The 67,122-nt window shown below is 43.5% G+C and overlaps 2 protein-coding genes across 2 annotated transcripts; both read left to right on the top strand.

The window, feature by feature from the left end:
* Positions 1–51,057: 51,057 nt before the first annotated feature.
* LOC311220958 (cyclin-dependent kinase 4 inhibitor B-like) lies at positions 51,058–53,526 on the top strand (the record flags this gene model as incomplete). Its single annotated transcript, XM_084304654.1, has 2 exons — positions 51,058–51,198; positions 52,264–53,526. The coding sequence occupies 2 exons, from the start codon at positions 51,058–51,060 to the stop codon at positions 52,531–52,533; spliced, it is 411 nt and encodes a 136-aa protein (XP_084160780.1). The 3' UTR covers positions 52,534–53,526.
* Positions 53,527–55,348: 1,822 nt separating this feature from the next.
* Positions 55,349–66,456, top strand: LOC311221137 (cyclin-dependent kinase 4 inhibitor B-like). Its single transcript, XM_084304946.1, has 2 exons — positions 55,349–55,458; positions 65,371–66,456. Exon 2 carries the CDS (start codon positions 65,374–65,376, stop codon positions 65,662–65,664), a length of 291 nt encoding a protein of 96 aa, XP_084161072.1. The 5' UTR covers positions 55,349–55,458; positions 65,371–65,373; the 3' UTR covers positions 65,665–66,456.
* The last annotated feature ends 666 nt before the right edge of the window (positions 66,457–67,122 follow it).

The following is a 67,122-nucleotide window of genomic DNA, read 5'->3' as shown; positions in this document are numbered from 1 at the left end:
ATGAGATGCTGAAGTTTGCAAATACAGATGAAGGAAAACAAAGAACTGAATCCCACTCCTGTAATTCCCAGAGCAGTGCTTTAAGGGATCTTTCCAGCACAAGCCAAAGGAGACACACTTCAGGAAGGAGATTGATTTTAAGATGTGTGTGAACATTGCATGTCTAGGAGAAAATACAACTTAGCAGTGTTCTATAACACAGTCCTGCACATCAACCTGATTATAAAATTTTCTCACAGATCTGAGAGGCACAAATCCCTGGTAAACTCAGTGCAGATTCAGTAGCCAAAAGCTCCTGAATTAGCAGCTTGTTCTGCACTAACTCTCAGTTTGACCTTTGTCGAACAATTGTACAGTCCTAACCAAAATTCATTTAAATCATTGGACTTAGATCACACTTAATTATTGCACCATACACTTAAATAAAAATCTTGCTTCCTTACACTATTTAACATCTCTAGGCAACACAGTTGTAACCAATAAGGTATTTCACAAATCAAACATACAAATGGCTTTCTTTATCTAGTGTGATTAGGCAGACAAAATCCAGTACTGGGGCGAAGGCTGTTAACAGCCACCCCATGTCCTCATTACATGGCTTGTAAAACCAGTGATAAACTCCCTTAGATAAGAATGGGCTATAACAGCAGAGGAGAGAAAACTTCCTAAATTGTCAAGGTGTAAAGTTACCCATTGACATAAACTGGACTGTCTTCCTTCTTGTACTTGGCTGTTTACTGTCTTCAAATGTGTGCATTTATTGCAGAACGTACTTGTAGACAGCTTGATTCATAGCTGTGATCAATGCTGGAGTTCAACATTTAGAAGTTCAGCATATAGAAGAAAGAATCCAGCTTCTATCCATCTCTGCCCCAGTGGGAGCAGAGGGGCAGGCACTGATCTCTGCTCTCTGGGGACAGTGACTGGACCCGAGGGAACGGCATAGAGCTGGGGCAGGGGAGGGTCAGGCTGGGGGTTAGGGAAAGGGTCTGCACCCAGAAGTGGTCAGGCACTGGGACATGGTCACAGCACTGAGCCTGCTGGAGTTCAAGAACTGTTTAGACAATGCTCTCAGACACATGGTTTGATTTTTGGGTGGTCCTACGAGGAGCCAGGAGTTGGACTCTATGAATCTTGTGGTCCCTTCCAACTCAGGATATTCTAGGATTCTATCTTCAGTCACCCATCTCCTGATTCAGTTTTACAGGAATTAGCATTAAAAACACTTTTATCTTTGTTAGTCAACTGTATTTTGTAAATAAATTGCCAAAACAGTAGTACTGCACTCTGTAAAAGGTCTTGTTCTAAACAGTAACTATAGAAAGAAGAACTTCAGCCTCTGAGTAAAATGTTAATGAACTACTGCCTATCTCATAAATTGAAATGTACATTGCACTTAACACAGAATTACTTAACCTTATTGTACCTTCTATGATAACAAAGGGTAAAGAAACATTTACAGAGTCTTAATAAGGAGAAGAACTATGCCTATCTATTGCCATGTAAGATTTCAGAAGACGTGAGAAATTTATGATATTTTTGCAAGAGGTGTACAAAAAGTTGCTGATCACCCACTAAAACGGGACAAAAAATACAAAAAAAAAAAAAAGTAATTTTAGATTTTCTATTTGGTCTTAAACCAGAAGACATTTTCATGAAGTTGGATGAGGATGGGGTAAAGGGAATGTCTGAGAGCTGGGAAACCCTTCAAAGCAAAGCTGCTGAACACTGCATTACAGAGAAAAGCAAAAATGTGTAATTATTTTTCTTTCTACACTTTTATTTCCTTTGAAATATGGTATCTAAGGATAACTTAATTCCTGATTAGATTCTACAGCAGTGGCACAGAGAAACAACTGCTACTGTGACACCATACTAAAAGCATCAATGCCAATTACAGCACTTGTTTGCTAGACTTGAAGTTATTGCTGTGGTGTAAAAAACAACAGTCTGTGCTTTTAAATCTTTGGCTTTAACCAGTGATTGTGCAGCTTTACAGGTACTGCATAAATGAGAAGAAACTTATATAAAATTAAATATGTAAAGCATATGCCAAAGATGATTAAATAGATCTTTAAAAAATCATTCACAGTTTTGATACCATTCTTTTTCTTTTTTTTTTTTTTCTTTTCTTTTTTTTTTTTTTTTTAATGAGATGCCAATTCTCTGTTCTGAGCCACCTCCAAACTTTCTTGAAATACAGGATAATTGAGTTACTGTGTAGAATCTTTATCCTTACGTATAAAATTGCCTTTAGAGGAATTTTAATAGCAGGCTTGGCTTTTGAAATCTCCTGTTACTCAAAAGTTCCTTTTTTTTTTTTTTTTTTTTTACCTCTTTGCAGCACATTTTAAGTAGAATTTCACAAGGTATTGTAAGAGTAACTTAAATACATTTTGGTCTGGGGTCTGTTGTGTTGATGACGGTAATCCCCACATTGCAAGATAGACTCTAAGACAGACGACCAATGAGCTCTTGCTCATGCAATGTACAGTAAATGGTCAACACAGAACATGACATAGATCACTGCCTCCTCTCTCATATATGATTAGACTACTGCCTCCTTGCATTCAGAATGGCAATGTCCTCCCTCCTGATGTCCACATATATATCCAATGTGAATGTATGCACGTCTATCTCCTGCTGCTTCCTGTTAGTTTCTCCCTGACCTTTACCACCTTAATACACCTCCACAGTGCCTCTTTTACCATGGGAAAGGTCTGTTCTTTTATCTGTCCCTATGCAGAAAATCCATCTTAGTATTTTATTTCATTTGACATCTGGAGAAAGGTGGTAAAAAACACATCTACTACTTAAGAGATAATATCTCTGGCAGGCACCCTGATTTCTCTATCAAGCATCAAACCACAAGAGTATTTTAAGTAACAGAAGTACACCTACCTGTTTTTGAAGGATCTGGGGGGGGAAAGTCTGTCTTTATTACAAAGAAAAGCATAGTAATTTCCTGTCTGAGAATAGGAGAGCATGTAACCGAGGGACAAGTGCAATTCGTGGCCCAGGGCTGCTGCACTGTGTTCTTACCAGCTGCAGCCAAATTCAGTGGTACTGAAACCCAGGAGGACTCACCCCAGTACAACCTAAATGTCACTGTGACTCTTCACTGACCAGTTTGTAGAGACACTGATAATTGGTACAATGAATATTAATAAAGCACAGAGACCCTACGCTTCCCAGGAGGGAAAGTAATCTCACACAGTGAAGAAACAGACTGTTGAATGTACATGCTCTGACCTTAAAGGCTTCACAAGAGCCATGATCCTGCCTTCACTCTTCCCCTACCTAGCCTTACATTAGACCCTGTGAAGCATGCAGGGTATGTCACACAACAGACTTTACTTTGATACAAGCTGTCAAGGAAAGGGCTTTGCAGAGTTCAGATGCTCTGCTGGTTGCAACAGTACTGATGTATTCTCTCCTATTTCATAGACTACAGTACAGCAAGTAATTGAAAATACGCTGCCATACTGTAGTCTGTCAGACTGTCTATGACAGTAAATGGACACGTCAGTGTCTGTGGACAAGATAGTAATTATCTGTTTATACCAGGGCATTCCGCAGATATTAGACAAGTTTGCTAGTGGCCAGTTCTTTGATTCTCTATTGTAAATCATTTACAAAGGTATTGTTGACTTCCTCCTTCATTGCAACAAGGTTTCATGCTCACACACTATTTACAGCTGTTCATAAGTCACAACTCATGACTTTGTTCTTAAAAAAAAACAAAACAAACAACAACAACAACATAGTCTGGAGACTTTGCCTCCAAAAAGAATAAGCCAAAGGCATTTGCTAGGTTTGCAGCTTCCCAGCCTTTCCCTCATCCTTAAGAAGATGGGTGTAAGGACCCTATAAATCACCTGGAAGCTCAATGCATGTTCCCAAAAGCTCATCCCAATTCCCTTAGCTAGCCCTGGCTGGAGCACAGCAATAATGGTAGGCAGATATCAGATGTGTTCTGAATATGAAGGACAGGAAAAAAGGGATCTTCCAGTCAATATCAAAATTATATGGAAAACATGCCCATGCCTTGTGAAGTCTAGTATATATAAAAACTATTTTTCTTCAGTGAAGACAGACTTAAAGTTTTTATAATTATTAATTGTCTTAGAGTTGTCTGAATAGGTCTGTCATACAGCTTTACTGCAGACAGTAAGGCAGCTGTTTCCTCTGTTAAGACATAAAAGGTCAGATTCCCCAGTATTTTCTGGCAGGACAAACCCAGGAGTATTTTAGGAAATTTTGAAAGGAAGCATACAGCCTGTGCATGGGTGAGAAACTGACAGTTCTCATTAGGTCAGGGGATACAACTAAGAACATGTGAGGCCTGGATAAATTTGGAGCAGTCGGTGTGTTCCTAAAAAAAGGAAAACATGTCAGGTTGCACAAGTCATCACTTATTCATCTCTTTCTTGTAATATTTTTTTAGAAAATACAGACTCATAAACCCATTACATATGTAAATAAACTGCCAGCCATAATGTCCCAAAGTTGTGATTTAGGGACAAATAATTTCCCCTTCTCTATATTCTTTTTTTTTTTTTTCTATTTCTATTTTTGTCTTGAGAAGAAAAAGAATTTTTCTTTAACACTTTCTGAGAAGTTACTGACCAGTCTGACCATATATGTGTATTAATAATGGCATATATTTTCACTGACCTTATTGTGCAATTAAATCCAACATCATAAGTTGAACAGCTATTCAGCAAATTTTAAATCAGTTAACATTCACTGCAGCTTTCTTTTTTGCCATATGTAAGCAAATAAAAGACATACAGGCACTTTTTTCTCTTTCAAAATAGACATGGGTCCTTCAGGGAAGCAGAGGATTTGAGACTGGAATTTTGTGCAGGACTGAGGTATCATTTACAGTGCTGCCTGTTCAGGTGCTCTGCTCTCCACACAGGGGATGAACAAGCTGCTCTTACAACCTCTTCTGTTTCAGGTCAATTCTCTGTTGTCACTCATCACTGTGAGTAAAAATGAAGGTAATCCCACTGGTGCTGCTATCAGAGTGTACGTAGCCAAGGAAGGGGAGCAGCAGGATCCGAGCTGGAGCTGTGGCATTTCAGCAGGCACTGAATGCTTCAAAGAAGTCTACAACATGCTCACTATCATAATCTTTCTAGACCTTGTACTAATGACCTGGACATTGCTGTGGACCCAAGGTTGAATAGTACAGATTTTATCACAAGGCTATTTCATAGTATGATAAAAGACTTTTGCCTTGGAAGACTTTTGTTTCAAAGATGAATCAGTCTCCAGTTCTGTAGTATGATCACAACTTAAAAAGTTGAGGATGACTATAGAAGCTGAGGGGTGTGATTCCAACCAAAGTATACTAAGAGCTTACAAATCAAGGTAACATTCGTGCTGCCTTACATATTTTTTTTTTCCTCAGAGAGAGATTTACTTTCAACTTCCAACTTAAATATATGTATGCAGTTAGTCTGTTTGCAATTTTCATCTAGTTGTGTGTCCAGTTGCAAATTTTCATTTTTTGCATATTAATTTTAAGTACATTTCTAAGCATACAGCTGACAGCATCCTAGGAAAAGGGGCCCAATTACAAAAACAAAAACAAAAACAAAAACCCAACTTGTAAGATCTCTCTGATACTATAGATGCAGGATTTACAATTCAGAAGTCATGGAAGACATTTACAGTTCATATCATACAAATAAGATAAAAAGATGCCTTCAAAGGGGTTGGGTAGCCAGTTAAGTCAAACAAAAAGTGGTGCAGAATGTAGATACAGCTATCTTTATCTTTTACTTCTTATAATGAGAACAATGATAAGTGCAGTTGAAAAGCCTTGTCTTCTGCCTTCACCTTACACTTGTTGTAAATGTTTTCGTCAGTAGTTATCTACTTCAGAGCAGACTGGGAGTTTTCAGGCAGCTGTAGGAGGCCAATGCACAGAAACATCTTGCTGAAAAATCTGCAGCACCGACCACCAAGAGGACCCACTCCTGGTCAGAGTGGGCTTCTGCACAAATAGTTCTGGGGTGTTTGGGGCTGATGTTTTAGTACATAAAGAGATAAAAATATAAAAAATTGTTGCAGGATAGGAAACCCCTCAAGAGGCTTAGTCAGAATGTGCCTGCCTTTAAACTTTAATCAGAAGTGGGGATATCTAGGCTTCCCCAACCTGAAAGACTTCAAAGAAAGAGTGTGTCTAAATAACAGACAACAAATACCAACATAACTAAATGCCATGCAGAGAAAACAAAAACAAAAACAAAACAAAACAAAAAACAACAACAAAAAAAAGTTTTTCAGAACCTTGGATTACATTACCACCAGAAATTAGTCAGGTGGCTTTCTGCCACTTGACATTTTGGATTACTTGGGGAAGTCCCAGCATTTAGCTTGTCATACACCTTCACCCTCATACAGCACTAACAACCCAAGAGTATGTTTCCCCAACCACAAGAAGTGCCTTCTCACTCCACAAAGTCCCATCTTTGATACATGTTCTTTCTTTCAGCAGGGTGAATTCTCTCTCTAAAACATCCACTGCCAGTGCTACCACTGAAGTAGGTACTGCTGGCCTTGCAAAGTCTGCTTTCACTGGGAGAAATGTTGGAGGAGCAGCGAGGCCGGGAAAACCCTACCCGCCCTGTCCCTGCTTACTGTTCCTGTCGGAAATTGTGCCCTCATGCCTGTCATCTGTATTTGATTTACTCCTCTGCGTGGGATGGGAATAATCGCAGGCTAGCAGCTCTGGAGAATCACCAGATGCAACTGAGCAGAGTCAGGTCACATCCTGCAAATTTTGGTGTCTGGGATTTAGTAGATGATAGGTTTTTCTGGAGCAAGCTTACAGGAAGACTGTAACAGGTGGGACAGGTACACAAAATAACTAAAAGCCACTTTCTGATTTCATGGAACAGGAATTTTCCATCTGCTGCTGAACGACTGTATAAGGAGAGGAAGTGTTACGGACAGCAATGGCAGCAAGAACAGCAGGCTGTCTGGTTTGTCCTTTTTTTCATTCCCCTTTCAGGAATGAGCAGGAAGTAAACATGCACTGTGTTCAGACTCATCATTTATCAGAGATTAAGAGCAAATAATCTGATCTTCCAAATACCTCCTAATGCCAGACATGCCTAGAAGTGGTGCTTCCAAACATCCCAGGGCCAGCAGAACAGGCTGCACTTTTACCAAATAAGGGCCATTTGATCAGGACTCTTTCTTTTAATATTTTAAGGAGAAAGATGAAGCTGTGCATCACTCAGCGCATCCTATTTTTGTCAGTGGAATGATTTCCCTCCCAGCAATTCTGCCTGAAAGGTAGTGATCTGACTCACGCTTGTCTAGCCAGACAGGGATACAGTTCTATCTACTGGTGGGTGGAGAACAGTGAAGTAAAAAAGCACGGGGAAAAAAAAAAAGAAAAAAAGAAAAAAAAAAAGAAAAAAAGAAAAAAAAAAAAAAAAAAGGCCTATTAACAAGCTTATCTAACAGCTTGTGTGAATCAAATACAATTCCCAAACACCCTCCTCCTCAGACATGGAGGGATACATTGTGGACCACATTTGAGCAGCTCCTAGGGGCTGAGCAAACATCCCATTATGGTCATAGACCCTCTAACACAGAGGGCTGGTTTTCTGCTGCAGACATGTGAAAGACCCAGGCCATGGTATAAAATCCATGACTGAATATTATAACCAAGACCCTTTTTGTCTTGCAGAAAATGGGAACATCATTTTATTTCCATTAGAATTTTGTGCCAAAAGCAGCTCCTTATTTCAGTCAGCTTATCACTGGAAAGTGAGTAACAAAACCGCTCCCAGCATGACTGACTTTTCCAGAAGTCACATGCCCACATTCAAGGATATAAAACACTAGAAAAATTGTTGTACTTTACATTGCAGTCTTCCAAGCTGTTCTTTCTCCTTCAGCAGTCTGCAGAATTCTTGTCTACTTTGGCTTCATCTTCTAAGACGAACAATAAAAAACATCTTTGGTAATTAAACTAGGGAGCAAATGTATTTTTTAAAGTATTATTAGTAAAGTAAAAGATAATGCATTACTACATATACATATTACATATACATTACTTTAATACATTAAAGTAATGCATTATTTTTAGATAATATAGGAATTAAAATAATAATAATAATAAAAAGAAAAATCCTATAAATAATCCAAAGAAGAAGTTTTCAAGGAGCAAGATATACCTACACAAAAGTTCTCTAACCATTAGTTCATCTCTAATATGTGTGCAGTTATTGCATCTAAGGCATGAGAAATGTCTGCAAAGTTATCTCCACTGATAAATACAGTGTTTCTTCAGCACAGACTACTGTTTGCATATGCAAATGAAGAAATTACTGTGATTGCAGCCATGTGTGTGATTTAATCTACTTCTCTACGATGTGCATGTAGCTCTGTCAAGGACAAGAAAAGTGGAAGTATGTTTTTGTTCGTTTATGCTTCCTTACTGGCAGATAAAGTTACATTAAGTGGCTTAGTTCCTATAAACAATGTGCAGTTCTGCTTGTAAAAATTCTGGGAATTATCCACCATGGCCACAGACATAACCACAATGTCAAATACACCCAAGTATACTTTTAGCACGAGGGTTTAGCCCCCTAGCTATGATCTCCCTTTTCCTTGAATGATTAAAACTACACACAAGTGGGCTAACAGGATTCGTTCATCAAAGCTGTTTACTGACAGGTGGAAAATACCCTCTCTTCAACATACAGCAAACACTGAGCATGTCCTTGGTATATTAAACAATTTTTCATGCACAGTACTTCAATGACCTATAAGATTTGCATAAAAAAGAAACCACTGTCTCTCAAAACACAAGCCTTGAGTTTTAAATAAGTAGTTTAAATATATGTATATATATAGACATAAAATGCTATTACTTAGCTGCAAGACCACTGTTAGGAACACTAAAGCTGTGTGTTGCTTTCTGCTCACACACCTGCCGCCTCAGGCTTTTCAGATCTATCACTTAACTGGTCAGAGAGGCCCTAGTGAAGAAATAATGCACAAAAGTCCCTCACCAAAGACTCAGTTTGAAGTAGGGACCATTAGGCCTTGTTAGCTGCAAGTGCAATGACAAAGCATTAATGCAGCCTTGGCAGCCAGGGACATTTCAGCCACACCACTGGTAATCTGGCATGGCTCCTGCAGGCACAGCGTGATCTGCAACCAAGTGTGCTGCAGGGGAGCGAGGGGAGGATGTGGGGGAAGAGCAGTTTGTTTTGTTGTGTAGCTGGGCATGTTTTCTGCATCTGTTTTCCATTAGAGCCTTCCAACTGCAGCTGTAAGAAAAAAGACAAGTTGGAGATCCGCTCCCCCAGTGCTATGTGGCCAACACTCTCTAGTTACCAGTTAACAGCCGAACCACTTTTTGGAAAGCTGAATCACTTTACCTGAGTGAAGGGTGTAGTCCAAAGCAATCTCAGGCTGCACACAAAGGGCAAAATATAGCTATTGAAACTTGCTGAGTGGTTCTTCCAGGTGAATGGAAATTAACAAGCAGTGGAGTGAGACGCTTTGAACTGTGTGAGAGGCAGAGATGGTGAAATTTCTTGCCCCCCTTACCTGAGAAGGTGGCCCAGCAATTTGCTATGACTTGCCTAAAAGAATGCTAGGCTTCTGGAATGGTAGTTTATTTCATGATTCAAGAGGTATTTTTATATTGAATTCTCTAGAAAATGTTACGTATTTACATGTAAGTCACTGTTATATGGTCAGCACAAGTCTTTACTCACGTGACTTTATTTTTGACACAAATAAAAGATTTGCTTTGTCTTGTTTTCTGTCTGGAGGTGTGCAATGAGCAGAGTTACTCCTTTGATACAGAAAGTCCACATATCTTTCTTTTTCTGTGTTTCCATTTCACATTATCTCTCTCTCTTGCTTGGTCTATCTTGAAAATTTCAGTGGGGAAAGGAAACAAAAAAAAAGAAAAAAAAAGAAAAAAAAAAGAAAAAAAAAGAAAAAAGGAAAAAAAGAAAAAAAAAGAAAAAAGGAAAAAAAAAAAAAGAACAAAGCTCAAAACACATAAGAATACAAAAATATTTTTTCTGTTAGCTCAAAAGCTCCAGGTGAGGAGCTTTTAATAGACAGAATAGAATGTCTTTCTTGGACTATGTTTTACAGCTCTTTGCACAGTTATGTTCCAATGTATGGCTTATAGTCCTAAATAACAAGACAATTTAAATGCCATAGTTTATTACTGCATGATAATTTAAGTGGTAACTGGACACTGCTTTTAAGAAACTATTGTAGTAACAATGTGGATAAGTACAATAGCAATAATGGTCTTCTTTTCTTTATATATATATATATATATAAGCACAGTTTTAAACATTTGCAAAAATATAATGGTATCACTTAGATTTTTTAAAAACATATAAAAAGATTAAAAAAGAAAAAATCAAAACCGTGTACAGAAACCTATGGGAGGTAATTATTTAGTTTTAAAAGGCAATTATTTTTTTTTTCTTAAAAATGATTTTTGTAAAACCATAGAATGATTCAGATCGGAAGGGCTCTCTGGAGTTAATCCAGTTAGATCAGGCAGCTCAGAGACTTGTTGAGTCAAATTTGATCTTCTCCAAGGACAGATATTTCACATCCTCTCTGGGCCTGGTTCCAATATCTGATCACTCTCACAGTTTTTTCTAATGGGGATTTCCCATGTTCCAGGTTGTGCCCATCACCTCCTCATCCTGTCACCGATCTCCACTGAGCAGGCTTTGGCTCCATTTTCTCGGCTCCCTCCCAGCAGCCAGCTGCAGACACCAGTGAGGTTTCCCCTTCCTTTCCTCTTCCCCAGGCTGAGCCAGCCCAGAATCCCTTACTTTCCCTTGTATGTCCTTGCTCCGGCCCTAGCCATCATAGGGGCCCTCTGCTGGACCTGTCCAGGTCCCTCTGCACAGCTCTCCTGCCCTCCAGTACTTTGATTGCTCCCCTCCATGTGCAGATCATTAGATCTGCAGGCAAAAGGAGAAGCCTACCTGCTGCTGGCACAGGGCACAAGCTTATAGCCCCTCCTAGCCTGAGGGTCTCCAAGATACCCCTTGTCCACACATGGCCTCTAACTGTCCCCTTCCTCTACGATGTAGCTTGGGCTTTTGCCTCTGCAGGGTGTCTGCAGAGACCCTGTCTTTCATTCCTGATGAGGGACACAGCCTGCTTGTCCCCTCCCCTGCTCCTGAAATGCCCACATGAAATATATGATCGAGATTCAGAAGAGACACATCTCATCACTTTCACCAGTCTGAACAAGAGGCAACTTACCTCAGAAAACCACAAGTCTCCCTGGCAGTTTGACGTGGTTGTGACCAGATACCTTGTCCAGGTGTGAGCACTTTAACGTGTCCATATGGCCTCAGAAACCTGCACATTACAGCCCATGCTGCCAGTACCTGCTGCAGAGAGGCAGCTGTCACCCCCCTGAATTAACAGCAAGGGCTGCCTTTCAAAACAATCTCCAGAACAAAGATTAATCTTCATGCTGCAGGTATTTCTACAGTGATTCTGCCCTGAATTTCATACAGAGACAAGAATATTTTATTCTACAAGACACTTAAGGGTTTTGTTGAGTGGGAATAGTTTTAAGAGAAGCATCTTTCTCAGTCAAAAACAAACAAACAATCAAAACAAACACATAGACACACACACAAAAAAAAACAAACCAAACCAAAACAAAACAAAACACATTTAATGATGTGTGAAACAGCTCATGGTAGGCATAACCCCAATTATGATGCTTTTTTGTTTGTTTTGTTTGTTTGTTTTGAAATGGTGACGTGTCCTTGTTGCAGGGGCAGTTGTAACTTGCTGTTTGGATATTAATAATTGGAGCACATTTGTCTGACTCTAAAGAAGAGCTCAAACAAAAGGTCTGTTCCTACACGCTCTGTAGGAGCCTGCAGTCGTGTTACCCCCAGTGGCTCTGCAGATGCAGGAACCATGTTCAGACACTGGAGTGTAAGGGATACTCCTAAACACTGTGCCTGCATGCTGAAATGACTCCGATAGATAGATAGGGTTCAAACCAGTCAAGGAGAGCTTATTCTGTGCAATAAAGGAAAAGTTCACAGTTCAACCTCCTTCCTGCTGCTTACTATCTCCTCAGCTTGCAATCAGCTGACAAATAAAGAGAAAGTAACTGTGATTCAGTTTATTGAACCAAGAAATGTTTTATCAGATAATAACCCAGATAGGCATTTTAATTCCAGTGCTTATCTTTATGACAGGTGTACCAGGCATACTGACTGGCTGCAACACATTTGAAACATTTACCTGAGGAAAGATCCTAAGGGTAATTACTGTAAGGAAGACTGTGTTCCTCAGAACCTGTAAACATGAAAGTCCAGCCACATTTCCCCAAAATGCAAATAAGTTTGGGGTTTTGTTTATTTATTTATGTTTTTATTAAGAATAATCACTCTCCTTTCACTCAGTATAAAACAGAGATGGAAATTTGTTCATCTGATATTACTGAGTACCTGTTTCCAGAGCATTCATTCACTGAGAGTTTGTGAGCTCTGGACTCAGTTTTTGGCTGGCTTAGTGTTCTGAGCTGGAGAAAAGCAAACTTCCCCATGCCTCAAGTGAGGATCATAGCCACTGGCTGATGATCTGCAGTATCTCCTGCTAAAGTACACAGAAGAAGCCTATCTATAGCTGTGAAAGTAGAAATGTCTGAGATGGATGCCTCTTTCTCATTTGGATGAAAAATTTCCAAACATACACACTAAAATCTTCCATGCCAAAAAACTTACCATTTCCCCTTCTCATAGCAAACAACCAAGGCAAATGTCTAACCAGAACATCCCCTGCACATCTCTAGCCATGAGGTTAGCTGCTTTTTACAGCCATTTCTAGTGTCTCTGCATTTCTTTGCCTGTAATTTCTTACGGGAACTTATTTTCTCCTTCCTGAACAAATTGCATCTGGCAGAGGTGGCACCTTCAGCTATGTCTGGGACAAACAAAGACTTGTAGGGTGGGACAACACTTGTTCACACATGCTGAGAGGAGAGTCTGGGGAGAGGCAACCTGGAAAGATCACTCTTATGCAGAGCACATAATTCTTGGTTGTGTAGAAACTGTTCAGTCCTCTGTATATTGACCATTGCCAGGACACTGAGTGAAGGTCTTCAAATAGAGATTCAGAGTATGGTTGCTTGTACAGTCTTGAGAGCAGGGACTAGCACCTTCTCTGATGGGAAGACTTGCATCATGCTATGGATAATTTTCTCCTTCTTTCCTTCCTTCCTTCCTTCCTTCCTTCCTTCCTTCCTTCCTTCCTTCCTTCCTTCCTTCCTTCCTTCCTTCCTTCCTTCCTTCCTTAGTTCCTTAGTTCCTTCCTCCCTTTCTTCCTCCCTTCCTCCCTTCCTCTCTCTCTGTCTCTCTCTTTCCTTCTTTCTTTCTTTGCAAAGTTATTAAGAGGCAAGAGTTATATAGCAAGAATTATGTGTGGTTTCAGTGGGATACATTACAAAGCCCAAGAGTAAAAATCACCAGGCTTGGTAAGGTGTTTTTAAAATGCCATTGTATCAGCAACCTGCTAGACTTTCTTTTTTACACCCCACCCATAGTCACCTGCTTTTTCAAACAGTCTGACAGTAGTAACATGCTAGTTCAAGTTTCATATAGCAATGTCATTAAAAGCAACAAGAAAATCCTTCCTTGATTAGCTAATTGCAGTTCCCAGGATTAAACCTGTTTGTTGCCAGAACGGGTATAATGACTCATCTCCTATGTCAAGCAAGAGCCATCAACTTACTACAACATTAAATTTATCCCAGCCCTGCCACAGGACAATTTAGGAGAGATGAAACTAATCACCTTCACAGACATGGCTCAAAACACACTTTTAAGACTTTTCTCCTGTCCTTCTTGTAAAAGGTGACATTGTCATGTTCCAAAAAGCTATAACAAAAAGCTATACATAGATTTCTGACTGACCAGTTTTATGCTTATTTTCCTAAGGAAACTCTTAATGCTAAGTCCTGAGTAAGATTGTCCAGTGTCAAAGAAACTGAATTTTCAATATTACGCCAGAAGCTTTCTCTGTTTCCACTAAATTAAGTTTCTGACACCTGCTAGTGGGGTGTGAGAGAGGATGGAAAAAGTTTTCTAAGAGGCAGTCTAGTCTCTTTGGAGGTTCTATTCTCACTTGGAATGTAAATCTTTAGATGTTATGCAATCAGCCAAGCAGTTCACTGTTACCTGAAGAACAGGAAGCAGTAGACATTTCTTCATCTTTGAAAAATACTCAGTAAACTAGTTGAAGACAACAGGAAAATGACATAAGGAGATATTTCAAGTATTTCAAGAGAACCCCCTATATTACTTGGGCAAATCTCTGCCTTATTGTATAGAATTCCTTCTTCCACCCAAGAGATTGAACTGTGACCACATATTTAATGTTGGCAGACTTGATCATGCTGCAGAATCACTTGGCATTTTCTTCTAACATCTTCCAGTGTATATTCTTCCCAATGGGAAGAGGCCAAGTTGGAGGCAGTTGTTGTCAGGCCTTTCTCAGGCACCTGACAGACACTTGACCTCTTGAATCTTTCTTTCAGTGTTGGTGAAAACAGTGTGGAACTCGGTGAGTAAAAGAGGTTATTTTCAACCTACATTTGCATAAACCTATCTTCCTGAACAAGAGGAATTTGGACTGAATTCCTAATTCAGCCAAGTTCCTCAAGGCTGGATTGAACCTAAGGTTACCAGTAACTTCAAGCCAGATGCTGAGCCACCTAATGCTTCAGTTTCTGGTCCTTGGAGTGAAACCTGGAAGGCCAGAGCCAGAAATGAAAGGTCCCTGCGCTGTGCACCAGAGGTGTTAATACCCAGAGAAGGTGGTAAAATGAGACAAGCCGCTGTGCATTAAACCATCTGTAGGCTGGCAAACACCATGTGGAATGGTGTGCCTGAAACCTCACTCCTTTCTCAAAAGCAGCCACCATGATCCCAGCTGTGGCCAGGCAGTCTCATCCTTCCAGATGCATCCTCCAGGGTCCTCATCTGCAGATAAAGTTGGTCTTCCTAAATCCTGCCCCATCCTCTGTGTGGGCCATCTGACTGTCACACAGGATGGCTGTAGCAAAGCACTCAGCTAGGCTTTAGCTGAGGTATTCGGTCCTCCTGTCAGGAGGACTTTGTCCCTATTGTCAGAATCTTGACTCACCTGGCTGCAGGGATTAACCAAAATACCCCAAAGCTACATACGAAACAGCACCAACTGACAGAGGTTTTCTGTCTCTGGTCTCCTGCCCTGACCACTCAAAAACATGGGTTTTGTGGCAGGAATGAGGTTGAAGTTTGTTAACTGGCATTCCAGAGGCTCTGACAAACACTGCAGCAGCACTGACCTGTATCTTGTGTTTGGAGGGGTGCTGCTCTTCGTCCCATCTCCAAAAGATATTCAGTGTTTGAACAGCGTGATCCTTCATTCCATGAACAGAGATGAACACACATATTTAGGAGCAACAGGATTTCCCCAAACACCATCCCCAGGCCACAAAAAGAGGCATGTGATTTATGCCAAGGCAGAATGGTTAGGCAGGTTGGCAACTACCTCTAATTCTATGTAAAGGAGATTACAAGATATGAACCATGGAGGATCCATTTTCTGTGGGTCTTTATTTAATAATTTATTTATTTAACTACTTAGTTATTTATGCCCAGTAGATTTCTGGTTAAGTTCCCAGTGGCTCTTGAAGAACACCAAGTGTATGCTTACTTTTTTGGCCAGTCTCAAATATTTTAGACCCAACAATACCGTTAAATTCTCAGATAGGATTTTGTTTTGGTTGTTTTGTTTTTCTAAAAACTCAGTTCCTTTCAAGACCAGCTTTAATGCATCCACATATTGCATTTATTACCACCTACTTTCATGTCCTATCCACACTTAATAGGATGGAGTAGGAATTTGCCAATAGCAGCAAACTCTATGTACTTTTCCCAGTATCTTTGCCAAATAGCCATAAAAGAATGGCTGGTAGACGGCCAATGAATGCTGGTGGTCTATAACCACAATTTCTCACACAATATGGAAAGAAATCTGCTGTGGAATATCTTTGATCTGCTAGCAAACAAAGCTCACTGGGATGAAATAGTAAGCATTCTTCAAATCATGAATGCAAACTTTCTGAAAATTAAGATCTCTGCTACTCAGTGCACTGGGAGCACATGCAAGGTTCAAAATCTGCTACTAATAATTTTTAAATCTACTGAGTATTGGTACCTGTAATTTTGTCCCTATGATGAGAGGAATATACTGCATGCAGCCACCACTGTATGCATGCCCAGCTTGCAGCTGCTGCAGGCAACACTGCCAGCAGTGCTCCTGCCTTGTTTGCTGAGTGATCGGGCGTCACCTGCACTTCTAAGGAAGGAAAGGGTTGAGGGTCTATCCCATGTGTGCTACATACTCAACAGGTGACCTACCCTGATGTTCTCGGATAACAAAAACTCAACCAGGAAGCTCCCCACAGCACTGTTGGCAGGGTTTGCTTTCAAAGAATTGAAAGTTTCTTGTGAGGACAGCCTCTATATTTTGCTTTTTCTGCCTTTTTCATGAAAAAAAAAAATAAATAAAAATGGGCCACGATACCACTACTAACTATGAAAAGCAAACACAGGCTTTTACACGCGGTTTGTTGATCACCATGTTTCTCATGGTTAGGGTGGCTTGAGAGACCCTCTGGCCAAAAATCCACGCACACACTTGCTGTTCTATTCAGGTCCAGCAGCCTTGCAAAGAGAGATACCAGAGGCTTTCAAAGAGGGATGAGATCTTCAGTGGAGCTTCCAGACAAATCTGGCTCCAGTTTTATTTTTTCCCTTTTTTATTTATTTATTTATTTATTTATTGATGCAGAACAGTGAAGTCATCCTAGTGTTTAACACCACTTGCCTAGAGAACCACAAAGGGATGAAGTTTCTCCAGCACACCGTGTCTGACATGCTGTGAGAAGCAGGGCACAGAGGCCCATTTCCAGAGATTTCAACATCCATGCTTTGCTCTCTGATACCCTTGCGGCACACCTGTCTGTGCCCTTGCCCTGGAGCAACAACCGTCCCGAGGAGCTGTGGGGATATACCTTTGCCAGGAGCCCGTTCAGACTTATCTGCAGAATGACTGATTGGAGCCTCCCAGACACTGCAGGAGCTGAGAGCCCGGGTCTGTGAGAAACAGTGGCGGATTCAGGTGAGCTGGAAGGCTACACTCAGACAGGAAGGGGAGGAAGCTCTTATAAAACAGCCACCAAGTGGTTAACAGCACAGCTGAGAAGTGCTTTGGGATAATGCCCTGTGCCAAACCTCCTTTCCTTCCTGTCTATTCAACAGAAGTCCTCCCTTTCACACTACTGTTGAGATGCATTTGAAATAAAAATAACCTGCTCCCTGCACTCTTCTGGAGAGCCTTCTGCTGGGCAGGGCTATTGTGCCTGAAGGGTCGTGGTGCAGAAAGAGGGGACAGGGATTTATCTGAGGGAGAAATCCTTTTGCAACTCTTGCACCCTCAGGCAAACACAGCCTCCTGGGTACCGGCACAATGCCAGGGTGTGCTCCCTGCTCATAGACTGGTTTCTGTTGTGTGCACACCAGTCCCCACGGCTGTCCAAAGGGGTGGGATGATGCATGCTCATCTTGTTCCCACCAGTGACAGAGAAACACCACCATCAGACATAAAGCTGTGGTCCTGTTCAAATAACAGCACTACACAGCATCTTTATGTAGGGTTCTTCTCACTTTCAGCCACCTAAAAATGAGAAAAGGAGGCTAACAGAGCTGTTTGGTTATTTGTGTTCAGAGACGGTCACTTTCAGAATGCAACTGATTCCACTTGTCTTAGATACTCGTTGTAGTGTGATTACACTTTTTCCCTGAGAATGGATGAATCTAATAATAAAACCTTCCCCAGTCCCTTTCATTTTCCATGTCTAATTCTTGTCAGACTGACAGCAGCTGTCTATTGGAGGCTTTCCTAAATCCTGGGCATATACAGCTGAAAAAGCTATGGTTGCATTAAAATGGTGGTGCCAACTCTTACTAATAAAAGTACCCCAAATGCTGCAGAGACCGTGTCTCACCAAAAGTCAGTGAGATCTGTTAACAAGAGCTAAGTCTCTGTGTTACTTTTACAAATATTACAGCTGTTGCAGATTGTTCCTGGAAATCTCTGTCCAGTCCTGATGTCTGTGCTTCAAAGTAGATATTGGCAAAGAAGCCACAAGAACAATCCTAATCTTGAAATTTTTCCTTCTGTAAAGGCAATTGTGAAATGTCTCAGATTAATGCAATAAAAACTTAAATGGTGATTTGATCACAACCAGTCAGTACCTATGTTTGTGGGACAATTCCAATGCTATACACTTATTACAATTAAACAAGCAAAAATATATAATGTCGTTTAATCTCTGGGAGTTAAAACTGAACAGAAACAGGCCTGCGATAAGGATGTATATTTTTTAAAAAGGATGATTGGGATGATTGTCCACTAAGGCAGTGATTGCTCTTCTGCCAATAAAAGCTTTTTGGTAAATAAAACTAATAATTCCACAGACAGATTGAAAGGTAACTGTGGGCTTAGTGCAGAAATCAATTTGAAATCAGAAAGTCAAGTCGGACTGTTTGTGTGGTTTCCAGGTTGTAATTTCCCTCTTTATCCTCAGATGTACAATATTCTCTTTGCCTCTATATTTAGGGTTTTCATTGAGAGTTCTCTTCACACCTCAGTAGATGGGAGGGAACAAAGAGGAAAGTGTTGGGATGTATCATAGAATATTTGAGGCAGTGACAGCAAATAATTCTCAGCTGTGTTTGCTACAGAAATCATCAGGGTGCATGATGCCAACCACAACAAAGAGATGCTCTGCCCCTTTGATGTAGCAATGACCCTAAGAGATGGCTATTTGCAATCATTATGACAAGCAGTATCTCATCTTTTTCCCACTAGTAAAATCCATAGCCAAAAAGAGAACAGGCCTTCAAAGTATAAATCTTGATTTGCATCTGAAGAGCTATGGCAGCCTGCTGTAGAAGAGAAGCAAGACACATTTCTAGTCTTCAAATCACAGAAAAAATACCAAAGGGGAAAACAAACAAACAAACAAACAAACTTGTTTTCCTCTTTCTCTGAAGTTCTGGATTTTCCTACCAGCAAAGGAATTAAGAACTACTTCCATACTGTCCAAAAGAAGAGCATCATCCCCCGCTTCATATTGGAGCAGGCTCCGGTGCTCCAGGCATGAAGGAGACTTCAAGCAGGGTGAGCAGCCAGCAAAAAGATGTTCCTGCCCCAGTCCAGTGATAACACACCTGGCAAGGGCTGGTCAGGTAACACACACCAACACAGCTTGGAAAACCTATGAGCAGCAAACGAAGTTGCAGTCACAGAAAACAGGTGGAGATTTACGGAAGGCTTTTTGCAGCGTTCTCAAAATTCCCTGACACAGGAAGAGAATTAGTTACAACAAGCCTGCTGGCAGAGGCAGCACATTCTCCTCCATCCAGACGATTGGACGATCAGGCTCGTATGATTGCCTTTTGTATGCTGACTCACCAGAGGGCAGCAGCTTTCAAGATGTGATGTCAGCCCATAAAAACGCGAGGCGTCCCTCCTGCTCTCCCGGTCAGACCGCCCCCCTCGTACAGCACCCTGATCCCATTTTGCATGCTTGGCTGGCAAGCCAAACACCGAAGTGTTTTGGGACGATGGCAAGTCGGGTCAGGTATCTGATGCATGGTTAATCCACAGTTCAGTCTTTCAGCATGTCTGCAGTACCAAAACAATCTCATGCAATTAGCCTACAATGAGTAACATATCGAGGGCAATCAGCTGCAACACAACCAGACAGTTTTCTGTCACTCCGTGTTGAATTGAAAAGATTTTCAGAGAGAAGATTTACTACAGTGGCTAGATATGCTCGCACCAGGACATCCCTGTTCATTGTCAATTCTGCCACCCTACACATGTGCTTTGTACTTTCAAAAAAAGGGCAGAGAAAACTACATTTATCCTCTACTTCAGGCAGAAGAAATGTGTCTGCTGCAGGAGGTTCCCCTGGCAGGGAAAAAGTCTTACAGACATCCGTGTATCTCTGGAGGTGAGCTGATGAGCATCCCTCAACCACACTCAGTCATTAGCTCTGCTCCCTTTCCTGCACCCTCATTTCCCACATGAAAATCAACATAATACCTCCTCATAGTGAGGGGGTCATGACATCTTCTGGGAGGCCCTGTGTTACATGTGCTGGATGGCGACATAGAGCAATACCGCCAGGAAACCTCATCAGCGGCTGCTGACTGATCTGGCTGCCTGACTCCTGGGTGGCCTGGAGTTTCACTAGCACTGGGGAGCTTCCAGCACTGGTTTTGTGGCATCGTTTGTTACTGAGCTGCAGATAAACGAGCTGCAGGCTGGAGGTCTGAACCTGTTTCCATTCTGGCTGAAGGGGAGTGCTTCCACTGTTCCCTGTGGGGCAAGGAGGGAGTTTCTGCCAGCTGCTGTGTGAAGGACATCACACCTCCAACACCCATCCCCAAGGGGAGCCTGCTGGAGGACAGAGAGCACAGGGCACATGTCCTCTGAGCAGCGACTGAGGCTGTGCACAAGTAGAAGGCAGGGCCACACCATAGCTGCCAAGAGAAAAGCAGAACCCACTGGTGTTTGTTTTACATACCTCTACCTAGTCCAGTGGAAAGGTGAGAGGAATTACAACAAACACTATGGGAATGCAAGTTCTTATCAAGAGGCTTTAAGAATTTGTCAAGCACCGTGGAAGCGTGCCATACGTGTGCAGGATTGTGGGCTGTGGCACTGCAAACTGAAGCCTTGCAGATTTGTTCCTGGTGCAGGAGAAAGAAGCTCATGCCCAGCTGATAGCAGACCAAGGCACCCTGCAGCTGCTGCTCCCCTGACAGCAGCAGCCAGAGGAGTGTTCTGTAGGTGTGAAGGAGAGCTGTTGGCAGCACTAGGTTCCCCAGCCCATGTTTTGGAAGGAGCTCCATCCCCACAGAAAGGTAACAACACCCTGCTCCTCGGCGGATGTGGGCAGTGCTTTCTGCTGCAGCTGCTGGGGGACTTACAGAGGAAGACACTGGCTGCTGAGCTTGTCTGGCTTTCTAAGAAATAGGAAGAGCACTTAAACACCCACCTTCCCATCACCCCAGCGGCTCTAATAGACAATCTCACTACCGATGTCTTAAACCAAGCACCTGCAAGCTCACAAATGTGTTCTTGTCCCCAGGCCCAAAACCCCCTACGTCTGGAGCTGCCCAGGGTGCAGGTGCAGTGGTGTCCCCACAGGTTTCCTCTCAGTGGGCTGGGGGCAGACTTGGTCCCCAGGTATTTGCTGCCAGCCCCAGCCTCCTGGCTCAGGCTGCCCTAGCACTGCTCCTGCTGCTGTCCCTTCTGCTGCCATGCGAGCAAGGATGCATGTAAGCACTCACGGAGGCCACCAAAGGGAATGTATCTTTCCACATTTCTGCTGTCATTTGCATGGCAACTCTTCATTAAAGCTTACACGGCATTGTCCCTTTGCAGCTCAGCCCACAAAATCAGCACAAGCACATTAATACAGAAATAATTATTTAACAGTTCTGCAGATGTCACTATGTAGGGTTAGTTTTTCATCCATAATGCTGATTTTCAGAGACTTGATAACTTCCTAAGAGAAAATATATCATTTATTATCATACAGTTACTAGTAGTGAACAGAATATTGTTGCAAATGTTTATTTTTTAATAGATAAGCAAGAGTCTTGTGTCTTCCTGGAGCCTGGATGGAATTCAAATATTGTTTGAATTCTTCTCTCCCACAACACATATTTGATCTTATAATACTTTCGAAACCTTGGGCAAATAGAAAACTGCAAGTTAAACATTACATGAGTCAAATGTACCCATTACCATGACTTCAAAACAACTGTTCAGAAGAACTTAGATCTGTAATCAAATGTTTTAATGAGGAATTAAGAGTCACCAGTCTTTATCAGGACTTGCTTTCCTAACATTCACCTGCCAGTTCTGTGAAGATTTCTGAATACAACAGCACTCCTACAGCTTTTTTTTTTTTTTTTTTTTTTTTCATATTTGAGAAGCCCAAAGCGTTTGACATCTGTTCGTTATTTAACCAGCACGATGCACTTGGCAGGCACAGCCAGCAGTGCTCATTTCATCACAGGAGTAAAGCAAGGCACAGATGCAGACCCTCCTGGCCTGTGTTAATGGCTTACATGGTGCTACAGCAATTTACACCAAGCAACAATTTATCCGAGGATGTTAAATAAGTTGCCAGGGCTATGAAACAATCAATAGCAGAGTGAGATACCACAGTTCTGGTCACAGCACAGCCCTTGTAGATTTGACCACTGGCAGCCCCTGAGAAAATGCTGTAGAAAGGTAATTTCTTGTCAGAAATTTCAAGTGCACTTTGTTTTTTGCTTATTTAAAAATTATTATTTTTTAAATAACACACTGGTCCACATAAACATATGTATATGAGACATATTTATTAAAAAGATCTCAAAAATTCAAACACAAAAATACAATATTTATTTTAAAAATTTTAGAGCCACTTATCTCTTCTAAACTGAATTTCCTGTGAGAAAAAGTAAAACAATAAAAGTTAAATTCAAGGGATTAAATTTCAAAATTTTCTGAATTTCTGAAAGTAGATGACTTACTGCTGACCCCATTAAAATTAATGGCAGTGTTACCAGAAATGTCTGTGGGGTCAGGACTCCACCCAAATCACTTCTGTGAATTCCTGCAGGTATCTGCTGAGGATGAGTGTCCCCAGAATGGTACCATTGCTTGGTTTTACATTTTTTTGTGATGAGAGGCAGATACTTTTTAAAGCTGAATATAGCCTAGCACATGCTGCCTTTGATCTCTGTAGCTTTCTACGAGAAATTATTGTGAAATTAATGTGAAATGTCACATTAAAGCAGTCTAAAAAATTTCCTTCATAAAAAATAAAGCTATCTTGCATAACATGAAAGTCAGTCTAAGCATCCATTTAGAAACAGTACTATTGAAGACACAAATAGCCCAAACTAAATCCTATGCTTTTAGTAAAAAGGAACTCTGGATTATTTTATCCCACATGGATTCATCTTACCATATCTTCTCTTACCTTCTATGTTTGGGAGTGTATTTTTCTATGTTATTCCTCCTCCTCTGCTGTCTTCAGAGCTGTATTTTAGGACAGTATAACATGATCTCTTCAGCAGCCAGCAAGTCAGTCTCCTGATCTCAAATGATATTTTCACTTCCATATAAAATCCAGTGCAACTGTAGTTACTTCAGTGATTTTTTTTTTCTGTGCTTTAGTAAGTTAAAGCAACTGATTTATTTAGATCTTCTTGGGAGTGCTTGTATTTGTTGTGTGTAAGTTCCAGAAGGAAAAGTAATTGACATGTAGTCATTGTCAGGGTTATATTTTTTAAATAGAGTGTACTGCACCAGGCTAGTAAGAATGGACATAGTCTTATTAATGGAAGTGTGCCAAGAGGACAGTACCCACAAAAGCAACACAAGGATGTTTTAATATCTTCAGCATAGCTAGCTCCAGAAATTATGGATTTAAGGTCCCTTATTCTTGACCAAACAGGTATTTTCTAAAGCATTGATCCAGAGTCCATAAGCTTTGAGACCACGTCTCAAATCCCTTATTTAACAGACAGACCAATGTGAGCTCCACCCTGGCCATACAGCCAAGAGAGAATGGGTGTAGTTCAGTGCATTTTGTCCCTGGCATTACCAGAACCTAGACTTTTTTTTGCCTACATCTTCTCTTCTGTGTCTTGCAGATCTCTCCTTTGGGACACTCACTGGGTACAGAGCTATTCCCTTTCCAAAGGCCTTTCACCTTTTTGGCCTGAAGAAGAGATATCTGTAATGTTTGTGCTCTAATGCAAACCAGACATGGCAAGAATGAAAGCAAGAGTTTGAATCCCACAAAGTAAACTTTGACTCCAAAAGGCTTTATCTAAAACTAGGATGGTCTTTCTTCATCTGTCCCCTTCTGCCTGGATTTCTCCTTGGCTAGAAAAAGGTCTCCATAACCACCAGTGTTTCCACGACATCTTCTGCTGTTGGTATAAAGTGTGTGTGGCCTCTGTTTCCTAAAATCAGATGTTCACAGGACTGAGTCAGCTGAAGGGAAAGTGCCATGGGACTATCAAGACAAGCTGTTTCTTCCTGGCATGTGAAGACAATGGTTCTGGTAGCATGCACTTGCACAGCTGCACTTCTTTGGCTCCTTTTCTCGCAGGAGGAAGACAGTACTTTGGCTAATTCAGCTAGTGCAAAGCGACTGCCTGGATTTTACCCAGTGATAGGCTCTGAAGCGATTTCTGTCCACTTCTCTCAAGATACTGCAAGAGTAACTAGTGACAAGAACAAAACCTTCCAGGCCTATTTCTAGCACAGCCGTAGCAATTACTCTGTGGCTATAGCCCAAGGCATGGGGAGAAGCCCAACATGGGCTCTGACATAATGGCCTTCAGCTCATGAGCTGGTCACAAAGTATAGACCAAAATATTTCATCCTGAATTACACAGTTCCGTGGAACTAGTGTACTTTGTAGAAAATTAAATGGTGGTGATATTCTGATGGGAATTTTCTTCCCCAAAATCTTTAATACTCAGTCAGTATTGAAAGGTGGATGTTTTAAAAATGAATTAAACAGCTTTGATTTCTGCTTCAGAACATTCAAACTGAAGCTCAGATCTCTCTTTCCAGGAGCAATGTTGCTCTTCTGATTTTCTATCTCTCTCCTGTATCGAAGCCTGAGAGCTGAGATGCAGCAGGACACAAGTGGTGTTCTCAAGTACCACAACAGAGCACAAACCAGAGGCCCACCAAGCCACCCCTCATCTAATAAGCCTCATTTGACCTCTGTCAGCACCATGCTGTAACAGCCTCAGATTTCTTTCTGATGATCCACTAGTAACTTCCCCACATGTTTGTGCTCCAAAACGATCTTTTCTGCCTCCTTTCTCCTCCCAGCCCCACAAAGTACCAGCAGCAGCTCATGCCATTTGTTTCTCTTCCCCTACTCCTTCCCCAGGGGTATTTTCTCAGCTGCTTTCTATTCCCAAACACTGTTCACCTGTTTTCTGTGCAGTGGGGCAAGGAATCCAAAAGAGACTTTTTTCAAGGTGTTCTTCATCAGGACTCTTTTGAGTGTTCCTTGTTACTCAGAACAAAGCCAAAAGCCAGGGCCTCTGACTGTAATACAAAGTGGAGCTCCTCTTTTGTTACAACCCTTGTTGCAGCAAGCAAGCTATGAAATCCTTGCAACTGGCACGTCTCAGGCAGCAACTGACGAGTTGTGTAAGTCTCTTCTTGGTTGTTTGAAATGTAGTTGGATTAGAGGCCAGATGTAAACGATGCATCTGTGGTGTGTAATAGAGATATCTGTTCATCCAGAGAAAACCTGGTCCACATCAGAATGAAAACTCTGCTAGCAGTACTGCCAGGCTTGAAGTAGTCATGTGTCTTAGTCCCTTGCTCTAGAATGGTTACCCTTCAGGGCATTAGGGGGTGTCTTGGAAAACATCTAGCATTTTGCACTCCTCCTCTGCATAAAACAGCTGAAACTGTTTTTGTTTTTTTTTTTTTTTGTTTTTTTTTTTTGTTTTTTTTTTTTTTTTTAATTGCCTAATACTTAGGAGCTTCCTTGCCAAGATTCAAGCCTGAAGCCAAGTGCAGAGACCATATTCACATCCTGGTGTGGGGGAAGGAGAATTCTTGTGTGAAAGAAAGAATAAATCTCTCTACCACTGGGTTAAAGTAGAGATAGGTCAAAAATCAAACACTTGAAAATTAGAAAAGGAGTTGAAACATAAATCTGAGGGGGAGGAGGGGAAAAGAAGGAGGGAAAGTATACTGTTTTTCCCACAGACATATCCTATTATTACTGCTTCTCAGATAATCTTAAAGAAACCATTATCTATTTATTTATTTATAGAAAAGAGGTATAAATAAAGTAAAATTCTGCAATTATTTAGAAGCACTTCTTTCATGATTCCCTGTGTTGACATTATTAAAGACATTCAGGTTTCAGTGACATGATATGACAAGCTGAGAACATCAACCTTCCATTTTGACTTTTCCTTCAGAAGTACACAGAACATTAGCTTTTTCACAGAGCCATCAGGTTAAATCAAACAGCCAAGATCGAACCAAGCAGAATTTTCTGAATCCTCTCCAAAAAAAAAACCTATCTGTCACCTGGCAGCTGCAGTATCAGGACATCTGAGTACCATTCCCAGCTGTGTCCAAGTATTCCTGTATGGGCCTTAGATGAGACATTTATCTCCATATGCCTCAATATTCCAAATGCAAAATGGAGAAAATAGCTTTATGCTACACTGTACTCATATTATTTATATGTACACATGTGGTCTTTCTGACTATAGCCAGAAGAATGTTCTGCAGCATTTTTCCTGAATTCACTTGCAAAAGATGTAGAAATTTCCCAAACTCTCCTTCGTATACATCCTTCAGTATTTGATTAAATAGTAATAACAGAACAAGGATACAATACACCATGACAACCACCAGCTCAGCGCAAATACTGATAAGGTGAGGAAACCACCTGTTCATCAGAAAATGACAAGTCCTTTAGGCTTGAAGTATTTAACTTAAAACACTGTCAGTCAGATCTCTCACTTTTCTGGAATCCCAGATCATCCCTGGGGGTTTTGAAGTAGTGACCAGAGCCTGTACCTTTCATAAAATTTATATTTGCATCAAAAACTTCCCCAGAGCCTGAAACTGCTTTTTGTCTGGCACTCCTGACACTAGTGTGTGTGCATGAATATGTTTTTTTGTTGTTGTTGTTGCTGCTTTTTTTTTTATTATTATTATTTGTGTGTGTCCACTTTATGAATGGGTAAAACAAACCATAGGGATTAAATGATTCACCTACAAAGTCTTCAGTCACAAATAGAAATTTGTGGTGATTTGCATTTCAAATCACTAAATCTAAGCAAAAACACCAGTGCCTCATGCCAGTCAGAGACCAATACCACAGAAGTTTCGGAAGGAGGAGGAAATCCTCCTACAAATGCAACATGAGTCCACTCCTTTTAACTGGAAAGCAAGCTCTGCCCTTAAGCCAAACCCTTTCTGGTTCATGGAAACCTCTCCAAGAACCAATTTTACACAGCTGAGTTCTGCATCTTTTAAGCTAATGCATGATTTTCCCTCTCATTCCTAGACATGAGATACATCTCATAGCAGGCTGGGAGAGATACTGTCTTCAGACACCAACTGGAAAAGAGCCAGGAGTTCTCATAAATCTGGATATGTCACATGTGCTGCTGTGGCTTTGGGCATGCAGACATTTTCCAGTCTCTCAAGCTACCAACTAAAAATATTTTTTGCAATCTATCTGTGAGTGCTTCAAGGCTTTTCTTAGTCAGTGTGCATCACAGCTTGCATTCTAGATTGCAGCAGTTCACTCAGTGCTCCTCTTAAAACACAACAGCAGAAAAGAGCAGTCTGGCAACCAAGCTTTCCCTTCCAGACCTCTGTCTTTTTGCTCTGAAGAAACATTGCTAGTCTGCGAGTATCCCATTCAGTGATTATTTTCAGATCTCTTTTTGTTAGGCTGTATCATATATTCAGGCTCCCTGAGAAAATCCAACTGCTTTTGAGTATAAAACTTCCAGGTCATGAGGCCGAGGCCCTTCTATTCCACTCCCTTTATCTACATTCAAATCTGCTTTTAGTAAACAGCTTTATTTTTCAGATTTACCAGTACAAAGAATTTAAGCCAGCCAGATGGAAATACCTTCATGAAATTACTGAGAAATTTCATGTAGTAATACTGTGAATGAGTTCCAGGAATTACTGAAAGTCACTTGCTATTTATTGCTTAGCAATACAGTACTTGAGGTTTCCTGTCACTGGTTCAGTTGTGCTAAAGCTTAGAAAAATAAAATACAGTTTTGCTTGCTATACAAATGTCTGCTTCTACTGAGTCACTTTGCAGAAAGAACTGACCTGGTATTCAAGAGTGCATGAGGAAAGCTGGAGGACTTTTCTTTATTTGCTTTATGACCAAATCCCTTGCAAAAACAAGCCATGGGAGCAAGAGCAAGAGGCATAACACAGAATTAAAATGCAATTGCCATCATTCTCCCATGGTTTCAGACAAATTCTGTTGCCCTTACTGAATAACTCAAAGACAGCATTTGATAGTCATTTCAAACTGCAACTGCTTGTGCACATTAGCTAGGCAGAGCTCCTCACCACCACAAATAGAAGGACTGCTCCATGGTCCCCACTGCACCTGAGGTCATCAGCTCAGATCACAGTGGCTTTCATGACTGCAAGCAACTGACTTCTTCAGGAGGAATGTGCCAACAGTATTTTTTTTTTTAATCCCTTAAGTACTAACAGTCCTCCAGGGATGGAGATGGCACAGCCTTTTTGGCCCCCTGCTACAGTGCTGGGCTGTCTTCTTGGGGAAAAGGCTTCTCCTGATCATCAGGCTGAGCATCTCCTGTTTCTGTTCATGATTGTTGCTTCTTACCCTACTGCTATTTGCTGCTCTGAGGACTTCAAGCCCTCTCTTCTACCTTACAGGGAAGACATCACAGAGTGAGGATACCAGGATGGTAGGGCTGGTGAACTCGCCATGCAAGTTCATGCTCGGAGGCTTGGGAAGGTTCAGTCTGGGGAAGGAATGGCTTTGGGGCACCCTAACAGCACCCCAGTGGGGGGCAAGGAGAGCTAAATGATTTACAGTGGTGAATAGAAGGAGAACAAAAGAAAACAGTCATAAATTAGAATGGGGGAAGATTCAAACAGGGCACAAGGAGGAAATGTCAAGGAGTAAAAAAAGTAGCCCAGAGGAGTTGTGCAGTTTTTATCCCTGGAGGTTCTCAAAATCAGAATGTATAAAGCTGAGAGCCACCTGCTCAGCATTCAGTATTGACCCTGTTTGAGCAGTGGGTTGTTCTAAAAACCTCCAAGGTGACTTCTAACCTCCATGGTTCTATAATAAATCATTTCAGACCTCATGTTTTTCTTTCAGTAAAGGAGTAATGACCAGTAAAGCTTTTGACCCATGCACTGGATAATTGCAATCTGCTGGGCAGAAAACAAACTCCAAACTCTGAATTACAAAAGGATATGTGAGTAGGTCACAAGTGAATTGAACCAAATGAACAGACTGTATTCGATTAATTCCCTCATGAAGTTCCTAACACAGTCTACTTGCAGACACAAATTCTGTGACACAGAATATTCTAGTAGGTTCTTCAGCCTTTTTCAGAAACAGCTTTCAGTATGCTCAGTGTTAAAAGACAAACCATTGGCACTATTACATGCTGAGTCCATCTTTGCTTCTATCTACCCTGATAAACTTCAACTAGTGTATTTTCCAACTAGTGTATTTTTCCAGGAGAAGAAGTAGTATTTGCCAAACAAAGATGATCTAATTAAGGAAGTAAATATCATCAGTAACATCACATGTGGAACTATCTGCAAAATCCCAGCCTGGTCAAAACTATGAGGTTAAAGATACTGGGAAGCCTGGGAAGCCTTACTTCAAAATGAAAAGCTTTTTTTTTTTTTTTTTTTTTTTTTTTTTTTTTTTCAGACCTGAAGCAGAATGTACGGACCAAAAGGAGTGAATAGGGACAGCTTGTACACATTTACAATGAGACTGTTAGCAGAACACATTACTGTGGATCCATTTTAACTGCCCTTAGGGGACACAGTTTACACAGCCAAATCCACCTCCATGTTTCATATGCTGCCACCCCAACAAGGGTGCTGTATGAATATATATAGTGCATATCTGGTGACAGAAGTGTGCCTATATCTCATGCCCAAACAGAGCTCTTTCTTCCGGGAAATTACTTTTGCTGCCTATTTACTTTGAGGGAGACAAGTTATGTCATGGACTCTTCCTTGGAGACTGCTCCAGAGCAGCGACACCAGAAATGAAAGTGCTTATTGTCCAGACTGCAAATGATTCATCACTTGGCACCATGTAAAATCATGTCTGCATGGTGGCACAGCACTGTAATGTGGTTTTCACACCTATTTATGTGATCTATGTCAATACTAATGTGAAGCGGTATGGCCACCAGCTTCCAGGAAGCACCTTACAGCCTTTCAAGGCTGTACTCTGGCTACAGCTCTGTCAGCAGCAGCCTTGCACCAAGGACAGTGGGAACAAGATGAAACAGCCAGAGCTAATGTGTGGGAGAGATTAGAACTAGAAATACTCTAACTCTAGTCTTCTGGAATAGCATTCAGTGTGCTGGGGATTGCCAAAGAGAAGGACAGCAGCAGCCTGGAGCTCAGAGAGCTTGGCTTCAGGGGGCAGGAGGTGAGGACAACATTGTGTTCGATAACCCAAGGGACAGAAAGCAAGTGGCAGCTTTAAGGGCAGCAGGTGGCAGTTTTAAGGGCACTTTTGCTAAAACGGCAGAGGACTTGTGCTGATTGGCATGTTACTTTAGAGAATATGATCATCAGAGAGAGCAGCCTTCCTGCCCTTGCCGTCTGTGCCTCCCAGGACCAGCCTTCAGTCTAGCAGGCCAGACACACACGACCTTTGTATTGCAAACACACCACCAGGACTGACAGCCTGATGGCTAGGAGACAAGTGGTTTACTTGGTAAGTAAGGACATTTTTTCATTTGTGTGCCAAGAGCAGCACGGACATTGTGCTCAATGCCTTGTGCTCAGGAAGAGCGTTTACATAAAGAACTTGATGAGGAAGGAGTGGCAGCACTGCAGGTTTGTCCCACAATGATGGCGTATGTGAGGGGCACAGATCAGGAAGAGACAGGAATAGCTGAAGCATGAAAGAGAGCAGTCATCTGGGTGTTGGCAGTGCAGAGTCAGCACAGCTTTGTTAAGATCTTGATAATTAAAATAGGCTATTAATTTTCCAACTTAACATTTTAAACAGCAAATCAGTCAAAATCAATGCACCTCTGCAACTTCCTTTTATATGCTTGGTGTGCAAGAAAACGCATGATAAATATATACATCTACAATGCAATTTTATATTTATTTATTTAGCCAGCACAAACGATTTTGCAATGATCGCTAGAAGCAATATATCATTCTTAAGTCTTGAAAATGAAAGGGAAATACAACAGTAGACATACCCAGAAAGCAAACAAACTGGACATGTTTCTTCTGTTGTTCTCACAGAAGAAGACTTAACAAAAGGAGTAAGTAACTCACAGCGAGTTCTCAGAGCAGCCCTCTCACTGAGCTTCACAGACTAACACTCAAGGTTTACAATATCTGTGAACTCCTGGTTCTCTTTCTACTAAATTCTGCAGCTGTACTCAAGTCATTTAGAGAAACTACTGATTGTGAAAGACTTCTGGTTTTAGAATTATCATTGTTGGTAGGTGTAAAATATTTCTTCCTTTCTAATAGTTTGTCAGCCACAAAGCTTTAGTTCCTATGTTTCCAAATTGGAAATTCCAAATTTCCAAATGAAATTTCTAGTTAACTAAAATGAAAATTCATTTTCATGCCTGAAATGCCTGGAAATTCATTTTCATTTTAGTGAAATGAAAATGAAATAAAATTTCATTTTAGTTAACTTGTGAAAATAGGTTGTGTACATTGTGTGTTGGAAATTCCCAGAAGACTCAGAAGCAACATGTGCACTAGGAACAAAAGTTAACTCTTGTGGTAGACATATTTTATCGCACATATTCAGGAATATTTCAAGAATGCCCATTCACAATCATGACAGCTGTCACTGTGGCACTGAAGAAGGGAGAAATTTGTATCTTTATGCCCACGCCAGTGCTAAAGGAGACATGCAAACTGTGGGTGTTTGTACTAGATAATAAAACCACAGCTTAAGTCAAAATGCCAGTCTTTATTGTTGAAAAGCTAACACTGTTCACAATAGTGTTAAGGGTGGAGAAGAGTAGAGAGACCAAATAATGTTTTTCATTTCTTCACTCCTTTCCTGGAGAAGCACAAATGTGACACATGATCAGAAGCAGGGATAGAATCACAAGTCGTGATCATGAGAGGCAAAAGATTCTCCGCAGCTGAGGCAGAGCAGAGCATGTTCAGCAGGAGATACTCAAGAAAGACATCTCAACAAATACCTGACATCCTGCTGAGAAGGGGAAACCTGGATCAAGATTCAGTCAAAATCAGGTGAAGAAAAAGAATTTAATTTCTTTCAAATGTCTTTCACATTTCTGTAGAGAATTTGGATCAAGGGGGAAGAGAGCCAAGAGTCAAGGAAGTAACGCCCAGTCCTGCTTATTTGTCTAACTCTATGAAAAACCTATCTACATGAATTCCAAATAGATGTGCTTTTCCAGATGGTTGGCACCCTGTAAGATCTTCTACCTCATGAAGCCTTCTCCTCTCTGGAGTGTTTCCTGGAGAAATTACTTTGATTTTTCCTTCATAAGCACAGGAAGCAAAGATTCCGGAGCAACAACATGCCAGGCTCATTGGAAGAGTTCTGAAATATTGCCAGCCTCAGGTGCCTTTCCTGTGATGGGACCTCAGGCTCACCAGAACTTTGAGAAGGACTGGATGAGACATTTTTCTCACACTGAACTCTCCAAAGAAATCCAAAAGGCTTCAAAAAGCTTTCAAACTCACAGAGTCAGTTTTGTTTTACAACTTAAAAAAAAAAAAAAAAAAAAAGTTTTTATAACTAATCCTGGTACAGGTTTCCCTGTTTCCAGGCTTGACTTCAGTCAAGGGATGAAGCAAATTCTGCCCAGACTCCCTAGTCTCTCAGAAATCTCTTCATCCGTCACTGCTGAGGCTACCATTTTTGACTTGTTGGCTATCCCTTGCCTTTTTCAGCAGTCTCTGTTGCAATGTCCCTGCTCTTTCCTCTGGGTCTATCCAGGTATCAAGGCATCTCTCAGTTCCCAGGATGGTATCTCCCTGAGCATATGTAGTTGTTCCTGAAACCATGTCCACCCAGCACAGTTGATCTTATAAATGAGCAAAATCTTATAAGTGAAAGCAAAAAGGAATAAACAGTCACTGCTCACCAGCCCATCAAATTCACAACAGGAAACCATTAACAGAAATTTCCCCTACAAACACTCTGAAAACAAGTCTTTTACTGTTGTTGGGTTGCTATTAGATATATTTTCATTGAAATTGTTGATTTGTTTATATATTGGTTTACTTAATTTTTATGTTACTCTTATATCAGCTTCTTGTCTTTTCATGTGCAAATCTTACTCATTTTGATCCACAGGCAAAGTATGACTATACCAGCATGCATGAAACTCAGAACTGAATTCAGATAACGTTGCAACTAAGATCCTGTGAGAGGAAAGACATGCTATCTTAAATTCCTGTAAAATACAACTATTGTCACCATTTTGCCCCTTAAAGTATATTAAAAAAAAAGTTTTTTGCACTTGGGACTATTCATGTCTTGAATCTGGTACTCCATCTCACTTGAATCCTGTGACCCAGCAATGGTATGAAACTAAAGGTAGTACTCATACATCAGCTCAGTGCATGAACCTGTTCAGAAACTTATCATGTTTTGGTTACTTCTCTAGTGATATTTGGGACTTCGCAGTAGACCAGAAAAACACAGTAGATAGTAATTTCATCCTGAGCAAACGAAATCTATAGAAACAGTGTCATGAGACTGGACTCTTGTCTCTGACCAGAATCACGTCTTTCAATACAGCACTTTTGAGGAACCAAAGATCCTTACAAAATACTCCTTCCAACAGCTCCTCTGAAATAAGAACAAATGCATGCAACTAATGGAGTTATTTCAACTTGACCAAATTGATAAATATTACAGAATAGCCAAATCAGAAATCAATCCTATCTCTTAGCCATCTCTTCTGTTTTCTTGTCTGACACTTACAATTAAATCACTAGTGCTTGTTTATTTCATAGTAACTGCTGATCACATCTCTACTGCTTGAAGACAGAGCAAGCATTGAGCATCTGCCTAACCATTATCCAGCAAAAACCATTGCAAAATGAAACCAGGAAGTGTACACACTCTGTACTTTTTCCATGGATCCTCTAGCTTTTAACGATCTGAAAAAGTCTCTATTTCTTTATCAGTGACTCTGTATTTTCTGTACCAGAAATTCCTTTTATTTCTTGTATTGTAAGTTCCTGTAATTTTAAGCATTTATTCTTCAAAATTCCCACTGATCCCCAACTCAGGTTTAACCCAGGTAATTTTATGTTCCTTCCTATTTTCCTAAATTGCATTAAATTTTATTTCCTGGAAGAGAATTATTTAGGCTGTAGTGATATCTGACAAGCTGTTTCAGCCCAGGCTGCTCCATGCTGAGCCTCAGACTATTCGTATTCCTCCTATATGACACCAGTGTTTTCTTCTTATCAAATGTCTCATTGTTTCAGCTTAAAAATCATAGCTGTAGCTCTAAGAATATAAAGAAACTTAAAACATGCAAAAAATGCTACTTTTTTTTTTTTTCTTTCTTTCTTCACAAAACAGAACCAGCTGTAGCAGTGAAATGGTTTGAGATGTTTAAGTCTCTCCTGTTGAAGCTGCTCCACTTTGTTAAGATAGGACAAGGACCTAAACCCTACCACTTTTTGATATTATCCTTCCTTTCAGTACCTGAGTTGTTGGCTCCACTGTTCCTGAACCGAAGAACTGAGAGACAACCAGTGGTGAGTATGTCACCTCTCAGTGGTCAGAGTACTCATCCAGAAGTGGAAGATGTGGTGAAACCTCTTGAAGAAAGTAAGGAGGGTTTCTAAAGTCAGGTTTATGAACAGAATGTTCTTAAGTCTAACCCTATCACATCGTAGAGATTTTGTGTGTGTGTGTGTGAAATTTGTATTTTAGTAACAATGCCGTGATAATTTCTACTGCATCAAAGTGGCACAGAAATGGCTAGCTTATTACAGCAGGTCTCAGGCACATCTGACACATTTGGATCTCCACTGTGTTTTATGATACAGATTGTTCTGATAATGTAAGCAAAGAGCTACAGAAATGCAAATTTATGCATCGGGAGTCTTCAGGTGTCTCTTAGGCTAAACAACGAAGCAAGGATCTCTAGAACATAAATTTAGCTGTTAAATATTGTCTTACCGTGGTTATTTTCAAATGACACCCAGCTGGTGGGATCTGTAGAAATATAATAGAGTGGGTGGTGACAAGACCATTTGCATCTTCCTTTAGAAAAGTGTTACTGCTTAAGAAAGTCTTATAAGTTTTTCAGTTCCACAGAAATGCAGTTTTCAATGAGCTGGAGAAGGCTAATGACCAGCCCTAAATACATGGGTATATGTATAAATACATGGACAAAAACTAGCAGACTGTATTTTGTTATTATCCAACTGCTACCTCCTTTACATGGCAAACTCAAGTAGAGTGACCCTCAAGTAACAATGTCTCAAACCTCTGTGCTCTACACTGTGTTCAAAGATTTCTTTTTGTTCTACTCAAGCTGCCTTTTTGGTCACATAGAAATGTACCAACGGCACTTTAAAAACACAGAAATGGAATTGTGCTCTCTAGTATCTGTAACTTTATGTATTAGCAAGTGATTGATAAAACATTTAGGTGGGAAGCAGTTGGCTGGATCCATAGCCAGTGCCTGTTAGTTTAGGTCTAAACTCCACTGCATTTTACAGCAAGCAGGGATCTGTACAGCGTTTTGGTGACACAACCACTGAGCACAGCCTTGACACGTTTCACTTGCCACCATGAGTAATTTTTCTCGGCGTATAGGTACACCAAAATTTGTCATTCAGAACAATGGTGTGGTCATGGTGTTTGCCCAGCTGTGATCACCAGCCCAGCTGCCAGCAGAGAAAAGAGGTACTAATTCCTATCTTCCAGCATGGGTACAGGACTGGTGGGGGAGAAAATGCTACAAAAAGAAGTACCATTCCAGATCAATCCACGAGGAGAAGAAGTTGTTTCTGGATCAAGTCAAGTTTTTACCTGCCCAACAATGCAGGTTGTAGCAATCCTGAGTGCCCCATTATAGTGTCTAAAATGGGTAAATAAACAAACAACAACAAAAAAGTTTTCTGTTGGACTGGAACATTGTTAAAGCATCCGGTGAAGTTGTTTCTCTGGAGAAAGGAGACAGAACCTGCTGCTTCAGAAGCCGTTTTTTAGAGCTACTTTGATGTATAATCCGCTTTCTACTTTTTGAAGTTCCTCTCCTTCCAGTTGTTTTGTGCAACATGAAATGTTCCACAAAATGAAGCAATTACAATAAAAGAGAAGAAGGGTTTGAAGTCATCAGAAAGAGACATTGGACAGCTTCAGAAAAAGGCTGTGTGAGAAGAAAGCTGAAAAGGAAAGAAGCTTCTATACATTGCTCAGAAACATGTATTTTCTCATGTGATAGTTTTCAAGCAAGTGTGCAAAAAAAGCATCCTCTATCTTGTTTGCCTCTCCATGTGAAAATTTTACAGTTCTTTGTTTTGAGATGTTTTACAGAGCATGAATGAGCAAAAGTGAGAGAGACTTTCATGCTGGAGAATTAGGAAAAAAAGATTCATGCTTGCAAGCTTCCAAAAGCAGCTGGTGAATTTGGGTGCTTTTCTGGGTGCTCACAAGGCCAATCTCACAGGAGCACTGAGCATGTACAAGTTAGCAAGGAATGAGGAAACACAGTAGGATATAATGATTGATAGAAAGAGAGAAGACAACACCCTGTACTGTGTAGTTGCTTGAAAAAAAAAAAAAAAGAAAAAAAAAAGAAGCTCTTGAACCTAGAGCTGCAACCTGCCTCACAGTTTTGTGGTGTACAGTATCTGACCTCAGCATCTTGCACACTAAAGACATTTTTATGAGAATATCAGCACATGCGGTGGTAGCTCCAGGTACTCAGAAAAAATAATCAAATTCAGCTCTCCCATACCAAATCACATCACCGTTATTGCCCTGAATTAAAAAGGTGTTTGTTACGGATTCCAGACCCCCTGCTGTCAAATCCTTTGCTCCTCCTGCATCTGAACCCCACCAAGGGATAAATCCTAGAATGACTGCTGAATAAAGCCATTTTGTGCACACACAATGAACATTTTGTTCAGGCCATTTGAGGCATATTTTACAATAAATCTTTTCATTATCAGAGGCATTTTAAAAATGTTTCGCCTTTAGTCACAGTTTACAGATTCACCGTGTACAGTATTAAGTTTGGTATTTGATGCACAATACATTCTTTTTTTAAAAAAAAAATCTTAATCATTTTAAAGCCACCCCATGTTGCTAGAGAAGGCCAGCTAGGGCTAAGCAAACATATGTTTTCATATTTAATTTTATGTAAGTATGCAATAGTTTTTTGTTGTTGTTGTTGTTTTGTTTTGTTTTGTTTTTGTTTTTTTTTCAGAATAGAAATTCAGGTGACAGTATCTATATGGATTCAACTGCTTCACACCATTGGTTTCTTAAGGTGCTTTCCAATGAGTCTTTTTTATAAATGTGGTTTATTGGGTGTTCTAAAGGAGAGCTGTGGCATGCCCTTTTAAATACCTTATTTTTTTTCTTAACTCATATTCAACAACAACAAAAATATCTCCTTTTGAGATGAGCACAGACCTCCAGCTGATTATGTCACTGATCTTGTAAACAAAATCAGTGTTTTGTGTTTAAAAGTCATGCAGGGTCCCACTCATCTTGCTTGCAGAAGGAAGACCAGTTTTCTGGAGCCTAGTGTAGCATAAATATAACCGTAACTTAGACTTCACCCAAGACTAAAATCTTCAAAACCAATGCAATACCAGCTCACCTCTTGCAGCTTCTAGTGAACACCTCCTCTAGGCTGCAAAATTTCATGCTGCCCCCTGGGAGCCTGCTTGGAAGTAATGAAATGAACTGGCCAGTATCAAAATGGTCTCCTCACCAGGAAGGTATGGCATCAAGGTGACTCAAATGAAAACTCTGCCTGCTGATGCAAGACCTGTGATGGGTTAGATGAAGAACCACATTTTCCTGGGTGGGAAGCCACCTGAGATAAAAAATAAAGGGGGGGGGGACACGACAACTTTCCCCCACCCCCATTTTTCATGTTGAATTTGAGCCAGTGATGATTTCTTCAGCAGGGACATCTGACCTAAAGGTTCTGGGAAGGAATACAAGGTTACAGCCACCTCTTCATCTGCTTATGACTCCTTTACTCTTGACTTTACCCTTCATCTTCTAAGAAGAGAACCTATCCCCTTTCCACCTCCACACCTTGTCATAATGGGGACAGCATTGGTACTGGTATTTCATATTTTCTTCTTCCCTGCAGTGGGAAGCAGAGCACATCCCTCTCTTCTACATGCAATGCAAGAGTCTAATGTGTTTCATCACACCAGGAAAAGAGCAAGTGCTGAGATGCATGGAGGGAGGCAATTGGGAAGCACTGACACAGTGTCTGCATGTTCTCAGAACTGCTTTAGTTGCCTTTTAGACAACGTGGGCACAGGATATAGTGAATCTGCAGCTGTATATCTCTGGGTACCTAACAACTGAGAGCACTCTCATTCTGACTTCAATAACCAAGTCAACTAGCTCACTGCGTGATGCAGGAATGCCCATGTACATCACCTGCTGCCATGCAGAGATGTCCTGAAATGCTGACGCTGCCTCAAGGTACCTGCTCTTGCAAGCACAAATACCCAGCATTGCTCCATGCTGCAAGGTCCCAGATACAGATCCTTCTGCTGCTGCATGGGGTGCTACCAGACAACCTCAGTAGAGAACGACCTAAATCTGTCACTTAGAGAAAATGGGGGAGGGAGAGTGCCTGTTCCTCTTCCACAGAGGGGAAAGTATCATCACCTTTATCCCAGAGTAAGATGGTGCTGTGGAAGAGGAGACAAGCCAGAAGTTGTCGCCTGAGCCACTGTGTCTGCACCTTCATCAGCTTCTCTCAGTGAGCATGCTCCCACAGACCAAAGTACTTCCTATTCCCTGATATTCCTTGGTTTGCCATTTGCAACAAATGCTTGTAGATCGCATGGTGCTGAAAAGTTAACAGATGGTACAGTCTCCCTGTGACGGAGGCCGAAGTCACCAACTAAGGTCATCAAGAAAAGCCTTGTCAGATACACTCTGACTCTGGTTAGTCATCCCCTGATATTAATCACATATCAGAGAAATCATTAAAAACTTCAAAATGTGTACAGAGTATGCTGTTTATTCACTGTTTATTCCAAACTGTTCTGTAAGGAACTTCACAATGCTTTAAAGCCACCAAGTCACTGTAGCTTCTATTTAGAAATCTTCAAATGAGGCTTCAGCATACTTCAGTGCAGTGAAAATGGGGGAAAGTTACTGAACATGACTTGCTAGCTTTTCAGAAGTGTTGGTACGCTTTGCAGCAGCAATCACGGGGTACTGCAGCTGTGCTTCAGCTGTTTGGATGTTACATGTCTCCAAGGAGCAAGTGCTCAGCAGAGTTCCAGTTAGCAAGGCTTGACTTCCCCTCTGCTCCTTCAGCTTGAACCCACGGCACAAGGATGGGACTGTTTCCTTTAATGAGGCCAGTTCACCAAATTAAGCACATGATCTGAAACCAGGGCTTTGACCTTGTCAGGCAGTGCCTGCTGTGATGAATCCTGGTTTGCAGCAACGCTGAAAGATTCCTTCCTGAAAACTGCAGAGGGTTTCTTGCATACGAGAAACTTGGTGCACATGATCTCTGGGCATGCAGAACTATCTCCTTGTCAATGTAGTTCCTATGTGAACAAATATTTATAGTTTGAGTTGCTAGCCGTACTTGAGGCTCTGTAGTTACACAAAATACAGTTTAGTCAGGCTCTCAGTACCAACCAATACAGCAAATGGAAAGGAAAGGATCCAGATCTGGGGCCTTTCTGATGCATTGCAAGAGGCAGGGAATGGGGAATGAGGCCATGAGACTGTATCTTGCTCCTGGGCTGCCAACACTTTCACAGCCATTACCCAGCAGGCATCCCAACATTTCCAGCTTCACAAAGGTCCAGGTGTGGCAGAAATGAGCATTGTGAACTGAAATGTGAGAGGACAAGGTAAACGTTCTCATTGAGATCAGTCCTGGGCTGTTCAGAGGTTCAGTTCTTCATCAGCAAGGTCCTATTATGAAAACCCAGATTTCTAGAATAGGAGAGCATCTGTATGTCTGTGAACTTGGTCCAGGAGTTGATTTGTGTCCCAGTAAAATAAGACATACTGCAAGGAAGGACATGGTCAACAATGGTTCACAGCTGCCCTTTTCTGTGGGAAGTTGGTCTGTTAAGGACCAACAGGGCTGCAGGTTTGAAAGACAACTTCAGTTGCTCTTCTGAAATCCCTTACTTTTGCTGCCTTTTTTTTTTTTTTTTTTTTCTTTTTTCTTTCCCTGATATTTTCAGTTCTGTATTTGTAACTTCCATTCCCTCCCCCCCTCCTCCTCCCCCAATCCATATCCCTTTTTGTTTTCTGCTCTTTTCTCCTATCTCTGTTTTCCCATTCATGACTGCAGCCGCTCTCACTCCCATCCACTCCACCCTGCATGGACTTACCCAGAACAAAAGAACAGAAGGTCTCCCAAAATTTCTGCCAGCTCACCTTAAAGCTGGTCCATGCCAGGAGTGTCAGATCACGCAAGCTTTGAGCTACAAGAAGACACAAATTAAAAGTGAAACTCCTGGCAAGGAGGAAGGATGAATTCTTTCTTTGCCAGGTCAGAGCTGTTTCTTTCTGCATCTTAGGAAGTAGAACCCACTAAATAAATGTCAGAACTACTAAAACATGTAAACCACAGCATTATCCCTTTTCCTGGAAAAGAGTGGGTTTTTGCTTTTCAGCTTAAAAGTCCCTTTTTCAGCTTAGCGAGCACAGAGGGGCAGCAGGCCATTTTCTGGAGACCGCTGAGGAAATTCAGTCACAGCCGGCATGCCGTTTTTTTTTTTCGCAGGTCCCCAGCTCCGGGCCGACATTTCGGGCCGGGCCCCGCGAGGCGCATCCTCTAGGTGGCACAAGCACCGCTCCTAAAATTCGCACCATTTGGCAACTTTCCGACAGACCCCTGCGATCAAGAACAGAAAAGCAAACAGCAAAAAAGCAGGTGGGAGGTGGGACGCTGCCACGCTTCAACAGGCAGACACTAATACAGAGACGTTTTGGACCGCAGATCAATGCCTGATTTTGCCCCTGAGCTGCCTGCCATCTCCCGAAGCATGGAGAGGTGTCACATCAGCCCTGACATCACGACTCATGTCTGCTGCAGCTGGAGTGCACCAAGCATCCCATGTGTGCTTCACCTGCCTTGCACGGCTTTTGCACGGTCAGAAGCTGCTCCTGCCACGGGTGTGCTCTACATTCATCTTCTGTTTATAGCAAAACGGTATCTTGTTGCTTGCAGGCATTACCAATGGCTGGATGGCAAGAGGGAAAAACATAAGCAAAGAGCTTATTTGAAAGGCTTTATTCATGTGGCATCTAAAGTGGTGGTGCTGTTCTTTGCTGTCACCTCGGTGCAGCACCACTGATATAATAAATATCAAGTAAACGTGTGGTGGCCACAGGTACATTGTGTGCCCTTCAGGTAGGTATACAATCAGGAGATACAAGAGGATAAAACTAAGATGACGAGGAGTGATTCCCTAAGTGTTACAAGATTCTCCACTTCCTAAGAGCTGACCATTAAGTTTTTAGATATATTTTTAAAAATTTTTAGAACTCAGTTTCAAAAGCCACATCAAACTTTGCTAGTCAGAAGTCCTCTCCATTTAGCTGAGCAGCTGGAGAAGCTGCATCTGGCACAGCATGTGAAGGAAACCACATGCCTGGTTTGTACTGCAGATGGGCAGCCGCCACCAGCCAACGCTGCCCATCCCTGGGGAGCCCAGCACCCAAACAGCCACCACTACCACCCACCAGGGGCTTTCTGCCAGCAGTCACTGCTCTGGGGTCCAACCCAGGCTGCTGCCAGCCCAGTGACAGAAAAAAAGAACAACAGACAGTCAGGCTCAGGCTGTGGTGCTAACGGTCTGCCTCTGCACAGGGAGCTGGGCTGCCAGATGCAGAAACCTGCACCTGATGTTGCACAGTTTTGCTGAGGAAGTAACAGAAGGGCTCTGGAGCTGTAAGGTCCTTAAAGGGGGCAGCAAGAACTTGGCATGGTATCAAATAGACTTGCTGAATTAGTACATGTTAAGGATGTACTAAGGATGTAGATGGCACACAGCCTGGGAGATGCATTGAATGCAGCAGCAAAGAGTAACTGAAATGAAGGGAAATAATGATGATGATGATGATGGTGATGATGATGATGGTGATGATGATAATAATAATAATAATAATAATAATAATAATAATAACAACAACAACAATAATGAAGCAATACAGATTTTGTATTTTTGCTAATAAAAGCTTTTATTTTTTTTAACAGGTGCAGGTATTTCCTATCACATTCCACTCCTACACCAAGCCTTTAGGTAGATGCACAACATTTCGTAAAGGACCACAAGGTGTTTAGAAGCATCTGAGCCTACAGGAATGCTAACTAATGTGCACTGGTGTTGACAGGTGGGCACGGTGCCATTGCAGCATCAACAGAAAGCAAAACACCTGTGTTTTCTAGACAATCACCTCCCTCGTGAATATATAACTCCAAAGCAAACACATGCCCGAATGTGGTGATAGCAGCTGCCACGGGCCACCCCCAAAAGAAACAGAGCAGCGCAATAGCTCGCAGTGCAGACAGCAGCTCGCTCTGCCGTGGTAGCAGGATCAGCAATGGAGCTGCATCCCCCTTCTCGGGGCTCAGCCTCTGCTGCTGCAAGAGAGTAGTGAGGTCAGGAGCAATCCCTGCCCCTGGCACAGGTTGCCTTCATGCAGTCGCTCAGCATTACGAATCATCCCAAACCACTGTGGATTGCAGCACAAAATATGTGTGCCCTTGAAAAGTGATGCACCTGTGGCCTTCTCTCCTCTTTGAGCATCGTCTGTGCCTTTGAGCCAGGAAAAGCAGCATTGGTGAAGTGAATTTTATGAAGGACAGCAGGGTTATAGAGTGGCTGTAGCATCTAACCAAAGGTAAACAGGCATATGAAGAGCCATATTGTAATTTAAAAGCGTGAGAAAAAGGGCTGCTCAGGGGACTATTTTTAACAGAGTATTGTAAGACTGCAATCAGCAGGGAGTCTGCTGGCACCCAGCAGATAGCCTCTCCAGCGTCATGATGCCTCTTCCACAGTGAGAGGACAAAGATGATTTAATCCACATTTCTAAACAGGATTGTTCTTCTATGTTGTCTTATCAAAGCTTTTGTAGGAAGCACTTGATATGTAGGAAGTTTAAAATGCAGCATGACACAAATTTAACATGCTTTACTCTTGAAACAAACAAACAAACAATAACAACAACAACAACAACAATAAAAAATAAGTCTGACAAAGTGAAGTTCTAATGACAAAAACATTAACAGTTTATCTGGTCTAAAAGAAAAGGACAATTTACAGAAAGATCTCCTCAGGTGGGAACAGTTTCATTCTGCACTACACCATAACATGCTCTCTTTATCATTTAAAACCACCTAAGCTATCCATGTCCTATAAAATGTCTTGTTCTGTCTGTATATGCATTATACAAATCACAAGAACACCAGCAGTGCTGTATTATCAATTTGAAGTTGTTTTAAAACATTTTGTGACAAGACAAAATGTTTTGGCCAAGCTTGTCCTAAAATACTTGATATTAAAGCACACTTATTGTTCCACCTACTCACATTTCGGCAACCATTTGATAAACTACAAAGTAAATCCCTTTCATTACTCTATTTACAGAAAACATCTGTGTGCTCATGTTAAAAATAAACCTACAATATCTTAAGTCCAAGGTCATGTGCTTTTAGAAACCAACACGGTATCACAGTAGGCCTTTTCTGACCATGTGGTATCTCCTTGTTTATGACTAATTATGATAGGTAAGAACAGTAGAATTGTTTTTATAAGTCAATTTTGAGCTTAGCGATTGTTGCATAGAAAACATTTTCATTGAGGATTAAAATATTTTTTACCATGTAACACCGAATTTGATTGCCTGATCAGTCTTGTTTTACTGTGGGAGACGTTTGCTTTCACCATCAGCTACATCTGCTGACCTAATCATAACACACATTTCTGCCTGAAATTATTCAAGCAGAAAATAATTTTACTTATAGAGCAGGACATTTTTTTGACCATGTCCCAAAAAAAAATCTAGTAGGAATGTATTTCTAGTCACAAAAAAAAAAAAAAGAAAAAAAAAAAAAAAAGCTAGAAACACCACCAAACACAAAGCAGAACACAGACTGAGACCAAACACATCTCAGATGTGTAGGGAAGACTTAACAGTGTCTGATTTATGCAACGTAAACATTTCAGCAGTCAGTACAAGCTCTCAAAGTGCATGTTTGCATGGGCAGATATTGTATACATATTATGCATTCAGTATTTTACTAAAGCTTATTTTGCTTGCAAAATAAGCTGCAAACAAGCTAACTGGATAATAAGACATGTTGGGTACACTACTGTAAAATAAATAAATAAATAAATAAATAAATAAAGCAGCATAGTAAAGAAATTCTAATGCTAAGCACCATCCAACCATTAATTGTACAAAGAATACTGAATGCCTTCAATTAGATCTACTGCTAGTACTTTCCCCTCCCACAGAGTTTTGGCTGTGATTCAGGCTCAGTCTCAAAACTCATCCCTCTGCCCTTCACTCTGTCTCCAGAGCTGCATATTGTCAGTGTGGCAGCAAAGCCTGCAGCTCTAATACATGCTTTTAAAACAATCTGGTAAGAAATGGAAAGCTCATAGTTCATATTCAAAATATAATAGTTCATATTCAAAAGTGGAGTGCAAACTGGACATAGGCTAAAACTTCATCCTATGTTTTTTCATCTCTTGTACGATACTTACACTTCTAGCATTTAATGAATATTCTGGAGAAACAATGCTGTGGTTAAAGTCAAACTACTTCCCCACCACTCTGGTGAATTTTTGAGCACCTTAGTGTAGCCAGTCCAGGGAGTAACTCTATCCTGCTTCCTGCTTTTTGATAGCCCCAGTGCCTGAGCTTATGTGATTAGGTAGAAGAAAGGTCTTAGCTTTTTGCAACAGTTTGAAAATATCACCCTAGTAATTGATATAATTAATGAGTAAGCTAAAGATCATGAAAAAAAATGGGTTTTAAAGTGTGATAGTCTGGAGCATTTATATGGTGACTCCTGACTTGGGCTTGACAATAGCTGGTGAACAGCATTCGGCTCCTTGTATTCCCAGTAGTGCACCAGCAAGCTCAGGAAGATCAGGCATGGTACTCCTGATAATTAATTTTCAAGATGATCTACAAAGGAGAGTGGGTTAAAGGGAATGAAAACTCCTAGTGCTTTTCATTTCCTCAAAAATTCGTGGACTTTACAAAAGCAAGACAAAACTAATTTAACAAAAATTCTTTGTAAGTCAGCTTTTAAAATATGTCTTGACCCCCCTATCTCCCCTCCCTGTGTTACTTTCTCAAAGATAAGGCAGGCACAGCTACTAAGTGAAAAATCCAGAAACATTCACTGCACTCTCAGCTAGCAAAGCTCTCTTTGCAATCAGATGGCAAGATGATTGAATAATAAAAAAAAAATGTAGAAAGCAATAAGCCCTTGGTGTCCATGGGCTAAGGGAAATTAAAATTTCGTATTCCAAGATTTCTGTATGTTGGAATAATTCACCTAAGTGCACCCCCAACCCCCCTACATGGAATAATTCACATCCTTGTGAGTGTGAGTTGCCTGTATCTCAGAAATCTTTATCCTTTGTTCTTCGTTGGGGTTAAAAATACATATCTATATAGATACAGCAACTGATAATGATAACTGACTGTAAGACTAAACTGAAACTACAGATTCCCAGCATTACCTCATATACAGCTAAACTGTGGTGAGAAAATTGGTAGCCTTCAGCAGCTAAACTTAAGCACGCTCAATCAAATAGAAAAAGCTAACATGATTTTCCAATCAGATCTGACAGATGCATTCAAGCTGAAACAGAAGAAATGTCATTAATGGTGTAACTCCATATACGTATGCTTGAGGACTGTATTAAATGTTTAATTAAAGAACTGTTCAGTGAGAATTTAATGCAATTCGGTAACCTACTTACTGATTGTGGAAGATGGCTGCTGTGTCTGCTGTGTTAAGCTCAGTTCAGCTCCCAGTTTGCACATTACTTGTCTCACAGCCTTTCTTCAGACACTCCAAAAATGACTGCCCTGAAACTGCAGAAGGCAAGGCTCGTGTACAGGGTGCACAGCAGCATTTGGCATGTGGCTTTATGTATTTCAAGCATGTCACAAATTAAGCAGCCTTTCTCCTTCTGTCTTAGGGGCCTATAAGCCCAACATTTACACATAAAAGTTAGCCACAGAGATGGAGTGATTTTCTAGATGCCATATAGGTAAGCAATGGAAGATGAGCAAGATTACTTAGACTCCAAGCTGTTCTGCTACACAGATGCCACAAAAAGTAGCTGGCCATGTGCTAGACTTTCTTGACTGTTTTCTGGATTCTGCTTTCATGGCTCTGTATTCAGCTAAACCTTGGATACATAGAAATCTGCATATGCTTTGGTAGCTTACAGCTCTCTGGCATTGCTTTGTTTTCTAGACTGAGTACCTACACTACCACTGATGCAGCTATTATGGGAGAACGTCTCATTGAAGGTCCCCAGGAAAGCAAGTGGCATATCCAATGTGGTAACCTCACATGGAGCAAGTTTAAAGCTCTCCTTCAGTGAAACTATAAAATTAATACCTTCAGTAAGAATTGCAGTGCACACAGGGAGTTCGTCACAAGCACAGCTAGGCAAATAGCCATGAAATTGCTGGACTTTTGTCTCTGCAGGGTTTTGCAGTGCTTATGTCCACATTGTTTGAAAAAATGCATAAAGAACAACTGAAAATTATAAATAAATAAATAAATAAATAAAAGTCAAATTCCAAAGTCATGTCAATACTGCTTTAAAGAGACAAAATTAAATTGGAGCTCCTACTTTTACTTCCACTTGGAAGAAATCCAGAACCCGTGTTTCTCTGTTCTGATCTATTTGTATGTTTATTTCCATATACACAAGGAATGCTAAGTCATCAGTGGTGACTATCTTCCCCTTTCCCAAAGAAACAGACCCAGCAAAGGAAGAACAGAACATACTGCTCCAAACATAACTCCCTGAAGGATGAAAGCTAATCTGTGACAAATACGGTAATTATTTTTTTCCTGCATAGTAGGAACTAGAAACTAGAAACTAGCCTAGTTTCTGCCAGACCAAGCAGAAGAAATCAAGGAAGAAAGAGACTTTTTTACAAAGATGGATTCTCCTCTGCTAAGGTTAAGTCTCTCTGCTGTCAGCAAATAGTACCTGGGGGGAGCACTGAATGGTTGCCTTCATTTAAAGGTAAGCAGACCTGCTGCTCTTACAGTAGTGTTATCACTGGGCTGGTGGATTTTTAAAACTTCCCACATATTCTCTTAATTTGCATGATTTTGTTTTGTTTTCAAGCCCAAGTGATGATATCCCCAAAGAGTCTTTTTAAGCTGTCTTGCTCCATTCTTCTCAGCAGACATCTTCGGTCATTTTCAGGAGTCTGTGATGTTTATTCTCCCCTGTAAAAACAGTGACAGAATTGAAAACAGTAATATTTACTAACTTCCACACCTGCTTTATCAGTACAAGGTACTTTAAGATTCTACTGCAGAATAACTTCATTGACAAGTTTTTCAAAATTCAAAGCTCTGTAGCCTGCACTAAACTGCATTTTGTTGTGGCACTGAGCTAGAGCTGTTTGCTCACATCATAAAACACAGTTTTTCAAGACCATTAATCAGTGAAAACTATGAAAATTTTCTGTAAGTAATGTTTTCCTTTGTGGTAAGCTCCTTTTGAGTAATATTGAGCTGATTATGTATTATGAATAGTAACAATTATCTTCCTGAATCTCTCAACATTTTTCTTTTTTCCTTTTGACTGTAGAAATTGGTATCACTGCAGTGCTTGTGGGGTATGTCTTCTTGCCAAGGCATTTTGTCAAGGTTTATATGCATATTTAAAATGCCTGCACCACACATTTGTAACAGAGTTGCGAATGGCATAATGCCTCCCTTACAGATCGTTGCCAGGCCATGATTGCACAATTTAATCTTGCACAATTAACTCTGAAACCGGAAGAAGGCACTTCAAAGAGTGTAAAAGTCCTGAAAGCTGCCACTGATTGGGCAGTGAAACTGTCTTTCCACTAGCAACAGCATATTTAAAGCAGAAGGAGAACACTGTCTGAGATTCCAGCTCCAAAGCCAGGCTGTTTTCAAGTGGTATGTTGCATTTTCCCTCATGGACGGGCTTTCACTTCTTGGTCCGGAGAATAAGCATTTATGGATTTGCATACGCACCTTTTTTGAACTTAGACTGCATTTCTCTGGTAGTGTGGGGTGGTGGATTTTTTTTTTTCTTTCCCTGAACTTCTGGAAAAACCACTAAATATGCTTTATTTTTTATTCATGAATATTTGACAACGTTGTTTCTTGAGGTTTGTAAGAAATCCCAGACTCTTTGGAGAGCAATGTGAAGAAAGGTTTTTGGTTTTGAGCATCTTATCTACCACATAGCCTTGCAGTAACAAGAGATTTAAAAAAACAAGTACAAAGTCTGTCCTTCTTTACAGATAATTTTCGTGATTTTTGTTTATGAAAAAAAAAAAAAAAAGCACGCCCTGCACAAAATATGTACACAGATCCTTAATAAATGAACTGTTTTTTATTTCCTTATGGATGAATCTTATTACTGGCAGCAAAGCACTGTCAAAACCCTTTTTCTGCCACTAGTGCATATCTGCCTTCTAACTGCCAGCTGGGATCGGCATTCTGTCTCTACCAAGCTGATTCTGTAATACCATTGTTCATCCCGCTGCTGTCAAAATTAGTTTGAAGTCTTTTTAAGGCTTAGCTATACTACTTGGGAACTGCACTGTAAAGTGGTTTAGATGTCAGGATATATCGATTTTTTTTTTCCTTTTTTCTTTTCGTGATTATAGAAGTCTGAAATGTCTTTCTTTTTTATTTTATTTTTATGGCACCTAACACTTGAATGCAAATCCACTACAAAGAAAAGAGATAAAGAAAAAAAAGCAAAACAAAACAAAACAAAATTAATTAATTTAACCAGAGTATCTCTTAATATCAAGAAACTCTTTGTCCTGAATGGAACTTCACTCGTTCCTACACATCTGAATGTAGACATAGCAGTCGGTGTGAATGCGTAGAAACGGGATTTGGCGCTGATTCAATTAGAGGAACGTGCCACTCATCGCAAATAAGACCACAAACAAACTGAACACTTTACACAGTTTTCATTGGCCACACCAGTTAGCCACCTTCTGTTTGTTATCGGTGGAAATCACCGGCACCGTCTGGTACTGAAAACAGAGGGCTTTCTTGATAGTATAACTGTGCTTTTCTAAGGTATTGGGCCAAGGAAGAAATGTCATCGTTTTGGTAACAGCTGTTTCACGTAGAGATACGGGCAGCATGAATGCAGGAGGATTGAGAAACGCAGGCTGAGCGGAGTTATGACAAACCTCCCACGAGAATGACCCTGGAGGCTCCGCTTGCCTGTCGCTGTGCACTCAGGTGAGGAGAGAGCTCCTTGTCACGACAGCAGCGACCGCAGCAAGGGCTCTTTCCTCTCTGTTTTCCCCGCGTCCTCTCGCACGGCGAGAAGACCCCTCGAGCCTCATCTCCCCTCAAGCAGTGGGTCTGGCTGCGGGTGCGGGGCGGCGTGCGGAGCCCCACATAGCACGGACGGGGCGGATGGACCCTCGTCCCCCGGCCCGCCCCGTGCCCGCCTCTCCCTTCCTTTCCCTTCCCCGCCTCGGCCGGAGCGGGGCAGCGGCCGGGGGGGAGCTGTCCGTGGTGCTGCCGCCGCCCCGAGCCCCCCGCCCCGCCGCGACCCCGCTCCGGGGGGAGCCCGTCGGGGGGCGCGGCCGCTCCGAGGGAGGGCTCGTCTGCGCTGCGCGGAGTTTGTGCGGAGGAAGGGTTCGGAGTCCCGGCTTGGTTTGTTATTTAGTTTTTAAATATATATATATATATATATATATATAAAGCGGAGAGTTCAGGGGGAAAATGGAGGCGTCGCGGCCGCCTCTCGGTCCTGACGGCGGGCTCTGTGTGTCGCTGCATGTCGTCTGTCGCCCGTGGCTGTACGAGATGAGGAAAGCTCGGCAGGGTTTGCCGTTTACCTTAGGAGGGTGGAGCAAGCTTCCGCTGCCCGTGGGCGCCCAGAGACGGCGGGCAGGCAAGGCGTGGGAGAAGGAGCCGCAGGAACGCGATGCGGGAGCGGCTCCCCCGTCGACATCACCCCGCGCTCCCCGTCGTCCTGCGCCAAACCAACACTTATCCCGGAGTCCTTTTCCACACTCTTTGCTCAGGCACAAGCGAAAACGCTGTTGCCCTAAAGGGAGAAGCAGGGGGGGGAAAAAATAAAATATAAAAAAAAAGGGTGAAAGAAGTGAGGAGATGGGAAGCGCCGAGCTCCCTGCCCTCCCGGCACGGCTGCGGGGAGCAGCTCGGGCAGCAGCGTAGCCGCACAGCACCGCACGGCGCCGTGCATCAACGTGCAGCACCGCACAGCACCGCGCAGCACCGCGCCGCCCGCTGGCCGCCTCGCCCCGACGGGGCCGCCGCGGGGCCGCTGACATCAGCGGCCGGGCAAGGCGGAGCCCGACGGGGCCGGTCCGGGGCGGTCCGGGGCGGAGCGGTCCCGGCTGCGGGGAGAAAACAAGCGGCGGGTCGCCCCGGCGCTGCCCGCGGCCCCGCAGGTGGAGGCGGCCCCGCCGACGGCAGCGCGCAGGCGGCTCGACGGCGGCGGCGGAGGGGGCCGGGGGCGGCCGGGGGCTGCCGGGCGCCGTCGCCCCGGGGGTGCGGGCTTGGAGCCGGGCGCGCCCATGGGCAGGGCGCCCCCCGCGGGCCGGCATCGCGGCCGTGCGGCGGCCGCGGCGGTCGATGTGAGGCCGGGCGGCGCCGGGGCATGGCGCAGCGGGCGGGCAGCGCGGCGGCGGACGAGCTGGCCAACGCCGCGGCCCGCGGGGACGTGCAGCGGGTGAGGGAGCTGCTGGACGGCGCGGCGGACCCCAACGCCGTCAACTCCTTCGGCCGGACCCCCATCCAGGTAGGGAGCGGCGGGCAAGGGGACAGCCCCCGGGGCAGGGGTCCCGGCGGCGGCCACCCCCCGACGGCCGCGCTCGGCGGCTGTGCAGCCGGTGCGGCACCGCGGTTCCCGTCGCCTTTGTGGAACTGCGAAAGCTTACAACGGCCGCAACAGAGAGGTTTTAGTTTCAGCAACCCCGGACTTTGTTTTAACCAACTGAGATAGGATGACTCAGAACCGAGAGCTTTAATGCTCATCTCGCAATAAACGTGTAATAAAAAGTAACAAGACAACTTTTCAGAAGGATTTACCCCTCCGTCACATTGTCACGTTCTGCTCCGTACGCCTATTATTTTTTCCTCTTTCCCACGGAATAATATATATATATATATTATACGTATATACGTATACACATATACGTATATATACACACATATATATACTGTTTAAATACATATATATAATTTATACGTTGTTTAATATATACAATATATATAATATGTATGATATGTAAAATGTATTTATAATGTATATTATGTTTATACACATATTATATATATATATATATGTATATATATAAAATTGTTCTCACGGTGTATTAAGTGACGAGCAGAAACATCCGGGTGTGAGAGCCTTGCCCAGCAGACACTGCAGGTACACAGCTAGCACTCTCTGGGGGACTGGCTGCACCCATTTTACAGTCCCGTGAACGTACAGACAGAGGTAGCACCTGGAAGAACAACAGAAACTAGATTAATAAACCCTAGCTAATTTCCGATGTGGTTCTAGACAGCTTCTTCACAAATTTTAAAAATAAAACGAATCAGGAATAATGAGAGGAGCTATACGCAGGACATGCTGCGAGGGCTCGCAGAACTCTCCCCTACAAAATGTCGGTGCAGCATTTCACCAGAAATACCTGTCCGACGCCGTCCTCTGGCGTCCTTTTTTTTTCCGCACCCCTGTGCAACACGGATTTAGCCTGAAGGTGCGACGGGGCGCGCGGGGAAAAACGCAGCCCAGGGGTCCGCGGAGCCCCCCGTATGGGCCCGCTGACGCCGTGTCTCCCTCGCTCCCTCCCCGCAGGTGATGATGCTGGGCAGCCCGCGGGTGGCCGAGCTGCTGCTGCAGCGCGGCGCCGACCCCAACCGGCCCGACCCGCGCACCGGCTGCCTCCCCGCGCACGACGCGGCCCGCGCCGGCTTCCTGGACACGCTGGCGGCGCTGCACCGCGCCGGGGCGCGCCTCGACCTCCCCGACGGCCGCGGCCGCCTCCCCCTCGACGTGGCGGCGGGGGGACCCCACGGACCGGTGGGGCGCTTCCTGCGACAGCCCGCGGACGGACCCCTCTCCTAATTTATGGCCCGGGGTGGCGAAGGACGGTGGGGTTTTGCCCGCCCGTGCTTTGCGCACCTTCATGCTTTGCCCTCCTCTCTCTCCGTTTTGCACACTGTGAAGATGAATATGAAGGAGAAAACTGCACGGATGGCACAATCAAGCTCTCGTGTCGTGGCTGGGCGTCGTGTTTGCCCTCCCTCTCCGGGTCTCCCGCTCGCGCTGCTGACCCCTCTGCCCAAAACTTCGAGGCACCTTCCCCCATCTCCTTTAAGTAAAATAGGACAGCGGGAGCGCTGAGGCCGGTCTCTCCCTAGCAGAACAGTGGGAAACTAAGGCTTTGGCAAATACCTTCTGAAAACCACGTAAGGTGCTGTGCATGTCTGTGCATGGACCCGTGGCGCATCTGTGGCTCCTCTCATGAGGTCATGAGGTTAGTAAACATGGGACCTGGAAGGAGAAAATGAAGAGTGATTTGTGTCTCTGCAAGCCCGATGCCGCCCTTTCTTGAAGTGATACGTGCAGGTGACCTTCCCTGAGCTACTGCAAGCTTAACGATATTTTGCAAGAAATGATGGCGGTTGCAAAACGAGGGCGTCACGTAGATACAACTTAAAAAAACATATGTCCATGCTCGGCCCCAGCGTTTCCCCAATCTGCCTAAAAGTGGAACACTTGTTGAAGAGACAACAGAGCCGAAAGACATTACAACGACTCTGCTCCTGCAGGAGGAGCGGGACGGAGGAGGGGGAGCTAGATTAATCGCCCGAGGACTGATGCCTATCTCTGTGGCTGCACCAGGGTGGGAAAGACTCGCGTGAACCTCCCACTCGCGACAGCCCCGGAGCTGGTCACGGAGAGGGCAGCGGGACGGAACGGCCAGGCAACTCCGGCCTCACACCCCGGAGTAAACCCTGAGCACTACCCGTGAAGAATCCGAGGGAAAAAGAGGTTTCTTTTTGATGTGCGTTCACGGTTTCCACCTCTTTTATGCATAAACAGTAAGAATAATATATATACTTATATATAACTTAATGTAATTTATTAAAATACGCCATTCGCGACAATATAATTTCATGCAATGCCTGCTTAATAATTTTTTTCTTGTAAGTTGACATTTTATAAATGCGTAATTATGCCGTTTATCTATTTAACATGTCCATTTCAGAAAAAGATAAGCACACACATATGTGTATATAAAAGCATTTTGATTATCTATCAAGCCTACGTTTCTGCTTATCGTTGATTTTTTTTTTATACGCAACACGTTCACTCTAAATAATGACCACATTTTTACGCACGTAAAAATGCAACACGGATTTAGCCTGAAGGTGCGACGGGGTGCGCGGCGAAAAACGCATTTTTACGCACGTAAAAATGTACGAAAAGCTCACGCTACATTTTATCAACACTGGTTTTATAAAATGTTTAGTGTTGTTTAAGCATTGCCGAGGGTCATTATTACGTACGTGTGTTTATGTAGAGAATAGCTTTTAAAATCGCGGCGGAGGATGATGCCACTCTATCTCTGGGCGCACGGCGCAGCCGCGAGCGGCGGAGGACGGTGGCGGGCGGGGGGCGGCGGGCGCTGGGCTGGTGGGCGTCAATAGCCGGAGGGGGGCCGGGATACAGCTCGGGCATGGATTTAGAGCAAGGCTGGAGCCTGGCGACCTCCCTTCGTACGAAAAGTAAGGGTTTAATGAGCTACTCCTCTAGCCTCAGCTAGACCGGGATTCCTAGTTAACAGGTCGTTTTCGAGGAGCACCAGAATTTGATTTAAACCATTTCCATTACGGACTGTGAAACAAAAACGACAACAACAACACCAGTTATAAACCCAACAGCGTCGCATAAAACCGGTGGGGAGAAAAATAAATAAATAAATAAATAAAATTAGAAACACCAACTCCCCTCGGTTGCCCTCCTTACACCGCCAAAAGGTTCCTTCAAAACCCACCAGGGCCAAGTGCCTAATTGCCATAAATCTACCTCACCGCCTGGGTCTCGATACCCTTGCCCACTGCGGGGGACACTCACCGGGGGTGGATGGGGGTTCCCCGGCCCAGGGCTGGCTCGGCTGCGGGAGCTTCACCGTGCGCGTCGTCTTCCCTCACCGGCACCGGCTGCGGGGCTGGGAGCCCCCTGGAAACGACAGCGGTTGTGAGCAGCAGAAACACAAATTTCCGAGAGCTCCGCGCTCAGTGCCCCCGCACGTCTCGGTTTTGGCACCGCCGGTGCAGCTGGGCAAGGTGGGATGGATGCTCGGCCAAGCGCTCAGCGTTGGTGGGTATTTGGGTTTCTATTGAGCAAAGCGCGCGCTCGTCCTCCCACCGCCGCTCCGGCACCTGCACCCTGCAGCCCGGCGGGCGCTGCGTTGCATTCGTTTCTCTCGGTTTTGCCTTGTGCGCCAAGGGACGACAAAAAAAAAAAAAATCAGAAAGAAAAAAAAAAAAAAGCACAACAGCGCAACAACAACCCGCTATCTATCGAAGAGCCGCTTTCATTTCGAAATGGCTGATTTCAGTCACCCGTTTCCCAGGCTCGAAAGTGGATTCGCTCCAGGCAAAAGCGCTACGGGCTCTTCTTCACGAGCATTGTCACGGTTACTCCGTGCCCGGGCAGAAGAAGGAAAGTTCCATTATTTTCGGTGTTATTTCTGTTTGTCCAGCCAGGGGAAGGAGGTGTTTGGTGGGGGTGGGGAGGGGGGGGGGGGTCCCGAGGGGGGGTCCCACCCGCATATATTCAGAGCTGTCTCCCCTCCCCTGCCCGGGGCCATCCCCAGCGGCTCCCTGCAGTCCTTGCACACCCCCACCCCCCCGAGCCGCGCCGAGCCGAGCCGTGTCCAGCCGGGCCGAGCCGGGCCAAACCGAGCTGAAGAAAGCGAAGGTGCTCCCGCAGCACCGGCAGCCTCCCAGCCCACCGCCCCTCTCCGCGCTGCGCACCGAGGTAACCCCGACACAGCGACAGGGGGGTGGGCTGAAAGGTGTTTTTTTTGGGGGGGAGGAGGGTTGTCCCCTCTAGGACGGGACGGGGCCGATGGGGGACCCCAAGCTCAGCCCGGCGACAGCGCCTGCATCCCACCCGAGGGGATGCGCCGGCAGGTTGCGACCCTGCGCTGCACCCCCCCGGACCGTCCCCCGTCCTCCCCCCGACCTTGCCAAAATCACAACCCCCAACCCGAAAGCAAAAGCGGGCCGGTATCAGCGAGCACGGCCGGGGAAGGGGGCGGCGGAGAGGAAGCAGTTAATTACCCGTGTCTGTTACCGGCCCGGGGGGGAGAGGAGACGAGATCCGCTTTTTTAATTTTTTTTTTTTTTGTAATTATTTTCGCTCCGCTATGCAACGGCCCCGCGGCGTATTCAAATGGCCACGTGACGAGGAAATAGCTGCTCGCCCGGGCCAATGCTGGCCCGCGCTCCTCGAGCGGCACGGATCCGCTAGCCACCGCCTCCGGGACCCGGCCGCGGCCCCGGGGGGGCGGGCAGGGGGTCGCGGGGCGGCATCACGCCTCCCTCCGCGCGGCACCCGCGGGTTTACCCCCGAAAAAAATAAAAAAAGAGGGAAAAAAAAAGTGAAATCACCCGCCCCCCCCCTCCCTCCCCAGGCAGAACGGGAGGCGGTGTGGTTGCGGGGGGGCGGGAGGGAGGCAAGGACATGTCGTCAAGGCTTTATTTGAAAGCCCTCAGAGGGCTGCGATTGGACGCGGACCGGTCGGCGGCCGTGCTCAGCGGGGGGAGCCGGTGAGAGGAGAGAGCGGCCCCGCCGCCCCCCCCCCGGCCCCATCCCCCGCCGCCCGCCCGCCTCTCGAGGCAGGAGCCATCACCATCATCATCATCATCATCATGGGAGGTGTTTAACGGCGGTGGGGGGAAGGGGAGGGAGGGAGGTAAGGCGAAATGTGGAGTCGGAATTAGCCAAACGGAAAAGAGAAAAATAAAAAGAAAGAAAGAAAAAAAAAAAGGATGCAAAAGGGAGAAAAAAAAAGGAAAAAAAAAGGATAAAAGAAAGGAGAAAAGAAAGAAGAAAAGAAAGAAGAGAAGAAAGAAGAAAAGAAAGAAAAAAAAAGAAAAAGAAGAAAAAACAGAAGACAAGAAGAAACAAAAAAGGAAAAAAAAAAAAAAAACAGAAAAAAAAAAGGAAAAAAAAAAAAAAGAAAAAAAATCCTCTCCAATGAATGGAGGGTGAGGGGGCCGACTCACCGTCGGGGCCCCATCGGGGCGGTATTTCTGCCGCGGCCCCGCCGCCGGGGGCCGCCAGGAGCCCATGCCCCCCCGGATAAGGTGCACCGTGCGCTGCCGGCGCCCCCGCCGCCGCCGCCTGGCCCTGGCGCTGGCGCTGGGCTGGCGCATCTTCCGCGGGGTCGCCGCCGCGCTGCGCGGATGCGGGCCACCGCGCCTCGCCCTCAGGCTGGTCCTGCGCAGGAGGCGCCGCGGGAGCCCCCGGCACGGGTAGGGATCGGGGGGCGCCGGGGGGCCGGCCAGGAAAAGGGGAGGGGGGTTGCGGAGGGGACGGTGGTGGCCGCCGGGAGCGATCGGGCTGCACCGGGAGCACTGTTTGCACGGTCTCGGAAGCATGCTCGTTTTTTTTTTTTTTTATCTTTTCTTTCTTTTTTTCATTTTTTGTCCCCTTTTTTTTTTTTTTTTTTTTTTTTTTTAGAGCGGCAGGTTACTGACAGCTCGGCACGACCTATTTCTGCCTCTTCTCTCTCCCCCACTCCCCGAGATATTTTCTTTTCTGCTTCTCTGCTCTGCTCTCAAACCAAAATAACCCCACCGCCCCTCGCAGTCTTCCTGGTGAACGAGGAACATAAACTATTGCCCTGAAGAGAGAAAATGGCCACTGCTTCCCGAGCATGTTTTACTTTTCACTGCTGCGGCCGACAGGGAGATACACCGGCCTGTTCTGCCTGTCCTCGCTGTTACATAAATACCCACAATAAAGGGTGGAAAGGGTAATTAAAACTCATGCTCACGGGACCTCCGGAGACACCCGGAGCTCGGGTGCTGCGAGAGGAGGGCTTTTTCCTGATTTCGGAATGCAAAACTGGACTGCTGAGGATCTGCGCAGTGCAGCTTGGGCCTCCATCATTGTGTACAATCGCAGACATAATGAAAAATAAAGCGATTGTTACGTTTTGTGAGCATTTAAGGGTTGTTTTGTAATATCCTCGTAGAGGAACACACACCCTCCTCTAACCGAGAACACAGACTGGAGCTATGTAGAAAGGCAGAGGGAGGAGAGAAGGAAAATAAAAATAACTTTCTGAAAATACCTACCAAAAAAAAAAAGAAAAGTAAAAAAATGATATATTTTTATAGGCAAACAACAAAAATAAACCCATCATTCTATTATACTCGAGGTGTGGGGAAAAGAAATTCACACTGTGCCTGCTCCAAGCTTCGGTTTAATCACTCACAGCGCTTTCTGACGATCCAGTGTAGTGATAATATTTTTTTTTTTTTAAAAAGAAAAGAAACATTTTCTAGTTTTCCTCTTGACCTTGAATTACCTAGTTTCTTGCATGTTTAGTAGGCCTAATTACTTATTTTTTTTTTCATTAAATAGATGAAAAAGAAACCACAAACTCTGTCTGACACTGAAAAGCACGAATGTCGAGTGTAAAACATAAATATGTAAGGTGCTGTTTATCTCGCAGTACATGTGAGGTAGCAAGGACAAAAAAAATAATAATTAAACAAACAAACAAACAAACACCTTCAAGGATCAAGCAGTGTGGTATCTGTTCTTTTATTTTTTCCTCTTTTTTTATTTATTTTTTTTTATTTTTCCACACTTGGCATAAACTACTTTATTCTTTTTTCTTTCTTTCTTTTATTTATTTCTTTTTTTTTTTCCTTTTTTTTTTTTTTTTTTGTTTCTCTGAAGGGAGATCAAGGTTTCCTAAAATTCTAGTTAGGTCTAGAATAGTGGCTTAACTTTTCTGAAAAGCAGATTCTAAAGGATACGAGTGGAGCTAAGACAAGGGTATGAGTTTTGCAAAGACGAGATTTTCACTTTTCCTTAATTGCGGTGCTTCCAACATATAATGTAATAATATTAGAGTTACTTACACAAAATGCACATAAGCATTTTGGTGGCTTAGAGACAGTGAACACCTAACACACAGTCCTCGGGAACTTTCTTTGCAGGAAGATGGTGGCTTCATATTTGGATTAGTTCGAAATATATTTCAGGGGGAAAATAAGTTCGGGTTTATAAAAACTTTGTGTTTCGTAAATAATGGATTTTTAAATAGGCTGCTTTTGCCCTTCTTTCCTATTTAGAGGGTCGGCTGCTCATCTCTAGGATTGTTCAAGATAAAAATGCTGAATTAGATAGAACACAGCAAGTTTTAATTTTCTTTCTTTCTTTCTTTATTTATTTTCCGAGCATTAGGGGAGAGAGAGAGAGCTCTTTTCGTTGAAGCAGTGTCGAAGGAGCTGCTTCTGACCCCCGAATGTGTCTGAGGCAGGGACCTACACTATGTAGGTCAGTGGGAGCACTGCTAAGTGTATGCGCCTTGTCAGAAAACTGTCTACACGGTGACCTATTTTTCCTGCAAAAATCGACACCTATTTTTTAGAACAATTTAAAAAGATTGTGCCTGTTTGTTTGCCTTTGTGTGTGTGTGTGTGTGTGTGTGTGCGGGTGTGTGCTTATTTATTTGTCTTTGCTTTGCTATTTGTTTTTTAATGATGGTAGTAGTGTTTTGCCTGACAGATACTTAATTACTTTTTGTAGACTGTGAGATGGTTACATGAAGCTATTAGTTTATTTCACTTTCTGATGAATCCGTATCTCAAAATGGAGGAATGAATTATTATATATGTATGATTATTATATGTATATGATTATTATATATATATGTATATGTATATATTTTCTTTTCTTTTTTTTTTTTTTTTTTTTTTTTTGGTGGTGGGGGGACTGTGTAAGAAACGCACATAAGGATATTTTCACTTTATCTATGGCAGCAGATCACATTCAGAAATATGTTCTGCCTAAGTTTACAACAGACAAATAGGGAAACAGAAAACCACGGTATTTATTTTCGTATGTATTTCTTTGTCGGTGATGTTTTTTATATTTTTCATCTCGTCTTTTATGAACAAAAAACCTCTGTTGAGCAACTTCTAAAAATTAACTCGTCTGAAATTAAGGTGTTAGATTTTATTGCTCTTACCCAATATGTGCAAATGTTCCGAGATTTTAACCTGAGAGGTGGAAGAATACTGTTCAACCATTTCTATTCTTCAGCTTTGTTTCATTTTTAGCATAGATCTGAAAAAACTTTTTTTTTTTTTTTTTTTTTTAATGTAAATCAGGTTACTTCCATGCATCCTTTCCATCGCATTCCCACTCCTGTCTTTCTTGCACCTTTTTTCGCCTATTTACAGGCGAGGGAATGCTGGTGTTGTGTTCTTTATACTTTGTCTTTTTATGGCATTTGAGTAAGCCGTAAACTGATTAACAAAATACTTGTTAGAGCATAAAATAATTAAAGTAAATGTTTTGAAGTACGTGGCTTGTGTGTGTTAGTGTGTGCTGTTGTTACCGATTTTGTTTGGCTTTTATTTGGTTTGTTTTCGGTGACGGTTGTGTTTTTGTTTTGTTTTTTTTTTTTTTTTCTCTAAAAGAGAAAAAAACTAAGCCTGATTAACTTTCAACAGGGCATAAAATGGCTGCTTTTGGTAGGTGAAAATTACTTTCTCCGTGCTGTTTGCTATTATCAAAATATCTCAGAACAATTCTCAGGATTCCCATAGCGTGGTATGGAAATGAATCTGTTTTCAGTGTCAAAGATCTGTATTGCTGAGAAATGGCTTTAGAAAGAAATAGGGGGAGAAATGGAAGGTAGTGAGACTATTTAATGTAGGCTGATTGTCCCCTTCAGGAACACATCTCTGCAGTAACATTATTTTGGGTGGATTATTTGGGGGGTGGCCTCTCCTCCCTTTCCCCAAAATGTAAGCACAATGCAAGAGACTTTTTCAAAATACATTCACCCAGACTCAGCGATTATTTACTTTACTTCTGAAATGACAGTATGTTGTCGTGTTTTGATTAATTTGAGGTCATTTGTTGGTACTAGAATTGTGCAAAAGAGGATTTACATTTGTGGGGGAAACATCATATGATTTTAGTAATAGCAGTTACAACCGTATATTTTTAACGGCGTAGCAGCTTGACGAGTGTTTTAATTGTTGTTGTTTGTTTTTTGTTTGTTTGTTTGTTTTGGAGGGTCAATATTGCTAGCACGGGGCCGTATTTTATGTTTGACGCTATCCTGCAATTTTGCAGGTTTCAGGAGTTTTATTAGACGATGCAGAGATGCAGGAGATGCATACAGCATACAGGCCGTCTGACTCCCCTAGCAATTTATCTTCACTTACAAATACACTGATGTGCGAGCATAGTTGCTTTTAAACTTAAATATTCGCGGAAAGACACGCATGCAACGTATTTTATACACAAACACGAGTGAATAAAATCTATTATCAGCAGCATTTCGTGGAAATAGATATCACCCATGGGCAACATGCAGCCCAGCCGTGCCTTAGTGCGGACTTAAAATGTGAAGGCACTTGACAGGCGTAATCGAGGAGGTTTTGTTTGTTTGTTTGTTTGTTTGCTTGCTTGTTTGCTGCCCCCCGAATTTGTCTTTTTATGCCCATGGCACGAAATGGCAGAGAGCGTATGTCATGGTGGCGCTTTGCCTGTTGAATGGGGGACACTTTCCTCTTAATTCCTTCGGCATCGTGGACTTTAAAAAAAAAAAAAAAAAGAGAGAGAGAAAAAGAAAAAAAAAAAAAAAGAAAGAAAAGAAGGAAAAGAGCACTTTAAAACAATGTTGGTGGATTTCTTTCTTGTTTTATTTCTGTATCCTGTGGCCGCCAGTCCCTGCGCCGTGCGCTGCGGCCCCGGTCAGGAAATTTCCCCCATGCCCTGAGTGGCCCAAGATGGGGGTAGTTCGGTGCTTATTTCTCCACATCCAAGCGTGGTCGTCGGCCTGTAAAGAGGCAAAATCTCGTTTTTCTTCGCCAAAATCCCACGTTGTGCCCGGACGGAGTGGCCGGGTTAGTGCCAAATTGAACAGAGGCGTTTCTACGTGGCGGGCACCGGTGGTCGCACGGTTTTTCTGCGACTAAAAAGAGGAGATTAGGGAACTGACATTGAAGAGAGAAAAAAAAAAAAAAAAAAAAAAAAAAGAGCTTCCTTAATCTCTTTTCTGTGTTTGCTCATTTCTGTGGAGTTTACCCCTGCCAGACCTCGGCGGTGGCTCGGGGTCGCCCCACTCCCCGTGGGGCTCTGCGTGGGGGTGGGAGCCTTATCTTGCATCGCCTCCCTCACCTCCCTTCCACGCGTGTCCGCCCGCCGTCCGGAGGGGCTCCGGAGCTCCTTGAGGCTCCCCTCCGACGGCGGGGTCTCTTGCGGGGGTGAGGTGTGGGGTTCCCGGAGCCCCTTTGCGGGAGCCTCTTTGTCCGGCGGGGACGAAGGGGAGGGAGGAAGGCGGGTTGAGTCAGGTGCTTTGTTTTTGGGGTCTGCGCTGCAGCCGGGCGATGCCGGCCCCCAGCCGCTGGTTGCGGGGCTGTAGCGGCGCTCCGTCCCGTCGGGGTCCCGCCGCGGGTCTCCCTCCCCACGGAGGCTTTTGCGGAGGCCGGGGCGAAGCAGTCCTCTTCTGCCGGGTGCCACTAGATGGATCACTGACTTCCTGCGGGGGCACGGAGCTCTTCCTCATCCGGGCTGCGGGGGGCAGACCCCAGACCCACGTTACCAAGGGGCTCGGGGCAGAGTCCCCCTATCCCCCACCCGGAGGCAGAAGGGACATTCAGCCCTCGCTCAGCGGCCTCCCTCCGCCCCGTCGGGGATCCTCCTCCGTGTCCCACTCGGGATAACCGCGGCGTTATCCCACCTGCCCGAGCCGGGGGTGGGGTCGCAGAAACTCGGAGGGGGACGCGACCCCCACCCGTGCCACCAGCCCCCCTCAGGCTCACCCGCAGCAGCCGGGGACTGCACCTCTGGTGCTGCGCGTCCCCCCCCGCCCTCCGACACCGCCCCGGGGCCCGGGAGAGGGGCCCTGGCCGGGGTCCCGGGGTAGGAGGGGAGGAAGGAGGAGGAGGAAAGAGAGCAGGAGCAGGAGAAGGAATAGCAGAGACTAACGGGTGGCGATAAAGGGAAGCGGGTTGTGCTATCTCCAGCAGCAGTGATGCAGGGACCCCCCCGGGGCAGCCCCCTCGGGGACCGCCTGTGCAGTGCCGCGGCCCGCGGGGACCTGGCAGAGGTGCGGGAGCTGCTGGAGGCGGGCGCGGACCCCAACGGGACCAACTCCTTCGGGAGGACCCCGCTGCAGGTAGGGAGCCCGGGGCGGGACGGGGGGCTCTGGGCGGGGGGCTCTGCCACCGCTGCACCCACCCCCGGAGCCGTGGGCGGAGGAGCCGCGGGGTGAAGGTACTGCACCGCTTCGCACCGCTCCGCATCGCGCCCACCCGACGGCTCGCCGCTGCGGGAGGCTGCGGGAGGGCTAGAGGGGCGCCACCGGAGGCAAACGGATTGTGCCAGAGGGTATCTGAAAGGAGAAGTGGGACCGCCAAATCCGCTTCCGAACGGGTTTGGGGAGTTGGCTGCACTTCAATCGTCTTTATATATATATATATATTTTTTTTTCACCCGAGTATAGTCTTTTTCCTAAAAGAAATCGAAGGGGGACCACATGCTAGTATTTCCGTGCAAAAGAACGGCACAGGAGACGCCGCAGAAATTGTCACAGAGTAGAAATTGTGACTTGCAACGATGTACACTTAGTAGTCACTATTATTAGTGTTTTTAATATTCAATATTAATGGGAGGAAGAAATTTGAACTGATAGATAGAAGCACCACTGTGTAGTGGAGTGGCTTTCCAGGGATTTTGAGAGATAACAGTGTATTATAGACATATTTAAGCTGATTTTTTAAAAATGCTCGCTGAGCAATCATACACCGTGATTTAAACTGCAGCTGTGTATTTCGTGATGAGGTTTTCTCGAGTTATCGTTTAAAACCGGTGTATTTAATGTCTCACCAGCTAAGCTGAACGGCCATTTTGGTCTTTGCACTTCATATGTGAAAGGAAAATATTTTTTCTAAAATAAGTTGCAGATGGAAAGAGATATAACCACTGAGAGAGTAATTCGTTTTGTTTTTTATTCTAGGTTCAAAGTCCAGGAGAAAAAGGTCTCCTTTCTTGTTTTGTTTGTTATTTTTATCTTTTTGTTTCACCTCACTTCAGAGTGAGAGTAAGCTGTTTCCCTTACAGTAACTTTGCAAAATGGCTGCCAGACTGATATGTGAACTGTCTTTGTGAAAAACTATAAACAGAAAATTATAAATAGTGACAGTCCTAATCATTTTCACTCTTGTATGGTAAACAAACCAAAAAATAGTGTTCCATAACCGGACTATTTTCAGAAAGAAAATAGTAAGAGAAACCTATTGTCTCAAGATATTTTCTACAGTTTTAAAATTCTATTTACAGAGGTTAAAATTCCTTTGAAATCCACAAGGAAAATGCATGAAGTAAAACTCCAAGTGACTTTTTTTTGTTTGTTTGTTTGTTTGCTTCTTTGTTTGCTTGCTTGTTTGTTTAGTGGTGCACGATCAAACCTTTCCAGAAGTGTTTGCTTTGGGTTCAGTTACAGAGTAATTGTAGCAGCAGAGTAATGTGAGTTACCCCCGCATACCTCCTGCTTCCTTCTGAGAAGAAGCACACATTTAGCTAGAGCTGAAAGGAAGAAAAGACGCAGGCAGCCAAATCAAGGCCAAAAGGTGCCAAATCTTTTGAGAACCGCCCAGCCCAGCTGCAGTCATGTTTAATGGGTTGGGGAGCTGTGCTGTTCACTGATGTATTAGTAACATTTCTGCCGAGTAAATGTACATGCCATTTATGTTATTTGTCATTTGTCATCTATGTTATTTGTCATTTATGTTATATGCCATTTTTGTCCGTAATGTTGTATATATAATATAATATTGTTATATTAATATCGGTACATTGTTTTTGTACAGTTATTAAATAATGTAATTATCACATTGTTACATTATGCTATATTTTCTTCTTCTCTTTCTCTTCTCTTCTCTTCTCTTCTCTTCTCTTCTCTTCTCTCTCTTCTCTTTCTCTTCTCTCTCTTCTCTTCTCTTCTCTTCTCTTCTCTTCTCTTCTCTTCTCTTCTCTTCTCTTCTCTTCTTCTCTTCTCTTCCTCTTCTCTTCTCTTCTCTTCTCTTCTCTTCTCTCTCTTTTTTTTCTTTTCCTTTTTCTTTTTATTTTCTTTTTCCCATTGGTTCCTTTTTTTTTTAAAAAATTTTTATTTTCTTTTTTTTTTTTTTTTTTTTTTCCTTTCCTTAGTTTTCCTTACTTTTTCTTTTTAATGTGGACCAGAATATATAGACATGCGATGCATAGTCTGGGAATCATGCATATCATAGCCCTCATTTTATCTCTGCACGTAGCAGTGTGCGCTTATGCAGGTCACGCCAGCACACAGCCGATAAAGTGCAGCCCCAGCCCCGCAGCCTCGGGGACTGCAGTGGTTTCGCACCCCACGGGCAGCTCAACTTGATCGGAGCCGCTCTCTCACACCCCTTCCTCCAAAGGGACGTGGGAGAAGAAATTATGATGGGGAAGAAAAGGGCTCAGGGGTTGAGATAGGATAATTTAATTATCCTTATTATCCTTCGCATCCCCGGCCATGCCCCCCTCCCCACCTCCTGCCCACCCCCGCCTGCTGCCCGGGGCGGGGGGTCTCGGCGGCCGTCCCCCCACCTCTCCCTCCCCGGACGGGGCGCCCGCTGACGCCGTGTCTCCCTCGCTCCCTCCCCGCAGGTGATGATGCTGGGCAGCCCGCGGGTGGCCGAGCTGCTGCTGCAGCGCGGCGCCGACCCCAACCGGCCCGACCCGCGCACCGGCTGCCTCCCCGCGCACGACGCGGCCCGCGCCGGCTTCCTGGACACGCTGGCGGCGCTGCACCGCGCCGGGGCGCGCCTCGACCTCCCCGACGGCCGCGGCCGCCTCCCCCTCGACGTGGCGGCGGGGGGACCCCCACGGACCGGTGGGGGCTCTTCCTGCGACAGCCCCCGGGCGACCCCCAGGAGAGGGACGCCGAGCGCTGACCGCTGAGACCCCCGCCGACGGGAGCCGTCCTTTCCCCTCCTGCAGACGGCGAGGGAAAGGGGATGCTCATGTGCGTGTGCTAAATTCGGCGTTTTGCCCGCTCGCTGCTCAGTTCGTCTCCTTCGGGCACGTTTGGCTTTGCCGCTTTACTCGCTGCCCTGCTGGATCTCTCTCTCCGCTGCATGGATCTCTCTCTTCAGCGCGGTTTCGAGGTGGAGACGATTTTATGCGTCTTCGCACGTCCCCCTTAGGGCTTTGTAGTTCCGCTGCCCCTTCGAGTTTCTTTCTTGCAACCCTTTGAAACAGTGAACACTTTGGCCACCCCATTTTTCAAATTTATTCGTGCTCAAGTCTTCTTCCCCTACCTCTCTGCTCAACTTCATACCTACTGAAATTAGAATCAGGAAGCTACTACGATATATAAATATATAAATCCATGTATCAGTTTACAAATTTATCCAGGGAGATCTCTCCCTGTGTGAAATCAATTGCTAATCGCTTACATAAACTAATACAGATGACCAATACGCATCGTTTTTAACATTTGGAAATATTCCCTTGGTTCAGAAGTTCTTGGTAAAAAGACCCATGTTTTTATTACAGCTTGAGGGGTCTCCAATCGAGATATTTGGAAACGAAAACAAAAGACCGTGCTCCCTTGTAAACCTGAATTTCTTCCCACACATTGCCTCTGTTTGTGGTGTTACTTTTATTGTTATTTTTTTAATTGCCGTTTTTGTTTTTCTACAAGATTTCCATCGTCTACACGGTGTTCGTGTTATTTACGTGTGATGAGTTCCCTGTTATGTTTCAGCGGCAAAATATCAAAGAGGTTGGCTTAATAAAAACAATCTTTGTGTTCAACTATTAAAAGGTCCTGTCTACAGCACTGCTCAGTATTGGATGGTGTTATTTATTTCAACTTCGTTCGTCTCTCACGTTTTGTTTCTGTGTGTAGAGATGCACACACGCACAGCACACTCACACACATCCAATGCAGAGGGCTTATCTGCAGAGCTGTGATTTTCACCCGCACGGCTTACGCTCGAGTTAAAAACATTCTTGAAACTTGGCAAATACCTTGTTTAAAAGAAGGCTTGCAGCACGACGGGAAAGCCCAGCTTCACCTCGTACCTTCTCATGATTTTATGATCTTTTTTACAAACGGAACATTTTGTTCCTTCCTGCTGTAGAACACACACTGTAGCATAAGACGCCATGGGCATATCTCAAGCCTGAAATAACTCATTTTTTCCCGACTGCCCAAGATGCGGAGCACTTCTCTTACCCATATGTAAGAGCCTGCACTTGGCTCACGGCACGGATAGTGGAACGTGGAGATGCACACGACAAGCCTCGTCGTTTCCATTCTGGCTTACCAGAAACGGCTTAGCTTTCTGTCGCTCATTTCTTCACAAAATAAAATAAATAAATAACCCCTCTTCTCTTAAAAACAAAACAAAT

This window comes from Netta rufina, assembly GCF_964035555.1.
Source record: "Netta rufina genome assembly, chromosome: Z".
In the NCBI taxonomy this organism is placed as follows: domain Eukaryota; kingdom Metazoa; phylum Chordata; class Aves; order Anseriformes; family Anatidae; genus Netta; species Netta rufina.
This window is presented reverse-complemented; position numbering and strand designations above follow the sequence as displayed.

Coding starts and splice junctions, on each gene's coding strand:
- LOC311221137 (XM_084304946.1), top strand. CDS start 65,374: ATGATGCTGGGCAGCCCGCGGGTGGCCGAGCTGCTGCTGCAGCGCGGC.